We start from the raw sequence: 69,844 nt of genomic DNA on the forward strand, positions 1-69,844 counted from the left end.
TTCTCATTAGTTCAAATAAGTGTTGCTTGATGGTCAAATAATTTTACCCACGTTTTGGAGAAACAACATTTCTTGAATGTCAAACTTTCTAACTCACATTTTGGGAAATGATTATTTCCCCTACTTCAAATTGTTTCTTGGTCAAGTAGTTTTGAAAATTAAACATGTTTTAGTTATGACCCTTATCTCTTCTTTGGATTCTGTAACAGTCCAGACCACCCGCTAACATGATATTGTCCGCTTTGGCACACAAGGCCTCACGGTTTTGCCTTTGACGATAGGGATGATAGTCTAAGGTCCCACATCGGTTGGAGAGGGGAACGAAGTATGCCTTATAAGGGTGTGGATACCTCTCCCTAGCATGACACGTTTTGACGAGTGAATGTAGGGGGCTTCGGCTATCATCCCTATCGTCAAAGGTAAAATCGTGAGGCCTTGTGTGCCAAAGCGAACAATATCGTACTAGCGGGTGGTCTGAGCTGTTACAGATGGTATCAAAGCCGGAACCCAGATCGAGGTGCCAGCGAGGGCACTGGGCTCCCTTAGGGGGGTGGATTGTAAGGTCCCACATCAGTTGGGGAGGAGAACGAAGCATGCCTTATAAGGGTGTGGATACCTCTCCCTAGCATGATGTATTTTGACGAGTGAGTGTAGGGGGCTTCGGCTATCATCCCTATCGTCAAAGGCAAAACCGTGAGGCCTTGTGTGGCAAAGCGGAAAATATCGTGCTAGCGGGTGGTCTGGGCTGTTACAGATTCAACTTTGTTTTCCTTTGCAAAATTTCGCTAACTCTTCTTTCTCCATCTTCAAGATAACATCTTAGCAATCCTTTACTCTCCCTTCTTTGTTCCACCTTCATTTCTCTTAGTCTAAACACATCTTTATTCACAAAAGATACTTCTTTCCACTTGTTTAAGGGAATTAAGGAAGTTTATTTCTCTTCTCTAACTTTTCTTAGAGAGGTTGTCCCTTTCCACTAGTTTTGCTTATTTTTGAGAGATTACTCTCTTAATTTTGCTCACAATTTCTTGATTCGAACTTCATTTTGGGTTAAGAATGGCTTACATCAACATATGATAAAAATAAATAGGTGTATTACAAATCAATAAAAATTTTAGGTGATTTACTCAAATATCAGTGTGCTCATTTTTTTGGGGGCAATTTTTTGCACTTTTAATAAGTTATTAGTTGAGATATTTAGGTTGGATTATTAAAATAAATTGTTAAAAAATTGGAATATGAAAAAAAAAGAATGAGAGAAAATTTAAACGAGTTGGCTTGTTTATTTTTGAAGCTAGTGCGTTTAATTCATTAGTTAATTGAGTTGAGAACATACATTAGATATCTCATTTTCACACGCCTATTTTTGGATCCAAAACTCTGCTTATTTAATGTGGTTAAACGGATCAAGCTAACAATAGTTCAACCCATTTTGACAGTCGTAAATGTCATGATTTTTTTTATTTGAGTTTGTGCACACAATTCTAACAGACCATACACTGCACTCCAATTCTGTGTCTATCCCTTTCATCTCAAATCCTTAAGGAAGAACTTTTATTTTCACTAGTTATGGCTTCAGGTTCATAAATTTGTAACTATGACTAAGACTATGAACTTTTAGAGTTTAATATGAAGAACAATTATTTTTTGTCCCTGAAAATTGAACCATTTACACATAGTTATGTTACTTGATATAGCCAACCAAGTTTCAATTAATTACATTAGCAAGCTCTACTAGTTTAGTGTTGCCAAGAACTAATGTGTCTATGATTTATGATGATTGCACTACAACATTTTCAGGTTGAGATAACATTTAAAAAGTGTTGCCTAAAGGCTGACAAAGGGTTACTTTTGATTTATGGCACACTTTTGGACCTAAGGCAATGTTTTTGGGGGGCGTTGCAGATGCAGCCGTTGCCTTAGATCAAGGTAACATTTTTTGCTTCAAAAGCAACAACACTTCAAAGGTGTTTTTGAGATAACACTTTTGCAGTGTTGTCTTTTTTCTCATATTTTGGTCACTACTAAAAAGTGTTGCCTATTTGCAATAAAATGCAACTCTTTTACGTGTTGCTTATAAGTTCGAATTTGCAATCCTTTAAAGTGTTGCCTAATAGTTTTGAATATGCAACCCTTTAAAGCATTGCCTTTTCTTTTGAATATGTAACCTATACAAGTGTTGCCTTTTCTTTTGGATATGCAACTTATACAAGTGTTACTTTTTCTTTTGAATATGCAACTATATAAGTGTTGTCTAATATTCAAAATACGCAACTAATAAAAGGGTTGCCTTTTTGGCAAAAATAAAAGTTACTTTTGAAATAAAAATACAAAAAAAAATTCATACATATATAATTATTTTAGTTAATAAATAAACTTGTGCACAACAGAAAAAATTTATAAAAGGTTCAATTAGTATTTCAAATACATATTCATCAATAATTCTCAACAAAACAATAAAATTCTTGTCTAACAATAATTGTCATAACAAAATAGTAATTAATCTTTGTCAAAGAATGTCAATCTGCTTGCATATTTCATATACATGTTTGACTTGTCCCATATGCTAAATCTGCAAATAATACACAACAAAAAATAAGCAACTTATTATTAAAACTGAAAAATTATAATAATAGAAATTTCTTGATGATATTAAATACTATAGATATAAAAACAATAAATAGATCTAAAAAACTCTTTCTAATGTGGCCAAGGTATAGGATGATAAGATTCCATTCCAACAAGAGATATATTCAAAGACACAATCAATGCAAAAAATGGAAGCCTAGTTAATGTCATGAGGCCACAGTCCAAAATTTAATCAATTTATTTATGTTCCTGACAACATATAAATGTCATGAAAGCAAATGAATGGATAGACTGAATGGATGTGGGTCTTCTCATGAAAGCTATTTCAATGAGGGTTAAGATTTCGGGTGGAAGCTGCAAATTTAAATGCAAATACAATTTCTTATTCTAGTGATAGTCATACCTGGTCATAACATTATTATCATATCATATGGGTTACAAAATATTCAGACTACACCAAGAAACCAAGTCCAAATACCTTTTACTAAAAACATTCTGTAGGATAGCCTAAAAAAGTCCAACAGATTAATGATGGGATTAACCTCTTACTAATTTACCACTATTGCCGACAACTCCCTTGACAATTTCTGCCATTCCTGCGAATGAAACAGCAGTTACTAGGGTCTATTGCAGTGACACAACACACATCACTCCCTAACATATCCACATTATTTCAGCAATGAGGAAAAAATTTTCTTCCTCACAGTAGCATAACACTACAAAAATAAATAATTAAAAAGGAAAAAAAGATGAGGGATTAAAAATAGCAAGAGTGTATTGCAGAAGCCACCATGAAGTAAGATGGCAGAAGACAAAGAAAGCAAAGGCCAAAAATGTTGATAGTCCATTTCCAATAAATGATAAATCACAAAAATTATTGCAAATATTTTTTGTTATACCTGGTCATCATTTTGGATCACGAGTTGATGAGGAAGGATGATCGTTGCCATTCGGACATTGCATACTATTTATATCATGTGTTGGTTCCTTGGCTCATAATAAAGACAGTGCTTCATCAATATTTGTGCCAAGAGAACTCTATTGTAAGAGAAGCTTCACAAGATCCTCTAAACTTTGGACTTTGTCTTTTGTCTCATGAAGTTCAGTTTTTATTGAACTTACAGTCTCTGGATGTTGTTGCTTAATTTTAGCAATCTCCTATTCTTTCTGCAGAGATGTTTTTGTGATTGTCCTCCCATAACATCGAACTCTTCCTAGTTGTTCTTTGCCAAATACTGTAGTAAATGCTTTCTCGGGAGTATCTCCAGCTTCTTGGTGGCCCTTAAGTTTATCCTATTAAAAAAACATAACGATTTTAGCTTGTGGTAGATAAGTTTATCCTATTATCATGTTTTGTGGCAGATAAAGATAATTTCTTTCATTGTTATGACTTTGAACATTGTTAGTTTTATACAGGACAATCTGACTAAAAATGATACTGTAAATTAAGGCAGTTCTACTTCAGATCGATTTGTAAATTAAGGTAGTTCTACTTCAACTTATTATGACTTACAATAACAGCTTGTGTTCCTGAATCAAGCTCTTCTCCTTTTCGTCCAATTTGAGTTGCAACAAACACATCAACTTGTGATGGGTCTTCTTTGTTCTCATTCATTTCACGCTACAAGTAAGGGGGAAGAGTATTAAAAATGGCCAAAAATAATATTTATCTAGTTTTAGGATGGTCATTATACAACCAAAAAAAACTTATAAAAAATCAAAATTATTACCATTTCATTACGCACTCTTGCAAAACTTGTAGGTCCCATTCGATGTTAATGTTGTTGCTTTTTACGATTTTCAGAATTTATACGAGATAGAGCCTATACCCAACAAAATTAAAGGGAGTTATATGTAATAAACCAAAAGCATAAAAAAGACAAAGAAATAGAATTATTATTCTACAACTCACCCTAACAGAAGGAATACTCCAATATGCAATTAACTTTCGAAATTGGACTTCTGGAATATCTGAAGGGCGATTTTTCAGCATATCTTCAATGTTGTTATATATCTCAAAATGCTTTCTCTTGATTCTTATTTTGTAACTTTTCCAAACTTCTCGAACACCAGTCATCACCCACTCTTTCTCCTCTTTTGGAAGAATAAACTTTGACTATGAAAAAGTACAAAACAAATATTGTAAATGACAATTCAAGAATACTAAAAACAAAGACAAAACTGCAGCATAAAACAACATCTATGTATTTTCACAAAACTGCAGCTAAGCCATGCGAAATTGGAAAATTTCATATCATAAAAAATAGATGAGAAATAAAACACTTATCTTAATATATTTTCATATGCGCTTTTTGACTTTGAGGGGCACAACTTTTCAATTAGTGTACATCAATGTTATGAAATCACTATTCCTTCCCATTATTCCAATAAAGTAAGTTAAGTCCCTCACTCTTCTTGGAGTTAGTCCCACTGCTTGTCCTCTATAAAAAGTCACCTCTTCTCTTTCTTCCCAACTTCTTGCATAAATTTTAGCATGCCTTATTTTTCCTCGTATCCTTCTAGTCTTTGGAGTATCTATAAATATATGCAATTTAACCATTTAAATGGATTATATAGCTATACATGGTTATGAATAAGTAAAATGATAATTATGTATAAAGTACAGCACCTTCAACATTGTTAGTTTCCATAAGGTGATTGTCATCACCATGAAGAGCTGAATCTTCATATTCACCAACATAGTCCTCATCATCCGAGAAATCATCATCATCATCATCATCATTATCATTATCATCATCATCATCATCTCCAACTTCATTAGCATTTACTCCACTGTGTTCCTCTTCTCCTTCCACATGAATCCCATTTATCTCCAAAAATGTATCAAGTGTCATGACTTGACAATTTGATTTTGTATTTATCTTCCTAAGATTTTGTTGCTTTTTCTGAATAGATCTTTCATTTTCAGCACTTGGTTCAAAATCATCATTTTCTCTTTCCAAATGAATCCTATGTGTCTCCAAAAATTTATCCATACCCATGGTTGGACACTTTTTAAGATTTTCTGGTTCTTTTTCACTAACTCTAATTTTCTGGTTCGGCGTACTTTTCATTCTTTTGGAAATTGGGACTTCTTTTTGAGTGCTTTGCTTAGAAGGCATAGGAGTCACTCTCTTTTGTCCATGACCACCAGCCATCATGGCAGAGATAAAATGTTGCTTCTTATGAATTTCTACTGTATTTTTCTGCATGAATTGCTTGTTACTTTGATACTATTTTACCAGTCTTCTCCGCTTTGGAGTAGTTCTTGTTTCTACTGTATTTCTGAAATAAAACAAAATAAACCTATTCTATTAGAACCTTAAAAATAAAAAGGAAATAAAATTAATCAGTTATGCTATAGCTGCTATTTTTCCAATATGTCAATAAAAAAAAGAAGACTATTATTTAATAGAAATAAACAAGAAGGCATGCCATAAGACACATATATAAAAAGTGATACATCTTTCATTCCACTTCCCTACTGTTTAATGCAATTATAAAGTTAAAGTATATACATCTTTCTTTTCACTTTCCTACTATTTAGTGTAATGAAGGAAAAAAGTATAAATCATTTAATGTTGTCTTCGGAATTATCTTCTGATTCTGTGTTATATTCTTGTGAAAGAAGAACTCCTTTTGAAGCATCTATAACAACTTTGTGCAAGTCACCCCTAATCAAATCAATTTCACCATTATCATTGGGTATAGAAGGACCCATTAACTGGTCAGATGGCTCTTTTTCATAAATAGCTTGGGGATCAACATCAGTTTCGTCACCTATGTTAAATAAATCCCTTGGAATTGACTTCATAACATAATGTTTATTTTGATCAAATAGATCTTGCACATAGAAGCAATGGTGTACTTGACATGCCAACACAAAAGGATTTTCTTGATAGCATTTTTTGTTGAATTGAACATGTGAAGAGCCATAGCCATCATTTTGAGTCTCATACCAGTCACATCTAAACAATACAACCTTAAAATTGCCAAAGTAGTCTAACTCAATTATATCATTTATTCTGCCATAGTAGAAAACTTTTGCCCGAATTGGACTTGGATCCTTTGCACTTGCAAAGCTCGTAGTCAACGCAACTAAAGTTACACCACTATTTTGTGTCTTGCGTCTTGCTTTACGTTGCCTAGTATGAAATCTATACCCATTAATAAAATACCGCGAATATCTTTTTGCAATCTTGTTGGGCCCTCTAGAAAGCTCCTTAATCCAATTTGGAACATTCTGACGCATGACACGTGCTTTAAACCATGAGAAAAAAGTCTTACTATGGTTCTTAGCTTTCACCCAACTTGTTTCTTGTTGACCAGCCTCATGCTCTCTAAATTCAAAATTAGGATTTTCGTAAGTAAAACCTAGAGATAATACCATGATTCATAATTAAAAAAATTAAAAGAAATACCTAGAGTAAGTAGGATTTACCTAACATAGTCTTCTATTTTTTCATAGTTCAATAATATATAGCTATGGGCTTGGTTTCGAGACTTGTCATTAAGAGAAAAAAGTTCACCCTTCTTTGCTCCCAATGGACAGCCTTTCTTAGGAAACAAAATTGAAAATGGAATTTTCGCTTCAAAGTCATTAGCATCATTATTCCGGGGTATTTTATTCAATTTTGTTTGAACACCATCATGTAAATAACGTGAGCAAAAAGTCAAACACTCATCAACCAAGTAGGCTTCCGCAAAAGATCCTTCAGGACGACTTCTATTTCGAACATATGACTTCAAAGTACACATGTGTCTTTCGAGAGGATACATCCACCGAAATTGAACTAGGCCGCCTAGTCTCACTTCATTAGCCAAATGAATAGGCAAATGCATCATTATGTCAAAAATGAAGGAGAAAAAATCCTCTCTAATTGGTATAGTGTTATCACAATCTCTGCTTCCAATTGATTTATCTCTTCTAAATTGATAACATTTTGACATAACTGACGAAAAAAAGAGCCAAGCCGAATTAAAGGGATTGCGACCGAATCTGGAAGTATACTTTTGATGAGAATTTGCAGCAAATAATGCAGTATAAAATGGGCATCATGAGTCTTGTAACCAGATACTTTTCTTTCTGCAAGGTTCACGCATCGAGAAATATTTGAGGCAGCACCATCAGGTAGCTTTGCTTTCTTCAAGACATCACAAAAAATTGATTTCTCAGCTTTAATCGTGGAGAAACATGCTTTTGCAAACTTCACTTTTCTATGACCTCTTGTTTCTTTTGGATGAAGATTCTTACGAATGCCTATTTCTTGCAAGTCATATTGAGCATTTAGGTGGTCTTTTGTCTTGCCAGATATATCCAAGAGAGTTCCAAGAATACTGTCAACTATATTCTTTTCTATATGCATTACATTAAGATTGTGTCTTGATGTGTTATACTTCTAGTAAGGTAAATAAAAAAGATTGACCACTTCTTCCACGGGACTTCATTCACCTTTTTTTTGACTTTCCAAAGGAATTCTCTAGAGAATCTATGTGACTTAAAACTTCCATGCCCTCTAGCAATGGTGGAGCTTTCTGATGTTCTTCTTTTCCATTAAATGACCTCTTATTAGTTCTCCACGGAGGTTCCTCGGGCAAAAAAACACAATGACCCATATAACACATCTTCCGACTATGTGTAAGATAACTAGAACAAGTCTCATAGTTACAAGAAGGGCAAGCCAGTTTCCCCTTTGTACTCCACCTGGATAACATTGCATATGCAGGAAAATCACTAATTGTCCATAAGAGAGCTGCATGCATTTGAAAAATTTTATTTCTTGAGGCATCGTATATTTCTACCCCAAGTTCCCATAACTCCTTCAATTCCTCAATCAATGGTTGAAGGTACACGTCAATATCATTTCTTGGCAATTTTGGTCCCGGGATTAACAGAGAAAGCATGAAGTATTCTTGTTTCATGCACATCCATAGTGGCAAGTTATAAGTCATTAAAATAACCGGCCATGTGCTATGATATATACTCATGGTTCGAAACGGATTGAATCCATCGCTCGCCAAACAAAATATCAGGTTACGAGGTTCCTTAGCGAATTCTGAATGTCGATTATCAAAATCTTTCCATGATTGACCATCGGCAAGATGCTTTAGCTTTCCATGCTTTTTACGCTCTTCCTTATGCCAACTCATATTCTTAACGGTCTTTGAGCACATGAATAGCCTTTGAAGCCTGGTCATTAGGGAAAAGTGCCGTAATGTCTTTAAAGGAATGTTGTGAGCTTTCTTTGAAGATATGTCACCTTCAACTACCGCAGGCTCAATCCAACGAGAAGTTCCACTTGCATGGCAACATGTTTCATTCTCGTGCTCTTTTCAATATAGCATGCAGTCATTTGGGCATGCATCAATCTTTTTATAATCAAGACCTAAATCTCTCACTATAGTCTTGGCTTTGTTGAAAGAAGAAGGGAGATTCAAGTTAGAAATAGCCTCTTTCAACAACTCCAGGAGGGAAGTGAACGAGGCATTACTCCATCCATGTAGACACTTCAACAAGTATAGCCATATGGTGAAAGATAACGTAGAAAATCCCTTGCAACAAAGATATAGTTCCTTGCTAGCCTCGTCAACCAAATTATAGAACTTCTTTGCATTTTCATTCATACCTTCTTTTTCTCCCTCAACATCTGCCACATTCCTAAACCCTTCGTCTAGCAAGCCTTCAATGTCATCGCATGAATAAATCTAATCGGTATCACTAGTATCGACATCTATACCAATTACACTTTTTCCATGATTAACCCATCGTGTATAGCCCTTGACAAATCCAAAGCATATTAAATCGCTATAAATAGACTCTCTGACCCCAAAGGAAGTTGTAACATTTTTCACAAGGACATAGAATTTCCTCTCCTTGAGATTTCCAATGGAGTAAGCATAGTCCAAGAATCTATTGACGCCGTCCCTAAGCTCTTGGCTATTTTTGGTAAACTCATCCAGTTCTGGGATGAGTCTTGGAAAAATCCAATTGTTCATAGTGAAATTACTATTAAACTAAAAATGATTATGGTCTAAAACATCAGCTAAAAACGATTTTCATTTATCAAAATGGAATCTGAAACTTGCTATATATGCATGGTTGCTTAATATAAAATATATAAAAAAGTGCAAAGAATAACATAAACATATATCAATTAGTATAATAAAGAGTAAAGATATACAACATACTTTAAGTGTCGATTAAGCTCTTTATTTATAATATTTGAAAGATAAATTTGAGGAATTCGAATACATATAGAATTCTCCTTAGTTTGAATATAATTTATAATCCACATTGAACTGTAATAATTTTAAATGGGGTCTCTTCATTCTTATAAAATATAAGAATGAGACCAATGATCTCAGAAATTGGCTTTTCCACATCTAACTCTTCTTTTTCAAGTAGTATATTTGCATGAAATCGAGATGCTTGTGATGAATCTGAAGATGTACCACCATTAGATTTAATACCAGCTTCTGCATCGGAAATAAAGCCAGCATTATACTGAAAAAATGAGTTAATAAGTTAAATTCTTCACTTTCTGTTAAGAATCACATGAACAATGTATAGAAAAAGAGGGGAGGAAGAAAAACAAACAGAAAAAATTGCAGCTCAATGTATAGATTCACATAATTTAGAAAAACATGTTTCAGAAACTAGTCCAATAAGTACATCATAAAGATGGATCCATCCATTTCAAGATAACCTCCATTATGACCATTACCTTAATTGATTCAGAAGCTCGTAATCTTAAACCAAAGATATTCACCATTCTCACCTTGTAATGATGTATTTTTTGGGAATGATCGATGATTTTTAGTTGTTTTGTAAGCCTCCGAGAGAGTTGTCACTGCAGCTTGTGCAGCAGAATATGCAACCTCTGATCCAACCAAAGCGGACAGAAAAGCAGCCTATAAATTTGAATAAGACATGTTACACAGTTAAATAGAGATTCTAAAGAAATTATTTTGTGAAGCACATAGGCAATTCAATACTGGCAGAAAAGTAGTAAATGTTATTTAAGTTAATCATCATCCCTACCCTCCTCCACAAGCTCCCTCCCCTGGCCATAACCCTCCATATACTCCAATAGTCTCACCAAAAACTCTGTCACCACCGTATGTTACTCCCACACCACCACAAGCTCCTTCCCCTGGCCATACTCCAATTATTCCATCATATGTTACTCCAACTCTACCGCAAGCTGCTCCTTCCCCTAGCCATAACCCTCCATACACTCCAATAGTTCCACCAAAAATTGCTCCTTCCCTCGACCATAACAATCATCATCCTAACCCTCCATACACTCCAATTGTTCTACCAGGAACACAAAGATCATCACCTTCTCCATATGTACCAACACCAATTTCTAAACCACCTTATCATACTCCAACTCCATCACAGGCTCCTTCCCCTACTTATAACAACCATCACTAATTTCTCAAGCTCCATCGCCTGCTACCTACAACAACCATCACCCAAACCCTCCAAAAACACCATTACCACTTTCTCACCCTCCCTATAGTGTTTCTGCTTCAATACCAACATCATCACAACCACCATACAATACTTCCCCTGTTTCACAACCTCCCACCGACATCGGAACTGCACCCATAGGCTCCCCACAGTACTCTCTAACAGTGCCATCACCTTCAATTTCAACTCCATCACCGGAGTTTGCTACGCCATCACTACCCTCACTGTCAGTTTTAAAGTGATATAACACATCACCTGATGAATTCACATTTCATGATATTTATTTGCTCTATTTGGGTGGATTTCATCAACTTTTCTTGCACTTATCTATTAAAATAGCATAGTTTCATGGTTTCTTCCTAAATTGTGCTTGAAAGTGAAAACATGCTTTTTAGGCCTTTTAATTGCTAAATTTTATTCACTTTAATCCCATTCAGCACCTTGATGTATTTGTTAAGTGATTTCAGGTTTTCAAGGCAAGTATGGATTGAAGAAGTGAGAAAAAGAGCTTGCAAAAGAGAAGAAACCATTAAGAAATGGAGTTTGGAAGATTCAGTAGTCGTGCATACGCACAGTTATGCGTGCGTATGCTCAGCTGTGAGCTTATGGCCACGCGTATGCGTGACCCTCGTCACATGAGCTCATTAATTGTAAATTACTGGGGGGCAAATTCTGGGCCTCCAAAACCCAGTCCAACTCATTTCTGAAGCTATTTTAAGCCAAAGTGAAGAGGAATGAAGGGGGAGCAATTAAGTTTAGTTTAGTATAATGTTGTAGGTCATTCTAGAGAGAGAAGCTCTCCCTTCTCTCTAGAAATTAGGGTTATTAGTTTAATGTCTTTATAATTTCTCTTTATAATTCTTGTTTTCATCTAGTTTCTTTTACCTTTCTTTGTTCTATTGTCTTAATTTCCTTAGTTTATTTTCTCAATTTTTCCACTTTTATGTATTTGCACTCTTTGTTAATTTTAATTTCTATTAATGTAATTTATATTTTATGTTCATTTAATGCTTGTTTGAGTTATTGTTATTATTTTCTTACTTTTGGTAGTTAGATTTTATTTTTAATGTAATTTAATATTATTTTATTTTCATACACACCAAGTATTTGATAAAATGCTTGGCTTAGTTTTTACCTAGTTTTTTCTCATTCTTGGCTTGGAATTGAGGACTTTGGTGACCTTTGAGTCATTGATGTCCATCCTTGATTGATATATTAGAGTAGTTAGTTGATTTGGTTTTCATTGACTTTAAGTCTTTCATTAATATAGTTGATTAGGACTTATGGATTGAGATCAATTATGCCTATTTGACTTATCATCGATGTTAGGGGTGACTAAGTAGGATTAACTCCTCATAATCATCATATATTTGTGGTCAATGACTAGGATAGGTAACCTTAACTCCCAATCCTTGCCAAGAGGTTTCTTAGCATTTAAATCTCCCTTCTCTTTGATTGATTGCCTTTGAATTTAATTGCTTTCATTTAAATCCTTGCATGTTTATTTACTTTCTTGCTATTTATATTTACATTACTTGTCTCTTGCTATCAACCCCCATTTTCCTATAGCCAATAATTGAGCATTTTATTCGCAACTCCTAGGGAAGACGACCCGGGAATTTAAAACTATCGGTTATTTTGTATTGGATTGTGATATCTTTGAATTTAAACTTTGATTATGAGAGTTTATTGTCGATTTGGACTATTCTATTAACGAAGTGATTCTTATTTTGATTAATTCTAAACCGACAATAATTCTTTCACATCAGCACCCAAATGATGCAGTTTACCCTCTAAAATGCAGCTTGCAACACACTCTAAAGGAATTTAATCACAACAAAACTACTTATTTGTACTTGGAGAAAAATAGAAGATAGAAGAAAGAGTAACCAATGACTGAGACAATATAACAAACAGAAATAGTGCAAAGCTGAATAACAAGTTTAGTGATAAATATAACAAACATAAGGCATAAGGAACAAATATAAAGTGAAATAGCTCTCAAACAATTCAAATTCAAAGTAACAACAGGAATGCTATTTGCATGACCTAAACTTGTCAATGGAAAGGATATGTAAACAGATGCTAAAATAGAGCAGAAAAAGAACGGTAGAATTATCAATACCTGCAGAAGAATGCCAAAAATAAGAATCCCACAAAAAACACGAGCAGTGATAATTGAACGGTGATTGGCGGTGATGAACGCGAGCAGAGAGGATCGAAGCTCGACGAAAAGAGAAACAGATGATCGAAGCTCAACGAGCACATGATCGAATCTCAACGAGTAGAGAATCGAAGCTCAACGAGGAGAGGAGCAGAGGATCGAAGCACATTGACGAGTAGAGAAGATCAAAGCACATTCACCAGAAGAGAAAATCGAAGCTCATTAGCGAGCAGAGATTGAAATCGAAGCTCAATAAAGAAACGCACGTCATCATCAAATGGATTGAAGAATAACAGAGGAACGAAATATTTGGAATGGATTGAGGATTTTGTGATTTTATTAATTGAAATATTTTAGGAATTTTGTTAGGGTTGTGGTTTTAGGAACGAAACATTTTGAATGGATTGGGGTTTTCTTCTCCCTCTTTTTCTCTTTCTCTGCACAATATAGTTTATGTTTGTTTTTTAAAAAATATTAAAAAATTTTAGGCAACACTGGAAATGTGAAGTTTAAAATAAATTTAAAGGCAACTTTTAAAAAAGTAATATATTATTTTTATAATAGGTATTTTTGTATATTTAATATAGCAACACTTGATAAGTGTCTTTTAATTTATCAAAGACATCACCTACAATATGTTGTTTGAAAATTTGTTGTTATAAGTCTATTTTATTGCCACTAGTATAAAAGGTTTCTTATATATATATATTAGACAACCTTTTTTAAATGTTATCTTGAACATATGTTGCAATTGCTAAAAAATATTGTAGTGTTGAGGCGGTATGTCATATTCAAAACATTAGAGGTACTTAATCTCAATAAAAATGGTTTAGAATTGATATCAAAATGAGTTTTTTCTATTTTTATTTATGTAATGAAATATAAAAAAAATATTTTAGCGTGAATTTTTTTTACATATTTTATTTTCTATACGATTAGAATAATTTGTGTATTCTTAATGAATGATACAGTATTCTGTAATTTTTTTTAATAAGGACATACACACAATTTTTTAGAGAAAAATTATATATAAATTACACTCCTCAATTAGTAGAGAGTTGGATCTGATGTTGTTAAAACATCCAGAAAAAAATTGCAAGCACCTAAGATTCAACCAGCGTTTGCTGAGTTTAATTATAATTCTATTTTGTTAAAAAGTAGGAAAAATTCCATTCCCCTCCCTTAAAAGAAGTTAAAATGACACTTTCCTTTCTTCTATTTGTAAAATGTACAATTTAATTCATTTGGTTAAAATGTTAATAGAATATTCTATTTAAAAAAATAAATATTTTATTCAATAAAATTAATATTCTACTTTACCATACTATCCCTTCATATTTATTTACTAACTAAACTCAATTTTTGAATTAGGATTCCAATTCCCTCACAGTCACTCTACTATCTGTTCATCTATATTATCGTTTCTACGCTATTTCTCTTTCAATCTCTCTAATTTTCTTTGTTTGTCTCTGTCATTGCTACCTAGGTGTTTTCATTACTGCATAGCTTTGTGTAATCATCGCCGTTACTATTCAAGTAATAAGGTTCGACATTCTTTTCTCAAACTCAATTAATTTACAAAAAAATTCATATCATTGACAATCCTGGATATATCCCTAAATCCTTCATTTTGAATTTCTTGTTTTTGCATAGCTTCTTTTTTTTTTGCCATTTCTTTGCTTTTGTTATAGTTATTCATTATTAATTACACCAATTTTTTTCTATTTTAGGAAAATGTCTACCAGTATTAAAGCTATATCTAGTGTCAATGAGTACGATGGAAGTGAACCTCCTATTGAATAATTATTTACCGATAGTGATGAAGAATATGATGTTAATAATAAGGATCAATGTGTAGAGGGTTATTTGGATGATGAGGAGTGGAATGAGGATGACTACACTTCGGAGGAAGAAAGTAAAATAGAAGTTAACATGGATGAAGGTGAGATAATGAAAAGATTAGTCTAGAAAAGTTTATGATATTTGTTGACGTACATGAATTCAAGGGTGTATTGAGAGATTAGATTTTTTTGGTGTCTTATTGAGAGATTAGATAATTCAAGAGAATTTTGATATAATAAGAGTGAAAAATGAGAAAGCAAGGGTGACTTCCATTTGTGCTTCTGAAGGTTGTCCTTGGAGGATCCATGCTTCTCCTTCTCCAGATGGTGTTGTTTTTATGATCAAGAGTTATGAGCCAAGGCATACTTGTATTAGAAAATTTGAAAAGAGAAATGCTAATTCTATTTGGATAGTAAAAAAGTTAAAACAATTTTTAAATGCTGATCCAAATATGAACTATGATCTCATGTCTAATGAATTGATTACCAAGTTTGTAATTGAAGCCCATCCCTACACAATTATATAGGGCCAGAAAAAAAAAGGGAAGAAGTTGAAGATTATCATGCTTTAAGTTATAAGAAAATAGTTAAGTTTGCTAATTTGTTATTAGAAAAAAAAAATAGGAGGAGCATAGTAAAATTGGAGTACTATGATCAAATGACATTGGAAGAGAAAAATCATCTTTTTCAAGATGATTTTTGTGTCTAGATTCTTGTATATCAAGATTTTTAAATGGTTGTAGACCATTTTTTGGTTTAGATGGTTGTCATTTGAAAGGTCCATATGGAGGGGTTTGCTATGTGCAGTTTCTCTTTATGTAAATAATGGATTATTTCCCATAGCATTTGTTATAGTGGAGGCAAAGTGTAGAGTCTTATGGAGCTTTTTCTTAAACTGCTTATATGATGCACTAGGAGATGATCATTACACAATAATGAGCGACAAACAAAAGGTAATATATTTTAATTTGTATTATTCTGACATAATATTATTCATTATTAATAATTTATTTTAACTTGTTTGTATTTAATGTCAGGGATTGACACATGCAATTTCTGAGTACTTTCCAAATTCATGGCATAAACATTGTAGTAAGTTTTTGTTGAATAATTTCAAAGCAAAATATCCATTATTGATCTTACAAGATCTTTTTTGGATGGCTGTCAAAGCTCCAAATGAATTTATTTTTAAAAAAGCAATAGAAAAGATGAAAATATTTGATAATGATGTCTACCAATATTTGATAGATATCCCATTACACATTTGATCTACACATGCATCTTACACTAATCATAAAAGTCTGTATATTACTAATAATGTATGAGTCATTTAATACTTGGATAGACAACTTGAGAAGTATGACTGTGTTGAAATTAATGGATAGACTAAGAGTCAAAATCATGATGAGATTTTACACACAGTTTTCTTCTACTGCGTCTTGGTCATATAATGTTGGACCAAGGATTACAACTGAAATAAATAAAACTAAAACTACTGAGGATGCATACATGTGAATGCAAAGCATGGAAATTAAGTGGGTTGCCATGCAAACATGGTGCGGCAACCGTTATTTACATATGGAAAAAGTGGAGAACTATTGTGATGCATATTACAACAAAGATAAGTACATCATAGCTTATTCTTGACTACACAATCCTTTATCGAATCTAGATACTTTGGATGATACAATGTGCTTTCACCACCATTGCGTAGACTTCTAGGGAGGCCAAGAAAAAGTAGGATAAGGAAAAAAGATGAAGATGCACCATCAAATGCAAGGAGAATTTCAACAGTTAGATACTCTAATTGTAAAGATTTAGGACACAATAGAAAAAACTATCAAAGGGCTCCAGTAAGAGCCAAGAAAGCAAGACAGGTATTCTATTATTCTATTCTTGAATAAATACAATTTGACACACACTATATATATATGTATTTTTTTCATCTTTTCAAATTACAGGAAATTTCAGTAAGTGCATCACAAACTTCAATGAAAAAACAAACTCAACAATATACTTTAGCATAGGCTAAAGTAAAGTCATAACTACAAACCAAACAAATAAAAAGGGTTAAATTTATCTAACTTTACAATAAATATTTGTTTATTAATAGCTTTTGTAAAAGTAAATAACTAAAATGCACTATTTATTTGATGTTGCAGGATATTAGGAAAGATAAACTTCCTAAAATCATTCTTCAAATTGAAAACTCAATGACGTATTTAGAAGTTTCAAGAGTTGAGTATTGGAGATTGCAGCTTGCACAAGGGACAACACACCAACTAGAAAACATATTCTATTATGCACAATGTTCTTTATTTAGATTAAGGAACTTACTTTGTAGGGATGTGAAGGAATGAGATGTTAATTTTTTTAAATTTGGGATTATCTATATTGACTAATTTTGATAAAGTTGTTAATAATTTTCAATAGTTTTATGAAACAAATTATTTATCAATATTAATTGTTATACATATTAACAGCAGTAAGATTTCTTTTATTTAATATTAAAATAATATATATTGATTTCAAAAAATTAATAGTAAAATATAAAAATAATTGTTAACAAAAATTTTGGTAAAATCACAATTTGAATAATTAAAAAATTATTGAAGGATATTTTAGAAAAAATAATTTAATTATCAATTTTTTTAAAAATATTTTAGTAAAAATATATTAATCAATAAAAAATAATTTATTAAAAGGTATTTTAGTAAACAAAATTTAATGACAAAAAAATAAAATTTTTGCTAAAGGATATTTTGTAAAAAAAAAATTTTTTGAAAAATAGATAAAGTTAACATTAGTTAACACAAAATTTAAAATGGATTAAAAAAGAGATTTTTTTAAAAGTTATAAAGGAAGAAAATGTACATTTTACAAATAAAGGGGATGGAAGTGTTATTTTAGCATCTCTCAGATGAGGGGAGTGACATTTTTTCTAAAAAATAATACCTCACAAGCACGGGCAAAGCTTCATATGTTGGAGGAGAGTAAAGGGTGACAACACTACCTGAACCCGTGGGTATCCATCCTATTCTACCCGTTCGGAACGGGTAACTGGAGCGAGTTTTCTGCGGGACAGAGACAGGACGGGTTTAGATAATACCCACCCCTACCCGTCCTAGTATATATATAATATTGTATAATATATGTAAAATATTTAGTAAAATAATTAATAATATTATATCATATTTAAATTAGTATCTTAATTTATGTTATGTATGTGATGATGGTTATATAAATTTTAAAATTTAATTTAATTTGTTAAATTTTAATAATTATTGAGGTGAGTACTCACGAAAATGGATTAAAATTAACTTTTTATTATCTGTAAATAAGAGTAAAACAAATTTTATGTGAGTTATTATAAGATGAGACAGGATTGGATAGGACAAAAATCCACCCTGTTATCACCCATAGAAGATAGGCAGCACCACTAAAAAAATATTCTTTGTTAAAAAAAAGAAAAAAAAAAATAAGAGTGGCTCCCAATTAAAATGGCCTCCCTCCCATACCAATATGGGCTTGATAGCTTGGGCATAGACCATGGTCATTATAAGCAATAAGGTTGATATGTAGTACGTGGGCTTTTTTATTTTTGATATGATGAAAGGAATGGTGTATAGCTGAGTTATGGTGGTGTAGGGTGATTTACCGGCGTATGATGGGTGTGCAAGAGAAATTGAACCGTCCGACGAGAATACTTAAATTGGATGGACCGAGTACTGAAATCGGGGGGTACACAAAACCCTCGATCCGATTTGTTACCCCATTCCACGTGGCATGCATGCAGGCCCCCTGGCCTCCGGATGAATCCAACACTTCCCATATTAGCATGGATCTACCCCCACCCTCCAGTAGCGTCCCTTTCAGCCTCACACCCAAAACTCTCTCTATTTGTTCTCCAAACTCACACAATCTCCATTATTGAAGGCTGCAAGGACCACATAGCAGCTCTAAATAATTTGAATACAATGCCAAGAAGACCGAAAATTAAGGATGTGAATCAGCAAGAATTTCACATTGTTAATTATCTTGGACATCCAAATTATGTAAGTTTTTATTATTTCAAATTTTGATTAATAAATATAATAGTGTATCAGATTTTAGTAATAGAATAAAAATAATAGAGTAGAGCTAATTAGTTAAATTTAAGGGATTTAGGAATAGAATAGAGTAGAACTAATTAATTTAAAAATTCTGAACTTTTTTGTTAATAATATACTTTGTTTTGAAATGAAATGTATGACTATTTGTTATTATGTTTTTGCTAGTTTGCATGAATGAAATCAAATTATTATTATTATTGTTGTTGTTATTGTTGTTGTTAATCTGTGGATATTATTGTTATTATTATTGTTGTTATTATTATTATTATTATTATTATTATTTGTTGGAAGGAAATTTGAATTCATATATTTTTGTTTTAGTTAATTGTATTGTAGTAGAGACATGAATATATTAGATTAGAAGTACGAATTTCTAATATTTTAGTTCAAAAATAAAAATAATAAATTATTTTAGATTGTTGATAATAATTAACATTAATTTTGATAATTCTATTAGAAGACCGAATGTAGAAATATGTTGTTTTATGAATATTATTAATAATAATAACGTCGGTTTTTTTAAATTAATAATAATAATAATAATAATAATAATAATAATAATAATAATAATAATAATAATGGTGTATATGCTTTGTATGTATGTAAATATATATATATATATATATATATATATATATATATAATGGAGGATATTCAGATTATTGTTAATATAATTGTGTACTGGTAGTTACAATAAAAATGTGATATTGCAGGGTTTACGGATGTTGATATGTGATTACTTTTTATCGTCGGACCCGTACAACTCAATTGTTAAGGCGCATTTATGGGAGACTGGTTTTTATCATATTTCTCAGATTGGAGTCGTTCAATGCAAGTCAACAATGATTAATGCTCTCATCAAGAGATGGCGGCCAGAAACTCACACGTTTTATTTTTCGGTTGGTGAGTGTGTCGTGTCGTTGGAGGATGTGGCGATGATTCTCGATCTACCGACAAACAGAATTCCGGTTACAGGACCAACTATGAGTAGTTTTGAGGCCTTGGAGGCCGAGTGCTTGCACCACTTTGGTGTTGCACCGAGGAAGACGGACTGTAGAGGAAGCTTTATAAAACTGAGGTGGATTAGGGGTTGCAGGATCGCACAGTGTTGACTGATGAAATTCAGATTCAGAGGTATGTCAAGTGTCACATAATGTTGCTATTTGGGATAATTTTGTTTGGTGATAAGTCTGGTGCAGCGGTGCATTAGAAATTTCTGCCTTTGCTCCGTAACTTTGCGGGGATCATACAGTATAGTTGGGGTTCAGCACGCCTCACGCACTTGAACAGATCATTGTGTAGGGCAACTCGTGTCGACTGCAAGGAGATAGATGGTTCGCTTACACTTTTGCTTACTTGGGCTTGGATCCATCTCCCATTTCTTGCCCTGATTCCTGGCAATCCCCGAGTGTTTTCGATCGCAAACAGGTAAAAATGAATTAATGTATGCGTTGATTTCTCTACTAGAAATTGTATTCTATTTTTTACACAATTAGTTAAAAAAGAGATTTCTGATGGCAGGTGGCGCAACTGGGAACGTGAGAATTATGCTTACCGATATCATACGCTTGCACACTACAGGAGGTTGCTAGATGATTTGCAAGAAGGACATGTATGTTGTAAACTACTAGTACTTGTTGTAGTTTGATACATGAATTAATTGTTGTGTAGTCATCTGATAGTCTCGATGTGTCCAGTTTGTGTGGCAGGCTTATGTCATTGACCTCGTTGAGTCGGACGTGATTCCTGTAGACATCTGTCAGCATTCAGTTGTTTGGAGTGCCACAATACCACTTATATCTTTCGAATGTGTCGAGTGGCATGCATCTGATAGATTCAGGAGGCAATTTGGTTTGATGCAGGGCGTTCCTAATCAAGAGCGGGATCTAGGTGCATCACACGGGAAAGTACTAATTGGACCTAAGAATCAAGATTGGTTCGACATCCACTCTTTTTGGGTTATGCAATGGACCAATCGGTATAGTCATATTCTAGCTGATGACTTGGTGCCTTTACATTATCCTATGGAGATTTACAGGCATTGGTACCGTGGAACATTCGGTGCCCATTTGCAGATATCGGACCTCGTATTTCAAGAGGATCCAGAGGGTCATCCGGTGCATAATTAGGAGGATCACCAACAAGAACCACATGCACCACCCCCGCAGCCGCCACCGCCACCGCCACCGGTCCAACAGGAGGTTCAGTGTGTTACACCGTAGTTCTGCAAACACATCCATCAAATTATTTTACACAGTCAGTCCCATTACATCAACAGTATTGGAGTGGTATACAAGCTGATGTAGGGGAGTAAGCTTCATTTAGCCAGCTGCTTGGTTTCATGGCTCCAGGGCCAGGGTACTCACATTCAGGAAATGTTCATGACATACCCACGGACCAGTTGGCGCATCCGAGTGGTATTACTCCAGCTAGGATGTCATTAGATTCGATACCTCGGGTTCACATTACCTCTAAAAATTCTGGAGCTAGAATGTCTGTTGACTCATCTAGGAGTGCTGATGCCACGAGAGGGACCCTACAAACTAGCATAAATAGGCGTATTTCAATGACTCTAATTCATGAGACCAATAAGTCAGTTGATAATGAGGTTGATGACTACCTAGTAGATCATCTAGATAGTGATGAGGATGAGGATGACGATGACGATAAGGATGAGGATGAAGATTACGATGATGATCCCGAACCTAGTATAGGTTAGCTGTTAGTGGTATATTGATTACATATAGCATTGTCGTGTATATTTATAGTCATTTTGTCTTTATTTGTTACATGTCTTGATTGTTGATCTGATAGGTATGGCTACAAGTGAAAAGGGAAAAGGTTACAACCTTAGAGTTGATCCTCCACGCAGGAGCGCTACTCGGTATACCACATCCGCTTTTAACAGGGTTGCAAAAAAGTGCAAAAAGTTATTCAAGGATGTGAAGTCGGCAATGAAAAAATAATGTTTGATGTTCATTTTGTTAATTAGGGTATTGTTAATCAGGTTATTGTTACTATTATGGTTTCAATGTGTGTATCGAGTATGTTAAACAGGTTATTGTTACTATTATGGTTTCTTATTGTGTATCGAGTATGTTAATCAGGTTATTGTTACTATTATGGTTTCAACGAGTAAACCGAATCGGGCTAAGGTCCGGTTCATCGGTCAAACTGACCATTCCGGTCCGGTCAAACTGGACCAGTTTTTACATCTATATGTAATTAGGTTGTTGTTATTACTATGGCATCAATGCATGTTAAAATATAAAATAGTTAAAAACTTAAAATTAAAATCTAAGGTCCGGTTCACCAGTTTTCGGTCAAACCGACTGGTCTGGTCCAGTTTTTACATCTATATGTAATTAGGTTGTTGTTACTACTATGGTTTCAATGCATGTTAAAATATAAAATAGTTAAAAACTTAAAATTAAAATCTGAGGCCCGGTTCACCAGTTTCCGGTCAGACCGGTCGGTCCGGTCCGATTTTTACATCTACACAATAAAAGTCCAATCAACTGAAATGCAACAAAAGTAACTCTAATTTCCGACTAGTCCCGCACTTGGACCACCACTTTGACGACATTTACTACGGCTGTGGCCATCAGCACCGCATTGCTTGCATTTCCTAGGACCACGCAACATATGTGTATCCATCTCATTCGAGAAGCGGGTCATCTTAGGCCGACCTTTGGCCACCCGTCTTAGGAACGGATTACCAACGAATCGAGGTCCATGATAAGGTGGCCATGTTGTAGGATTTCCCAGTGGTCTGAACCTGGCCCTGTATACCCTTCGAACTTGGTCCATTTTGTAAACGTCATGAACGTACACCTGCCATTCCAACCGCTGATTTGCAAAACAAGCAAATACATGTCGACAGGGAATTCTGTTAACCTGGAATTCACCACAGTCGCAACGTTGTCGGCATAGTCAACTGCATACTCAATCCCACTAGACATCTCACGTACTTCAAAGACTTCATTTTCTCTGTCAAAGCAACTAACTTGTATATTTCCTGCTGCTCATTGGTTTTGCATGCAACTTAGATGTCACAAGCTCAGAGAACACATGCCCAGCATTAATGCGAGTCTCAGCCTCAGCTCTCTTCCTAGTGAACAACTCATTCAATCTGTAAAATGTATCCTTCACAAGGGCGGTGACTGACAGATTGCGAGCCCCCTTCAAAACGGAGTTGATGTACTCCACAAGGTTGGTGGTCATGTGACCCCATCTATATCCACCGTCAAATGCCAACGCATACTGCGCACGTGGGATCCGGTCAAGCCAGTTGGTGTAAGCCTCACCCTGTTTGCATAGTCGTTCATAGCGCATCTGGTACTCCCGAATCGTCCTCGAATATCCTACGATAAGAAACATTGGACCATAAACAACATTCTATTCTATCGTATTTATAATTTTAAAAGAGTGCCTATAATTCAAACTTACCGATATTGACGATAAGCTTCTGCAGGTAAGGTGCCTTGAACTTCCTCAAGAAATTTGACTCAATATGCCTCATATAAAACATATGGAAAGCTCTAGGAGGAGACCAAGCTCCATTAGTGCGAGCAATAGCTTACCTGATGGAATCGTGTCGATCAGAGATAAGTCATATACCATCACGTGTCACCACATGTTGGCGTAAGTTACTTAGAAAAAAGTACCACGCCTCAGAAGTCTCTCCCTCCACTATGGCAAATGCAATAGGCACAATATTATTATTTCCATCTTGTGAAACTGCTACCAATAAACAACCCTTGTATTTTCCATACAAATGAGTCCCGTCTACCTGCACAACTGGCTTGCAATGTCTGAATGCCCTTATACAAGGGTAATAACTCTAGAAGAATCGGTGCAGTACACGGATATCAGGAACCAAATCATCTCCCTGGTATGCAGGCATTGTCTCAAAGTGAACCACCGCTGACGGCTCCTTGTGACACATAGCCTCAAACCATATGGGCAAGGCTTCGTACGATACTTCCCAACCCCCGAAGATTGACTCCACCGCCTTCTGCTTTACCAACCATACTTTGCGATAACTGATGGTGTAGTTAAACTTTGACTGTACTTCCGCAATGACTGATTTCACCTTTATATATGGGTCAACCTCTACCAACGGCTTAATTGCTTCTGCGACTGTCTTGGAATCTATTTTTGAATGGTCTTGAGAAATATTAGATCGAGTACAAGTGTGACTACCATTGTACCTTCTTATCTTCCAACAGTAATTTTTCTGCATTTTGGTAACCCTAGTCAGCCAATCACAACCTGCACCATATTGTGTACATTTAGCATAGAATGTCGTCAGTACTGACTCATATACCCTATAGTCTACACCTCTACGGATGGTATAATCCTTCATTGCCTTGATTACTGCCTCTCTTGAACTGAATTCTATTCCAACCGTGAATTCTCCATCTATCACAACAGGAAGCTCAACTACAATCACACAGCAAGATACGTATTTTCGTAAATAATAGTAATCTACATTTTTACAGATATAATTATAGTCTACATTTTAGCTATCTTATCTACCTAACCACCTAGTAAATATAGTCCATACTGAATAACTAATAACTAATAAAATAATCAAAGGCATGTTACACAAATTGTAGTTCACATATCAGATAACTATCTTTCTTTACATACCTGCATTCATGTATTGAGGAAACTCCGGTGCATGCATAGCCTCCAAATCCAATGACCGCATGAAAGAAGGCTCTTGAAACGGTTGTTGGTTTGCCAATACATTTGTGACCTCCGCCACATCTGCGTTCATAGTGCCGTCAGCTTCATCTTCTTCTTCACCCAAACTAACGATCTCATAATGACTTTCAAATTCCTTCTCACTATCACTATCATAATCTTCCAATTCAATATTTTGGTCCGCTTCCAACTGCTCGAACTCAATGTACAACTCGATGCACGACATTCGATAGCGATTTTTAATATATATTGAAAACATTTCATGCATGCTCGCTTCATCCGTTACGTACTTCGTTTGAAATTGTACGAACTCACCAAACACGGATAAAGGATACCTGTACAAAATACACGACACTCTCTTAGATAAATGAGGATCTATCTTCTCATAAATCACACCTTTTAATTCCTCAAACAATAACGTGTATGGAATAATTAACAACATCTAACGGAATTTCACATACAAATTGAACTCCTTCAAATGTTTGTAATAAAATCTATCCAAAATAATATATTTTCAAACTAACTCTATCATCCATACTAACAGTGATATACTAGCTACTCTCAATAACACTATTATTTTTCTTTTCTTTGTGCAAAAATGAAGAAGAAGGAGAACCAGAGACGAAAAGCTACATAGCTTGCTGGGTTTTCTCTCGGGACGAAGAGGAAGACGAACTACTGGGGAGTTCTCAAGGTAACTTTTATGTATACAGCAGTAACAAGTAAATCAGACGGTTCGACCGTGTCTTCGCATTTCAAATTTTTCAACAACACTAATCGGACCGTCCGATTAGTTTCAAACTATTTCCTCTCTCCTGAAATCGCTGGGACCGATTTTAGTACTCTCCATGCTCAGCCTCGCACAAATCGAACTGTCCGATTTGTTATCTCTCTCTACAATGAAATTAAACGATCCGATTTTTTTGCACTAACAAACAAAACTTTAACGCTGTCACACTACCATAAATTCCCCTAAAACAGCATAACTGAGGCTAATTCACACATGAAACTCATATAAAATAAAACAGCTTAGTACGTGATGTGCTTGTTATATTGTTTTCAAATTGAACTTTAAAAATCATACTTCTTTTCTTCTTTCTTTCTCTCTCTCAAACAGGACGTCATTCTTCTCCTCCCGTGGATATCAATGCATGTTGTTCCAGTCAAAATTACTTTTTCAAAAATTGAAGAATAATGATTAGTGCAATTTATTTGGGATTATTAAAAAAATTTGTGAAAAGTATAAAATTAACATCCTTAATATAAGTTTATAATATATAGTTGGAAAAAAATCGACTTTATCAACTAAAGATAACAGTTGAACATATATTTTTGACAGTAATTAATTCTTAAATAGGAGAGTTAAATAGTAAATTTAATAAAAAAATAAAAAAACTTTTGATTTTAAATACAACTTTAAATTTTAAAGATAATTTTAAATTGTTTAATATTCAAACTATATGCAAATTAATTAAAAAGCTTTATCTTTTTTATTTTTTCAACGATGAAAGGATTTTTTTTTTGAATATTCAATTGTAACATTATATATTTAATATACCGAATCATTTAAAAGATGTCAAGACACTTTTTGAATTATGTCAGAGACTAAAAAAATACAAAAATAAAACTAAAAAATTATTTGGTTGATAGATTGATTCGCAATGTCTTGATACGTTCGATATCTATAACAATAATAAAAATATTTTTTTCGGCAATAAAAATTGTTAAACAAGACTTCGAAGTAAATTGACAGATAAATTTTTTTAGTCATTTATATTAAAAAAAATTTCAGCTACTTTTAGTATAGATTCAATAATAGATAACTTTAAATCAAAAAAAATATCAAACCTAATTATCTGTGTAAGTTGCAAATTAATTCATTTTAAGTCCTAGTAATATTGTGATTAATTTTTTCCATTGTAAAAGTTAAGTTGTGATTCAAATTATTTACATGAACTATAAATATATTTTCTTAACAGTTTTTCAAAAAATATCTAAAAAAGAATTGACTAGTATTTATAGATTTTAAATGTAACAATTTATTTTTATAATATTTAAGGTCGGTTTTAAGAGATTTGTGTTTTATTATTTTTATATACAATATATTTAATTATTTTGTAAGAAGGAAGTCTTAAATCTTAATTGTTATTTTTAATTAAATTTTTTATATATTTTTAAATTATTCTGTTAAAGTAAAAACTCCAAAAAAAAAATTGTTTAGCTAAATATTGTCTAACTATTCTCATGCTCACGAGAATTCTTAAATTGAAAAATAAATAAATTAGAACTCAACTTAGAGTATTGTTCATAAATAAAAATTAAAAAACAAAAACATAATTAGCCCCAAACAGATACCACATGTGAAAAATAAAACAATTGTTTTAGAGTAAATAGTTAAATTTATTTCTAAAAGATTATCTATATGTTTTTTAAATTATTTATTGAAATATTTTTTAATCTAATTCGTCTTTTAAAAATTTTAAATTAGCCACGTTGATCATTTTGTCACTTCCGTTGTTGACAGCGTCAAAATTTACTGGTGTGGTACGTTAAATAACACTACACTAATCACAGAACACATATGATGATCCTAATAAGATGCTAACATAATAAGTTTATGAAATTAAATCAAATCAATACCAAATTAAGAGTGACCTTGATACATTGAAATTTCTCAATTTGAAATTGATTTGATACCTAATTCTAGTGGCGAAATAACGAAAAGACTAATGTAACTCATTTAAAATCTTTAAAAACCAAATTCAATTAAAAAAATTTTGAAAACCAATTTAAAAAATAAGGAATCTTTAAAAACAAATTTGACTATCTACTTGTTTGGATTTCCTTTAAAATTTGGTGGATAAATTATCATTTATATTGAATTATCATATGATAAGTCTATTTGATCTATTTTTAATACATAAAATAATAATATTTTTGCCCATTCAAATTTATATTAAAGTTTGAACAAGAATAAAATTTTGAAACATTTGTTAAACGTTTGTTTGGTGAGCTTTTAAAAAAAAAATTATTTATTTTAAAATCTTATAAAAAAATAAAATATTTTTATATTTGGATATCTCATGCAAAAATATATTTTTATCTATCAATTATATTTGGGTATAATAATATAAAAATATTTTTTGTTTATTTATTATGTATAAAATATTTTTTCTTAAAGAAAAAATTAAAGATCTTTAAAATAGATATAAATTACAATTTTTTTAAAAAAATATTTTTTGTTTTTCTAGTACTTTTACTTTACTACTAAAAATTTACTAAATATGTTAAAAAAATAAAAAAAAGATCTATTTTCAATCTTTTTCTATCAATTTAATAGCATCCAAGAAAGTACTAAATGTACTTTAAAATTACAATTATTTCTTAAACTTTATACTCTTGCTATATGAGTAGGTGCTTGTTTGGGTGTCATTAAGTTAATAGAAAAAAAATATTTTTTAATAAATTTTTTTTTTATTTTTTAGCGTGTTTAACAAATTTCTAATAATAATAGTAAAAGTAAAGTGAAAAATTAAAAAACATCTTTTTTAAAAAATTATAATTTATATTTTTTTAAAAGATCTTTTTCACATAATAAATAAATAAATAATACTTTTATATTATTGTACCTAAATATAATTAATAAATAAAAAAATTTGTATAAAAAATTTATATATAAAATTATTTTTATTTTTTAAAAGATCTTTAAAAAATAATAATTCAAAAAAAAATTTAAAATTCATCCAAACAAACCCTAAAAATTATGAGATAAGTTAATTAATATATTAGAACTAATTCGAACATAATACTTTAAACTCAAATAAATAACATAAGTAATGAGATTTTTCATTTGTTAAACATATTCGTAATTAGTCTCTTATCACACAGTAACTAATAATGTAAGATAATTTATACTTGTTGCGATAAGAATGGGACGTGATGTTCATTCCCATATGAAACTCACATTCTCAAGAGAGAATGTATTTAATAAGATTGAAAAAGTTACCTTCCTGTATGCATATAAATAGGACCTTAAGCCTCAGGCAAATACACACATCAATAAAAGCATCATTTCTATCTCTACGAAGCTTTTCTTTCTCTTCATATTACAAATATAGTATTAATATATAAATCATAGTTATTATGGTAGGGTGATATTAATATTAGTGAATATTAATACTAGAGTCTTTCATTTATATTTCTTTATTTTATCTTCCTTATTTAGTTATTTTATAACACGTTATTAGCACGAAACTCTAACAAAATTTTATGAAGACTCCAGGTAACAAATTTTTACTATGTCGAAACTCTTTCATCTTGAATATAATGCTTTTGATATATCTGGATACTATATGCTAAAATTCATCTTGATTTAATGGATCTTGGAGATACCATTAAGGATGAAAATAATACATCCCAAAAGGATAAAGCCAAAGCTATGATTTTCCTTCGTCGTCATCCTGACGTATGATTGAAAAATAAATATCCCACATTAAAAGATCCTGCAGATTTGTGGAAAGACCTTGAAGAAAGGTACAATCATCAAAAGACGGTGATACTTTCTCAAGCTCGATATGTTAGAAAAAAATTTTTCGATCTTCCATGTCTCGAATGTGCTCCTGCAGTAGCAGTATCGAGAAAAAGAATTTAAAAATATTCTGAGTTAATTTCTTACTTTCTTGTTGCTGAACGCAACAATGAGTTGCTCTTAAAAAATCATGAAGCGCGCCCAGCTAGCGCCGCCCCATTTTCTGAAGCAAATATGGCAAATCATAACCCCAGAAGAGGTAAATGGCAAGATTTTGGTAACAAAAAAAATTATGGAAGGAAAATGAATTATGTTCACAAGAAAGGATCTCACCAGAAGTGGGATAAAGAAAGGAACAATGGGCAAAATAGATTAATTGAGGATAAATACTTTCGTTGTGGTGGAAAAGGCCATTGGTCACGTACCTATCATACCCCAAGGCACCTAGTTGATCTTTATCAAGCATCCTTAAAAAAATAATGACAAAGGAAAGGAAATAAATTTTGTTTCAAATGATGAAAATTCCACCACTCATTATGATGTATCTAATTTCTTTAAGGATTCTAAAAGAAATATTGGTTATTTGATCAATGATGGAATAGTTTGATATATATATATATATATATATATATATATATATATATATATATATATATATATATATATATATATATATATATGTGTGTGTGTGTTTGTTAAGTATTCATGTGAATAATTTTACTGTGCATGTACTTCTACTCATTTTATTATTATTATTATTTGTTTTTGAAGAAAATGGCAAGGACATATTCTGAAGATATTTGTCTTGTGGATAGTGCAAGTTCGCACACTATTCTTAAAAGTAATATATATTTTACCCATCTTGTGCCAAAAGAAGAAAACGTTAATACTATTATTGACTCAGGCAATGTGATAGAAGGCTCCGGAAGAGCTATAATTTTGTTTCCTGGAGGAACAAAATTTATAATAAATAATGTACTATTGTCTACCAAGTCTCGAAGAAACTTGTTGAGCTTTAAAGATATTTGCCGAAATGGATATCATATTGAGACTATGAATGAGGGAAATCATGAGTACTTATGTATCACAACTCATGATTCAAATAAGAAAGTTATATTAAAAAAGTTGCCCTCACTTTCATATGGGTTATATTATACCAAGATTAGTGCAATTGAATCACATGCCACTATAAACTAGAAGTTTACTAGCCTAAATGAATTCATAACTTGGCATGACAGATTGGATCATCCGGGAACAACCATGATGAGGAGAATTACTGAAAACTCTCATGGACATTCACTAAAGAACCAGAAGATTCTTAAAACTAGTGAATTTTGTTGTGCTGCATGTTCTCAAGGAAAGTTAATTTTAAGGCCATCACCACTAAAGGTTGAATTTGAATCCCCTGAATTCCTAAAAAAGATTCAAGGTGATATATGTGGACCCATTCATCCACCATGTGGATCTTTTAGATATTTTATGGTCCTAATAGACGCATCTTCAAGATGGTCACATGTGTGCTTATTATCTTCTCGCAACCTGGCATTTGCAAGATTACTGGCTCAAATTATTCGATTAAAAGCACAATTTCCAGAAAATCCAATCAAAGCAATTCATCTTGATAATGCTGGTGAATTTACTTCCCAAGCTTTTGTTGCTTATTGTATGGCTAATAGAATAAGTGTTGAACATCCAGTAGCTTATGTTCACACACAAAATGGGTTAGCAGAATCACTTATTAAACGTCTCCAATTAATTGCTAGACCCTTGCTTATGAGAAAAAATCTCCCAACCTCGGTTTGGGGGCATGCTATTTTACATGCCGCAGCACTTATTCGTTTGAGGCCAACGAGTTACCATCAGTTCTCTCCTATGCAATTAGCTTTTGGCTAGCAGCCAAATGTTTTCCATTTAAGAATATTTGGGTGTGCGATATATGTTCCCATTGTACCACCTAATCGCACCAAAATGGGATCCCAAAGAAAATTGGGGATATATGTTGGATATGATTCTTCCTCTATAGTGAGGTATCTTGAAATACAAACTGGAGATGTATTTAAAGCCCGATTTGCAGATTGTCATTTTGATGAATCAAAATTTCCAACATTAGGGGGAGAGAATATGTTTCCTGAAAATGAACTTGATTAGAATGCATCATCATTGATGCATTTAGATCCTCGATCAGGGCAATGTGAACTAGAAGTTCAAAAGATTATACATTTGCAAAGAATAGCAAATAAATTGCCTGATGCATTTTCTGATACAAAGAGGATAACCAAATCTTATATACCAGTAGAAAATGCCCCAATTCGAATTGATGTCCCAATAGGACAAGTAGCCACTGAAGCAAATTCACACCAGAAGCGTGGCAGGATGAAAAATGCCCCAATTTGAATTGATATTTCAGTAAGACAAATAGCCACTAAAGCAAATACATGCTAGAAGCGTAGCAGGCCTGTCGGTTCCAAAGATAAAAATCCTCGAAAGAGAAAAGAGATAAATACTATTCCTGTTGAAAAAGACACAGTAAAGACACATGTAGTTGTCCAAAATTTTGATATAATTTTAACGCTATAAGACGTTTATATACCTGAAAATTGTGAAAATAATGAGATCTCGATAAATTATGTCTTTACAAGAGAGAAATGTGACCGAAATAAGACAATTGTCAATGAAATATTTGCATATAATTTGACATTAAATATCATGCATGAAAGTAAGGATCTTGAGCCAAGATCAGTTGAAAAATGTCGACAAAAGAATGATTGGCCAAAATGGAAAGAAGCCATGAAGGCTGAATTAGACTCACTTGCAAAACATGAAGTCTTTGGACCTGTAGTCCATACACCTGAAGATGTAAAACCTGTTGGATACCGATGGGTGTGAGAAAACGAAATGAGAAAAATAAAGTTGTGCGCTACAAAGCCTGACTTGTGGCACAAGATTTTTCACAAAGGCCCGGTATAGATTATGAAGAAATGTATTCCCCTGTAGTGAATGCGATAACATTGCGTTATTTGGTCAGTTTATCTGCATATTATAAATTGCATATGCATTTAATGGATGTAGTAACAGTCTATTTATACGGCTTATTAGATCGGGATATCTATATGAAAGTCCCTGAAGGACTAAAGATATCTAAACCATCCAGTGAATATTCGCAAGGGTTATACTCAGTTAAATTGCAAAGATCTTTATATGGTCTAAAGCAATATGGACGAATATGGTATAATCGTCTTACTGAGTATCTGGCCAAAAATGGATTCAAGAATGATGATTGATAAATGAATTTTTGCCGGTATAGAAATTATCAAGTAATCAATCGTAGAATAGTCTAAACCGACACAAAATCCATCATCAAACAATTCTACAATCTATAACCGAGAGTATTAGTCCCGAGTCGTTCTTCCCTAGGAATGCTACAAGGATGCATGCTATTGGTTAAGTGGTCTTTCGTGGCTTGAAGAGTGTGGCATAAAAGTGCTAATAAAAGTCATAAAAGTGCTAATAAAAGAAAACAACAATCAATCAATATCAAAAGCCTTGGCTAAGGTTGAACATTGGAAGTTCCATCACTATAACTTCCTTCAAGTATGATAACAAAGGAGTGTTGCTTCACTTAGTTAACCCCTAATCATAGAGGAAAGTCAAGTAAAAGTAACTAACTTGAGTCACAAGTCCTAGTCTTACCCTAGGGAAGTCTAGCTTTAGTGCACTCTAGGTCAATTAGCAATTCTCAATTATTAATCAACAATTGACATCCATTATTCAAGTGTCTCCAAAGACTCAACTACTAGGCCAAGTGAGGGGATGCTACTCCATATCTAAAGTTGGCATTTTCTCAAACATGTGGAGAGCAAGAATGAAAGACATAGTAAAATTGAGAAAAGGTTTAGAATCAAAGTAATTCAACACAAGAGATTAACAACAATCAACAATGAACAACAATGAAAATGAGATCTTCAATGAATTAATAGAATCCAAAACAACAAAGTTAAACCTAAGGTCTATGAGAATTGAACAATTACAAACACTAATTGAGATTAGAGAAGAGGATCTACAACATGAACAAAGTAAATTGAGTGTTGTAATAGATCTCACCAAGAAATGGTTGAGAAGTGAGAAAATGAAGATGAATCCTAGAGAGAGGTTGGAGTCTCTCTCTACAAATGTAACTAACTAAAAATATCTACAAAAAGATGTCAAATTGAGTCTATGGATGTGAATGTGTGTTATTCCCCTTCAATCCTTGGTTCTTATATGCAAATTGGCGCCAAAGTTGGTTGCTGAAACCTTCCAAAATCGCCAGGCACGTGTTGCAATAACAAAATCACGTGCAGACTACGACGCTCGCGCGCACGGTACGCGTGCGCGTCCCTGGCTTATTCCACAATGTGCGCGCGAGCGCCTTGTGCGCGTGCGCGTGCTTGGCCGAGATTAATTCTTTGGCTTTTTGTGCTTCTCTCCACTTGCATGCTTCCTTCCTTGCTCCTTTGATCCATGCCTAGCCTATTTCAACCTGAGATTACTAGCAAACACATCAAGACATCTTATGGAATCATGGATGAATTAGAATTCATCAAAATAAGGCTTAGAAAGCATGTTTTTACACTTAAGCACAAATACGGGAGAGATTACAAAATCATGCCAATTCATAGGTTAAATGCGAGAAAAGGTTATCAAAATACTCTAAATTCAATACAAGATAAACCCTAAAAATGGGGTTTATCAATGATATCTGCCCGTGTGTTTTTATAAAGAAAACTGCATCTGGATTCATTATAATTGCTATGTACGTTGATGATTTAAATATCATTGGAACTCCTGAAGAGATTCCAACAATTATAAAAACTCTAAAAGAAGAGTTTGAGATGAAAGATCTTGGAAGAACTAAATTTTGTCTCGGCCTGCAGATCGAGCATACAAAAAATGGGATCTTTATTCATCAAGCGACATACACAGAGAAGATCTTGAAAAGATTTTATATGGATAAGTCACATCCATTAAGTACCCCAATGATTGTAAGATCTTTAGATGTGGAAAATGATCAATTCTGTCCTAAAGAAGAGAATGAAGATATCCTTGGTCCTGAAGTACCATATCTTAGTGTCATTGGAGCGCTAATGTATCTTGCTAATAATACGCGACCTGATATATCATTCGCGGTGAATTTACTAGCAAGATATAGTTCCTCTCCAACCAGAACACATTGGAGTGGAATCAAACAAATTTTTTGATATCTTCATGGAACGGTTGATATGGGATTGTTTTATCCCTATAGATCCAAGTCACAACTAGTTGGCTATGTAGATGTCGGATACTTGTCTGATCCACATAAAGGTAGATCTCAAACAGGATACCTGTTCACATATGGTGGTACAGCTATATCATAGAGGTCCACGAAACAGACGATAGCAGCAACCTCCTCTAATCATGATGAAATACTGGCGATTCATGAAGCTAGTCGCGAGTGTTTTTGGCTGAGGAGTCTAATTCAATATATTATGTCATCATATGGACTGCTTGATCATAAGATAGCTCCAATTGTCCTGTTTGAAGATAATACAGCATGCATTGCTCAACTTAAAGGCGGATATATCAAAGGTGATAGAACAAAGCATATTTCTCGCAAATTCTTCTTCACTCATGATCTACAAAATCAAGGGATAATTGATATCCAACAGATCCTCTCAAGTGACAATCTAGCAGATTTATTTACAAAGTCACTTCCAAAATCCTCATTTGAAAGATTAATACATGAGATTGGGATGCACCGATTTCAAGACATTAAATGATGTTGGCAAAAGGGGGAGACTGTACTCTTTTTTCCTTGATCAGGTTTTTTTCCATTGGGTTTTTCTTGACAAGGTTTTTAATGAGACAGTCCCTATCACAAAGGATATTGTACTCTTTTTCCTTCACTAAAGTTTTTTCCCATTGGGTTTTTTTAGTAAGGTTTTAACGAGGCAATAATCTTAAATGGGCATCCAAGGGGGAGTGTTGTGATAAGAACATTCCCATGTGAAGCTTACATTCTCAAGAGAGAATGTATTTAATAAGATTGAAAAAGTTACCTTCCTATATGCATATAAATAGGACCCTAAGCCTCAGACAAATACACACATCAATAAAAGCATCACTTCTCTCTCTACGAAGCTTTTCTTTCTCTTCGTATTACAAATATAGTATTAATATATAAATCATAGTTATTATGATAGAGTGATATTAATATTAGTGAATATTAATACTAGAATCTTTCATTTATATTTCTTTATTTTATCTTCCTTATTTAGTTATTTTATAACAATACTCCTATTGTCAAAAAAACAAAAAAAAAGTAATTATAATAAGTCAAAATTTAAAAAATCAAAGGCCCTCCTTTAATATTGGATATGTCGTCTAAGAGTTCTTTTCAACTTTAATACTCTTGTAAATTATCCACAAATATTCATTCTTTTAGCATTTTACATAAATACCTACCATATAAGAAATTGATATTGGACAGCAAAATTTTTTGATCTAACTAAATTCAATCAAGTCATATATATATATATATATATATATATATATATATATATATATATTTTCATTCGTTTTTTTTCCTTTTTTTATTTGATTTCTTTTTCTCTTTTTTCTTTTACTCCATCAACATCATCATCATTTTCTAATTTTTTTTTCTTTTCATATTTTTTTGTGGTTTTAAAAAAATAGAAATAGAAAAAAAAATGATACATAATTTTTTTATGTAAAACATAAAAAAATTTCATTATAAACACATAATTTGAATTGATTTTCACACTACACTATAAAATAATTTATCGTTTAGGAATTAGGAGTATATAATTAAACTCTAAATTTAGATACAATAATCCACCATTTTTAAAGAGAAGCATAAGATATAAAAAAAAATTTTGTATCAATGACAATGCATGAAGAGAAAGAAAAAGTCATGTTGGGAGCAAGAAGAGATGGAGATCGTGTTGTGTCACCACCACCACCGTATAAATAGAGGGAGAGAACAAAAAAGAACAATAGGTAGAGGTTAGAAAGATTAAACTAAAGATTAAAATGCTCCGAATCAAAACAATTGACATTTAGCATCAAAGGAGCATGAAAAATGTTTTAGAGGTGATTGTAAATTTTAGAAGATTGGAACAGTAGGCTTATACCATGTTTGACGGTAGATTGACAAAATTTGCAAGCATTTAATGGTTTTGGAAAATTTTTAGCAACAAAGGTCAAGTGGTGGATGTGTTCCTATCAAGACAAAATAGGATTAACAACCTTCATAAGTTTGCATTTGTTAGATTTGCATTCAAGAATCGTATTCTAAGGACTGTCCAAAACTTGGATGGTTGGAGAGTCAATGGTGTGGCCTTACATGTTATTGAAGCAAAATATAAAAGAAGAGAGGATAAAAAATTCTACTTTAATAGAAAAGAATGGACAGAGGCTCAGCAAATACAAGGAGTGCAATGGAATAAAAGGGGTAAGAATGACTCTTTCCAACCAAGTTAGTGGAGAAGAACATTAAAAAATGTCCTATTGAATAAGAGAATAAGTAAAGATAGCCACCTCCAAAGAAATGTTGAAAGTAAAAAAGAGTTGGTGATAATAGGAGAAGTGAAATGTAAGATAGACAAGAGGATAGTGGAGTTTCTTAATAGGAGTATTGTGAGAGAAGCATCTTTATCATTCAAAACGAATGAGATCATTCCATATCTTTTCAAGGATTGACACTCTCTAACCGATGTAAAATGTATGGGATCTTACAAGATGGCCCTTACGTTTGATTCAGTAGAGAATATGGAGAAAGCGTAACGATAGTAATTCTTATTGAGCTACTTTTGGGGGGTAAGGAGGTGGTCTCAACATAAAATGAATAGATCAAGGAAGGTGTGGATTGCCCCTACATGGATGGAATGAAGAAAACTTTCAGAGAATCACTGCAGTTTGGAAAAAAAAAAAGATTTTAAAGGTAGATAGAAAAATTGATCTTGGAAGATGGTTTCAACTCAAGTAGAGCTCTAGTTAACTCATCATGGATGAAATTGATTCTCAATATGGTTCGATTAGAGATAAATGGAAAAAGTTTGATATCTTTGTAAAAGAAACACACAGTGAAAAGAATTCTACAACTACAGGCATACACTCAAAGAAAGGGAAAAAGACAATAGACGAGATAAAAAATCAAGTGAAAGTTTAGAAAAAAGACTGTTCCAATACGGTGGGAGTACTTTTAGAAGATCAGTTAGTAGTACATCGTAGGATAGAATTACATGATAAAAGGAAAAGTTCTTAGACAACAACATTTGAAAAATTCGAGATACATAAAAGATTCAAGCTCAACAAAATGCTTGAATGATAAATGATTTTAATTTCAAGAAATTCAATTGGAGTTTTAACATGGAACTTTTAAGGATACGACAATGATAAATGATTTTAATTTCATCGACACTCGTGACAAGATAGAAAACGAATCAGTCTTGAGTCCTTTAATTCTACTGAGTTTTAGAGACATTATTAGAAAAAAGCTTATCTTAACCAAATTTTAGAAACAAGAGACCAACCCAAGTGAAGATGAGAAATGTGAGAAAGTGTGACATAAAGGAGGGAAAAAAATTTTTTTAGCAAGATCAAAAGATAAAAAAATTTAAACATATAATTAAAAAAGAGGGATGGTGAAAAAAAAAGGAGGTCAAATTAGAAGTGGAATCACAAGAAAAAAAAAAGGATACAAAAGGAGAAAAAAGAGCAAAATGAAAATTTAAAGAAGAAACTGGTAAGAAGAGAAGCGAGGCGGACTTTGAGGGAAAGGTTTCAAGTACAAATGAAGATGATAAATTCAAAAGTAGATTGCAACTTAATCTATCTTGTAGCAATGATGAGGTTCTGGTGAATTATATTAGACAAAACTTGAGTGGAGGGGGAATGAGATCAAGGATCTGAGTATAAGCACAAGAACCAGAAGAAGGAAAAGAGTGACACAACGTTGGGAATAAGAAGAAAGAAATTAACAGAAGAGAAATATGGTATAAGTCTTGTATTATCTTTCATATGGAGTTGTGTTGGTGTCTTGCTCGATGTGTAGCCATATTTTGTCTTACTTCAATGAATTGCAAATATATCAGGTATTGGTTGTGATTGATTAATTATGGATTTTTGTTTTTCTGTTGTTTGTGGTATGATATTGGAGTGTTTCTTTGTTTTAGTTTTTGTTTTAATTTTTTTAAGTATGAGTTATTGTGATATTTTGATGTGTAGTCTTGTAAGCATTGAGTGTTAACTTAATCTTTCATTTAGGGTTGAGAATTTACAAATAATCGAAAAAAAAAATCTTGAGAGAAAGAAATAAGAGCAAAACCTGAAGAAAAAGAAATAGAGGAAGAAGAAGACATACTAGGAAAAAGAAAAAAAAAAGATGAGAAAGATGAGAAAAAAAAAAAGAGAAAAAGAAAAATATTGGTGATGAAGAAGAATAAAAAATACATTAGTAAAAAGAAGAAAATATTATATCTAAATAATATAAATTTATGTGTTTTGTAATTAAAATTTTATGTGTTAATTTGTCTTTTCACTAATTTTGAAATACGACGGCCATATTCAATATATAATTAATTCTACATGACTTAAAATTACATGAATCCAATTCTGGTGAAGATTGAGAATATTTAATTTGTTATACTCAAATTTGAGGAAGAAGTATAAAAAAATGCAATAGTAGTAGAAGAAAAAAAATTATTCTGTTGACAAAATTTTATGTGTTTTGTAGTTAAAAATTTATGTGCTAATTTATATCTATAGACAATTATATATTCTAAGATGTTTAATTAATTCTATAGGATTTAGAATCTCATGGGACTAATTTTTGATAAAGAATAGTGTGTTGAAAAGTTTAAATTTAAAAAATTCCGATAATTAAAAAATTAGATATGTATATTTGATTGGGAGTTATCAGATTAATTTTTAAATATGATCTTTAAACTATGTGAATTACGATAAATTCAAAATAATTGCGTATTACACAACTAAAAATTTTGTAATTTTTAATAAAAAAAATTTTTTTTGTTATTCAACTAAAATATTGCACACTTTGAAAATAATTTATATATTATGTAATTAAAATTTTTGTGTTTTTTAACAAAAATTTATGTATTTTTCTTCTTTTGTTATTTAAATAAAAATTGCATATTATAAAATAATTTATGTATTATACAGCTAAAATTTTTGTATTTTTCAATGAAAATTTCTGTGTTTTTTATTATATGTTTTTTTATTTTAATTTTTTTTTCTTCATCATCTTTTTTTATTATCATCTTTTTTTTTTACTTTTTTATAATTTATCTTGTTTTAATTTTATCGTATTAAGATGAATAAAAAAAAAGTTAAACCAAGAAAGAAAATAAAAAATACTGTACTAATATTATAAGAAAAAAGAGAAAAAAGAATAAAAAATAGAAAAAAAATCCAAAAAAATACAAAGAAAAAAAAACATTTTATGTAAATAATTTTTGTTGAGTTTTGATCAACTTAATTATTAAAATTTCTTATATCTATATTATTATTCAAAACATTTTTGCCCAAGTTTTTACATGAACAATAAATAGAAATTACACGTTTTAAGAAAAAAATATATTCAGAATGGAAAAATATAATAGACAATGAAAATATTAAATAATGTGAACAATAAATATATCGAATGTTCATTTTACTAGATGTATGGATGATTATTTTAATATTAAAATTTAGATGGCTAAATTAAAAGTGTATTATATTTTTATTTGGTTGGTGGTTGTTCATATTATTTAAGATGATCATTGATTACCTAACATTCATTATTTAAAATTTAATTTAACATATTGATAATATTTTATATAATTATTTAATTATATTTATTTTTTAAATAATTATTTATGTAATTAATACGAAGAATAATTATTTTTTTTAATGTGATATTAGGCACTTAAATGATGGTGTAAAATTTTTACAGCGACATCAAAATTAAAGTTATATATCTAATCTAATACCAAAATAGTCACAAAAAAAATCTAATACCAAAATTCAATTTAATTACTTTATCCATATGGTAGCGGCATTTTGTTTTTTCTTGCAAAAAATCCGAAACTCTCTCCCTCGTCTCCACCTCTCTCCCACTGAGCTCCCAACCTTTCGGCAATGGCGGCACTATTCGAATCATCATTCGCGACCCCATTGTTCTTCTCTTCCAACGCTAACAACAACAACAGTGCTACTTCAAAATCCCCCTCTCACGACCTCCGCTTCCACCACACTCACACTCACACTCACAGTCACACTCCTTCTTCTTCTTCTCCCTCCCTCCAGCCCCAACCCGAACAGGAAGCACACCCCGAACCGGATTCTGACTCGACCCGTGACCGGCGCAGAGCCGTTCGGGTCGCGTGGGAGAAGCTGGTTCGGTGGTCGAGGTCGTGGCGCTCCAAGAACAAAACCGACGTCCTCGAACGCACCAAGAAGGTTCGTTTCTTTCTTTGCATCTTTTTTGCACCTTCAACAGATTACGATGTTATTGAGTTACATTACGAAAGTGTGGCATAATTTCTTTCTAGTTTGTAGTTCTTTGGTTTATGATTTATTCATTTTATTGAGCGCTTGATTTGAAAATGGTTTCTCTTTGCTGCATTAAGTTCTTTTAATCATTTTTAATTCTTGTATCTTTATTTATTCTTTTATTAACTGACTATCTATTTGATTACCCATTTTTTCCATGTGACGTCAACTTTAGTCTTGATGCCAGATAAAATCTATATGAACTTTTTTGATAGCTTAGTCACTTGTCTATGTTCGACATGTGTTAGTATCCGATAATCGCAGGGCACCCTTTTTTTCTTGCTAATTTGAAGTCATTTTAGAAGGAATATGAAAATAATATTTGATAAATCTTGAATTGACTTAGTAGTAACAAGTATTGGTGCCAACATGTGACAAGAATGTTTCAAATTGGCTGAACTTAGGTAGTAGTTTATATTGCATTTTGACATTTGTAAATACATGAAAGTCATATAAATCTTGAAAATTTATAGGTTGATACAAGCTCGTGTGCCATATCTATTTGTATCCCTGTCCGTATCATGTCAAGTATCTGTGTTGGTGTCAAATGATTCATATTTAGATAGCTGTTAGAGGACTAATTGGTTTAAGGTGTATCTTTCAAAGACCAAACTGGTAATTCAGGCTTTCTTTTCTTCTTGGTGATTTTGGAACATCTTGTCCTGGTGTGATTTATTTTTGGATTCGATATAATGTAGTATTATGTTTTTGTAAGTTTGGTTTACTTTCGTTTCTTGTATGGCAATGTTAAATTCTTTCTTTGTTGCGAAGGTGGTTGTGCTTGGAGGGGGTTCGTTTGGGACGGCAATGGCTGCTCATGTTGCAAATAGAAAGGCTGAATTAGAGGTGAACATGCTTGTTCGGGATCCTCAAGTTTGCTTCTCTATCAATGAGAGGCACTGCAATTGGTAGCTACTGTTATTGTTTGTGCTCGTGAATCATGATCATCAAGGTTTAGGGCTTATTTGTTTTCTGTTTGTCTCCTATATCCTGTTTACAAAGTTTTGTGAAGAAAATAGTAAAACTAGAGACTAGAATTTAGTTTTCCCCATTCCTTTTTTTTTCCTTCACAAAATTCTGAAAACATGAAATACAAAACATGAACAGAAATCAAATAACTCTTGTAATTGTTTAATTTCATCGGCCATTTATAATTTAAGGTGACTGTTGTCCATTGCAGTAAGTACTTCCCAGATCACTGGCTTCCGGATAATGTAGTTGCCACAACTGATGCAAAATCTGCTTTACTTAATGCCGATTACTGTCTTCATGCTGTTCCTGTTCAGGTCATTTGAAATTGTTCTCAAGATTATTTGGATGGTATTTGTAGTAATGTGCAGTAAATTGGTACTTCATTAAGTTCGAAAACATTGAATCTTATTTTCTTCGATCACAGTTCAGTGCTTCGTTTCTTGAAAGCGTTGCTGATTATGTAGATCCAAGTTTGCCATTCATATCTCTTAGTAAAGGTCTAGAGCTGAATACACTGAGGATGATGGCTCAAATTATTCCTCAAGCGCTACGGAATCCACGCCAGCCTTTCGTTGCATTATCCGGACCTTCTTTTGCTCTTGAATTGATGAATAAGCTACCAACAGGTGAACTGTGAAATTGCTAACTGCACTGGTGGATTCGCTCGATTGATTATATGATGGTTGAAATTAAATCAATTCGTCTTTTGCATGCATTTTCAAATGGCAGCAATGGTGGTGGCATCTAAAGACAAAAAATTGGCAAACAAAGTTCAGCAGTTACTAGCTTCAAGTCATCTAAGAATCAGCACATCGAGGTAGATCCATACATGACCTTCAGTATATAAATGAAATTTAGTTTTATACATAATTGACTTCTTTTTCATTCTGTTATGACTCGAGTATTCGTGTTTGATGATGCATAATATAGCCACTTTTGTTCTTTTTTTCTGAAAAAGAAATAATAATTCATCAACTGTTAAACAACTACATATACAGATTTTGTTGCAAATGTTCAGCTTGTAATCTCTGATAACTCCAGTGATGTTACAGGAGTTGAAATAGCTGGTGCACTCAAGAATGTTCTTGCAATAGCTGCTGGCATAGTAGAAGGTATGAATCTTGGTAACAATTCGATGGCTGCACTTGTTTCACAAGGTTGTTCGGAGATACGATGGCTTGCGACAAAGGTAATTGATCTGGATTTAGGGAGTAATCATGTTCATATTGAGGACTAACTGTAGGTGCAATGCTTTATAGAACTTCTAGTTTGCAAATGGCATAGAATGTGTAGTAACCTTGGGGCTTGTTTAGTTTCTGTTTTCATTTCTTCGTTTTTAACTTCAGTCTTGCCTGTTTTTAAATTTTTGTGAAGGAAAATAGAAAACAATATTTTGTTGTTTTCACTATTTTCAGTTTTTTCTTTACAATTATGAAAATGCACACATTGAAACCCAAAATAGAAACTAAAACAGGCCCCAAGGCGTTTTCCATTGGAGCATTTCAGTTCTTTCTTTCAAATGACTGATAGCTAATTTCATTTTCCTCCAATTGTCTTCTGAAGATGGGTGCAAAGCCTACTACGATAACTGGTCTATCAGGAACTGGAGACATCATGCTTACATGTTTTGTTAATCTTTCACGAAACCGAACAGTTGGTGTTCGTCTTGGATTGGGCGAGAAGCTTGAGGACATTCTGAGCTCCATGAATCAGGTATCTAATTAGTTTCCAAGTCTGTAGGATCATATCCAAACTTTTTATACAAATCAAAATGTTTATCCCTGCCATGCACAGGTAGCGGAAGGTGTCTCGACAGCCGGAGCTGTGATTGCTTTGGCCCAGAAATACAATGTTAAGATGCCAGTGTTGACGGCAGTAGCACGAATTATCGACAATGAACTCACCCCTAAGAAGGCTGTTTTCGAGTTAATGAGCCTCCCACAGGTTAACCTCACCCTCGTCTTCCTATGAATTAAATAAAGGCCTTGCATTTAAAGTACAAATTTGATTGGCAATGATTTTTAATGCAGGTTGAAGAAGTATGAAAACCTCATCTCAGCAAACTTAGTGGCACCAAGCAACACCATTGTTATTTACCAATTGCTTGTAAGACATGGGTATCTGCTCAATTCTTTTCGCCATTGCACTTTGTATAGCTGAGCCTTTGAGTTTTGATGACAACAATTTTGCAGAAACTGGGATTATTTCCAGCATATACAGTTACTAAAACTATGAGAAATGTGCAGATAATAATACAATAATAATCTTACCTTGTTATGGTAGTAAGCAAGAATATGAGCCAAGAATGTGCCTCACTCTATAATTCATATCATTGATTTCAGCTGACTTATGAGCTTCAAAGGCCTATCATGTCATCCAACACTAAATAATATGCAATCAGTAATTAGATATTATGATACAGATATATATAGTATGACTGTATTATTATATATGAGCTAAAATGTATTTGCATGCTAAAACGTTGAGATTAAATTAATTTTATGTGGATGTAATTATCCCCTGCACTCATTTAGAGGAGCAAGTATGTTGTTTTACGCCCGTTGGATGTATTAATTCGGAAATTTCAGTGTGAAAACTTTCAAAGTGATCAACGGTTTGGGATTTTTTTTTTTTTCCCTTCATTATGTATAGTTTTTAATAGTCTATTTGTGTTCTAATAATATTTTAACCTTTAATATTAATATAGATGGTTAAGATGAGGCGTACCACATAATTAACCGCAAAAGTTAGGTCATGAAAATAATATTATAAAATATTCTGATACTGAATATATAATAAGAAATTTAAAAATTTCTCCTAGCACAATTTGCGCTTCAAACACGTTTTTAAATTTTAACAGAAAAGATGTTAAATTATCGCCCAGTTTTGCAGACAGAATTTTTTTTTTTTTTTTGGGTGTTGAACAATTACCAAATACTGAAGGGCGTTCGTTGGCTAAGATCACATAAGCTAAAAAAAAGTAAAGACAAAAGATAGTTATTTTTGTAAAATATCAAATTAGTGGTCATTCAATTACATATATTGGTGTATTAAAATAAATTCTTAAAATTGAACACAAGACATTATGATATCTAATGAAGAATATCTTTACAATAATAATTGATAACACTTTCCTCTATTTCTTCTTATAGGATCCCCAGTAGAGCATATTGAAGGGTAAGCAAAACTAGGGTCAAACTTGCTTGAGCCAATTTATGATAATAACAACAATGATATCATAAATCATAATCCTACAAGACAAGATTTCTTTCCCACCATACTATGCATTTGTGCCAAAACCAGTTAGTTTTTTTTTTCTTTTTTTTTTTTTCCTGTTTACTCTCCACTGAAAAGGAATAGGCGAATAGCCATCTTTGAATTGCCTTGAATTTACATGTTGAATGGCAAATCATTGCGTCCTCCCTCTTTATTTTCTTTTTCCTTTTCCCTATCTTTTTGTTGCTTTTGTTACTTTCTCTTCCTCTTAAGAGTTAAGACCTTCCAAGTAAGTAGTACAAAGAGGCACAACAAAGAATAGAACATGAACATTCTAAGAGCTCTGACATTACCGAAGCTGCTCAAAACGAAAGGAACATGTGTGGCAGAATCATTCCTTCTTGTCTTCCTCCCTATCTTCAAGGCTGAAGACATGACGATCAGCACCCACCAATGTCTTTCGGTCCTTTCTTTCTAGCACAATTGCCATGTCCCCAGTCACCTTAACTGCAGCACCGGCAAGTGCCACAGCTTCCTCATCAAAGTCATCCCCTGTTTCCTCCGAGTATGCATATCTGCACATCCCACATAAAAATTAACTCAAACTGTAAAGAACCTCAATGAGGAAATTAGCATGTAAAATACAAGGGTAATAAGCACTCTCTCTACAGTTTACAAATCTGATAATATTTGTGAAAATTCAATTACTAAAGCATTTGAAATATTCACATTGTAAAAGTCAATAACCATATTTCACAACAGAATGGACTAGTGATTATGGCTTTATTAAAAAAATTCCCCTAAACATGACAAAATTGACCTATTAGTACCTTTTTTATTAAATAAAGATCTTTATAGAATACGAATAATCAGTTCACTATTGAAGTTACATTAAAATATATTGCATCATTTGCAGTCTTACTATTAAAAATACTTGAGGTATTTCCCCGAATTTCTTTACAGTAAAAAATTATACCCTATCATCAAACCACAGCTAAATGATGTCTAAGCAAAGGCTTTTAAGCTTAATAAAAGGGAATCAGAATGAACATAGAACAGAATTTATATGGTGTTCTCAAACATGAGAACTATCATAACCTATAATAGCAATTATCCAAAAGACTTAAATATCAGAAATGCAACAAAAGGATAACTAATCGAAAAATAGAAATCCCTACCTGGGTAAAAGATGTTCTCTCGAGGGAAAAAAAAAAGGTTGTGAAGAGAAATGAAGACTAAGATAAATATGAAGACCTATGTGCTCACCCATAACATGTTAATCTACTTCATTTCTAAAGAGTTTTCATGTGATGTCTGAATTTATAATTCTATTCTTTCTTCCCATCCTTTTGGCAATACCTGGTTGGATTTTGAGATGGAGCCCATAGAATGCAAATCACTAGCAGGAGAAAGTAAGCCAACAAAGTCCAAAAAGCAGGGATGATCCAAGCTCTTCGCCATAGCTCACTCAAAGGGTCAGATGCATTGAAGTACAACTGAAACAAAATAAGTTTAATCATCATAAACAAAGAAAGTGATTATGAAAATATCTTGCTCCTGATTTTTCAGCAACTCCTTTTCTCAGAATTGTTTGATGGGTTCCGACATCAAGCTGACTCGTAAATTTTGTAATCAAATATATTATACCACACAATACTTACTCTGCTAGGCTTAGAAAATCAAAATAAAGAGTATGCAACATGAAAAGAGCTTTTTTCCCTCTTTCTTTTTATTATATAGCTAGCTACAAGGAAAACATGTATGCACTTCCTCATTTAGTGGCAGTTTTTGGTTTAGTGAGCATTAAGAAGGAAAAAGGAGGAAATAAAGTAAGGGAACAATAAAGAAACAGAAGACTACCTCATAACCAATCCATACAACTGACAGAAGCACTGTCACTGCAAGGGAATTTGTGAACTTCCTGTACAACTCAAGTTTAGCCATAATTCTCCGAATCTGCGGCATATAATAGGCAAGTGGAGATAATGATTTGTAATAGAAATCTGAGAAAATGAAATGCAAGTTATAGCTAATTTCAAGTGAATAATGTAGAAGAATCAACGAATAATCTTGTATAAGAAAACTATGACCATATTTTGAAACTCAGAATTCTTCCATTACCCAATTTTAATTCATCCTATAATCATAAACACATCCTCCCCTCTTTTAACCATTATATTATTTTCGTAGACACAAGAAGTCATGAAAAATAACCAATGAGCCATACAAATATGTCTAACATGTGCCTATTCTTAAAGATCAAAGCTGGCCACTTAGCTCATTGAAATGTTTCTTGCTCACAAACTAAGAAGTTAGGAAGCCAATATTATGCGTATTCATGAAATAATATAGAGCATTATTGAAAATCATTGCATACAAGGTTACCTGAAGTTTCTCCAAGGTTTTTGATAATGACTGAAAGATCCAAAGAATAAAGCATGCATCCAACAGAGCAACAGGCAGCACCAGAAAAAGTCTTGCTTTTCCAGAAAAGTCATTAATATTACCAAGATGTTCCACTAGTTCAAGTGCTTCCGAGGCCACAAAATACACCACACCAAGAAGAAGTACTCTTGAGGTTATTCCACCAAGCGTTGGGCGCATGACACCATAACCCATGGAAACCACCAGGAGAAGAAGCCGTGAGACCGTCTTCTTCACAGCAGTGAAGGTAACAGCCCAAATTGTAATTCCCATTGGCCTGCTTCCAGTGGAATTGAAGTTTGCGTACTCAAAATACCAGAGAGCCATTTCAACCATCCCAAGGCCAATGACAGCAGTAATGTGGTAATGCAATTGTATTACATCTTTCCAGTATTGCACAAACCGGAGAAACCAGACAAGACCAAGAAAAAGGTAAGCCAAAGACATTAAACCATAAAACGTCATCAAAGGCATCATCTTCCCAGGAAGATAACCATCAGGGTTTCTCCAAACGGTTCTTCCACTGATCACCGTATCCTTCAGCTCAGGATCACAAAACATGAAATACAGGTAATACATTCCAGTACTCTTTATGTCAACAGTTTGGATAACCATTTTAGACTCCTCATTCTTTCCGGCGAAAAATGTCTGTATACGTTTAGGTCCATTTGGATCATCCGGGTTCTCACGGATGATAACCTCGCCTAACTTGCACGAATTTTCCTTGGCAAGTTCCGGAGTGCAACATATGGCATCAGAGTTCAGATAAGCACCCCCAATATTGTTCCTATCTCTCACCTTGACTATGATAGCCTCAATCAACCCTGTATTTTGCTGCATATCATTCTTCTTCTCAGAAGATTCTTTTGTTCTCCGAAATGTGATTGACTCAAACCTGATTGATCACATAACATTAATAAGGACTAACAAAAACTCCTTCTAACTATCTCTCCCTCACTCAATATATGGGAATCATGAATACCCATTTTGATAAACTACACAACAACAATAATGACCCTTCTAAATTCTAATATACTAAATCTTATCAATAAATTAAATACACTCTGGTGGCAATCCTAGTAAGCCATGGAGAGGTGAAAGTTTACAGTTCTACTATTGCAATTGTAAGCTAATTTAATTACTCCATCGGTTTCAAACTAACGGTTAAGTTGGACAGTGGTAATTGACATCTTCGTTTTTCTTTTTTTTTTTTTTGGGTCAAGGACACTTTTGTTGAAACTGAGGTAACAATAAACGAAGCTTAATGTCTATGTAATTATAAATTCATATTTACTATCAAGTTGAGTCAACCGGGGCAAGTATCTATTTTTTATTTGAAAAAGGAATTTTCCAAGAAAAATCCCAGTATCACGTTGGTGAGAAAACAAATGGATCAAAGTAGTCCATATGCAAATGGAATATAACAATTAACAAGAACCCTCCAATTCGAACAAAGAGCTAAAAACAAATGAGTTATGACCCAAAAATGAATTAAACCCAAAAAAAATGAAATTTAACCTGATGAAGGATTTGCCATTGAGGGAGTTGTTGTCTTCGGAAGGTTGAGAGTGTTGTTGGACAACCCTTGAAGCGTAGAGTCCCTCACTTCCACCATGGAAGAAGAAGGAATTGGAGCGCCGCATAAAGGTTTCGTTTTGGTATTCGTGGATCGAAGCACCCACTTCGCTTATCAGAAACAACAAGATCATAGAAAATGTGTTCATCGTCATCGCAATGAACCCCTTGGAACCCAGATCACGTGGCGAACCACGCGCACTCATCATATAAATGCTCTCTTTTTATGTGAGAGTGAATTGTAATTAACAATGAAGAATGGGAAGTGGGTTTGCAAGAGAATTGTGGAAGCGTACAAGATGTTTGTGAAAATGCGTGTGAAAATGAGAGTAGATTTGGCGAGAGAGAGAGAGTCAATAAAAGAAAAAAGAAAAAAGAAAAAAAAACGATTTGTGTAATTGTGTGTAGTTGTCGTACGAGAATGAGCTGAGGCAGTTTTGCTTACTAAAGTAAAGCTGTGTGTAATTTGTGTAAATGAGTCGATGAATTTTGCATAGAGCGGTTTCATTTGGTTTGCAAAAATGCTATGTCCAATGTGTTAGGTCTAAAATAAGCATAATAATTTTGTGCACATTAAATATGTCATATTTATATAAATAATTTAGTTACATATTTAAATTCTTTTAATAATTAAATTCAATAAAATTGATCTAAACTCAATAAAAATTATTTTCGTTATGCGAGCGTATACACACACGTCATTAACACAAATATATCTTTCTGTGTCTTTATGTTTTTTTTTTCTTCTTTGCGTTATTCTTTTTCTTTCTTCTTTGCGTTTTTTACGTTCTTCCTTCTTCTCTTTTGCATTTCTCTTTTTTCTTCGTCACGTATTTTCTCTCAATTGTTGTTCTTTTATTGCTGTTATTATTGTTGTATTTTTTTTCTTCCTTAGTTTAATTGAGGTTCATAAGGATTTAGAAATAAATTCGATATATTTTTGCTGATAATTGAGTCTTTTTTATTATTTGTTCAAAACTGAACTAATTTTGGATTATTTGTATATTAATTGAGGTTCACCTGATACTGTTGATAAGTATTGACTAAATTTTTATTTCTTAAATAATTTCAGTTTATTTCTTAGTTTAATTGAAGTTCATTTGGATCCAGAAATAGAATGGACGTGTTTTTGTTGATAATTGAGTTTTTTTACTACTTGTTTAAAGCAGAACTAATTTCGGTTCATTTGTATGTTAATTGAGGTTCGCCTGACGCTGATGTTAAGTATTGAACAAGTTTTTTATTCTTTAAGTAATTTTGGTTCATTTTTTAGTTTAATTGAGGTTCATTTGGATTTAGAAATGGATTGGATGTGTTTTTATTGATAATTGAGTCTTTTTGACTACTTGTTTAAAACTGAACTAATTCCGGTTCATTTGTGTGTTAATTGAGGTTTACTTGATGCTACTGTTAAGTATTGACCAAGTTTTTTTATTCCTTGAGTAATTTTGTTTTATTTCTTAGTTTATTTGAGCTTCATTTGGATCCAGAAATGAATTCGATGAGTTTTTGTTGATGATTGAGTCTTTTTGACTACTTGTTCAAAACTAAACTGATGAAATAGAATGGAGTGGAATCTAATACAATTAAATAAAGTGATAATAAATAATTTCATTCTTCTTTGCTAAAAAATTTGGTCAATAATTATCAGCAGCATCAAGTGGACGTCAATTAATATACAAATGAACCGAAATTAGTTCAGTTTTGAACAAGTAGTCAAAAATACTCAATCATCAACAAAACACACATCGAATTCATTTCTGGATCCAAATAAACCTCAATTAAACTAAGAAATGAACCGAAATTAATTAAGGAATAAATTTGGTCAATACTTATCAGCAACATCAAGAGTGAACATCAATTAACACACAAATAAACCGAAATAAACTAAAAAATGTACCGAAATAATTTAATTATGGCACCAGAAAAAATCAGAACCAATAAAGATGTTAGCAAAATGTTGATGTTGTTGGTGATGACGATAACGAAAGAGAAGGAGGTGGAGGAGGAGGAGGAGGAGGAGGAGGAGGAGGCGCGTGATTTGAAAAGCGGTTATAACAACTTGGTTAGACTTAGTTAAATTTATTTGGATGTAGAAGTTTATTCTTATATAAATCATCAGATTCCATTAAATAAAAACTAAAGACTAATATAAAAAAAACATTGATAGATGCTAATAAATACAAAATATCTTAGTACATAAATAAATATCTTTTAATATACAATACTTTAAATAATAACATAATTTTTTATTTTTAAATAAATAAATATAAAATATATAAATACAACAAATATGAATATTTTTTATTATAAATATTAATATTTTTTATAATATTAAAAAATTATATTAAAATAATATTTTAAACTAACATAAAAATATAAAATAATTAAATTTTATTTTATATTACTCGACAAATAATTAAATTATTATATTCAAAACTTATTAACTATCTACTTTTGTTAAAAATATTATTATACCATCTAACTTTTTATCAAAATATTTGTAAAATTTAAAATATTTAGAATATTTTTAAAAATTACTCATTTCTTTTTTTGTACTTTTTTTCTTTTCTTCTAACACTACAATTTCAATCAATCACCAACTAGTATTGGCTGTCCACACCACCATTCATTGACAATCCTAAAATCTAAATCTTAAATTTTAAATTCTAAATTCAAACTCTAAATACAAAATTCTAACCCTAAAATTTTTTATTCTAAATTTCAAATCTTAAATTTTATACTTTAAATTGATTTTATTTTATTTTATTTTATTTTCAAATCTTTTTACTTAAATTTTGGATATTTTATTTTTTTAATTTTAAATTTTTTAGTGTTTAATTATTATTAGTTAATTTATTGATCAAAAAAGTGTTAGATCTCAAAACCTTTTCTAATACAAATATTTGTTTCTATAGTTGCATTAGCCGTCACACTATATCATTATTCATGGATAAATGTTATTTTCTTCTAACAATAACTAATATATGAGAAAAGTCAACAAATAAGACAAATTTATAAAAATGAACTTACAATGTGAAACGAACCTACATTATACATATTAAATAAAGTAGAAAAATTAAATTTTACAAATATTTTGAGAAAAAATTATATTATATAATAATATTTTAATAAAAGTAGTTAGTTAACAAGTTTTGAAGATAATAATTTAATTATTTGTCAAATAATATAGAATAAAATTTAATTATTTTATAATTTTATATTTTGAGTTTAAAATATTATTTTAATATAGTTTTTTAATATTATAAAAAATTTATTACATAATAATTAATTTAATGAATAAAAAATATTTATATTTTTGTATTAATATATTTTATATTTATTTATTTAAAAATAAAAAATTATACTATCATTTAAAGAATTGTATATTAAAAAATATTTATTTATGTATTAGGATATTCTGTATTTATTAGAGTCCATCAATGGTTTTTTTTTATATTAGTCTTTAATTTTTATTTAATGAAATCTGATAATTTATATAAATACGACACATCTACTGCACTCTAAGTTATTGTGCTCGATTTAGACATACTCTAATTTGCTTATAAGTATTATTTTATAGAATATTTTTTTAAGTAATTTAAAGTAGGGTAAATAATCATTTTCAATCAAATGCTTTTGATTTATAAATTTTGACAAAAATTCAAAAGGCGATAACTAAAATTCTACTAGCAGTAGCAGTTTTTTTTCTCTTTGCTTCACTCTCAGCTGCAGAGATTGAAAAAAAAAATTGAGAGGATAAAATTTTTTAACATAAAAATTATATAATGATATTTATATAAAACAAAATATATAAATATACTTATTTTTCAAGATTATTACTAATACGATAATAAATAAGTTATTATAAAAAATTATAAAATATTTTAGAATAGTACTTTTCAAATTTTAAAATACTGTCGAGTATCAATAAGTGTTGACATTATATAAGCTATATTTTTTCTTTCTTAAAATTTAGTATTCTTCTTAAAAAAGTTATTTATTTTTTTATTTTTATCATTATAATTATAGAAAAATTATAATATATAAGATGTAAAATATGTAAAAAAGATTTATAGTTAAATAGATAAATATTAGATTTTATAATATGTATTAAATATTTAAATATCTTTTTCTAAAAATAATCAACTAAAGAACCAAGACAATATAAAATAATACGAAATCTCTTTTCTTCAAAGGCAAGGCCCATTCCAACCTAGTCAACAAAAAAATTGCGCATTCCAACTCAATTTAAAAAAAAAATTACTGAATGAAAAAAGCCAATGTTGAACGGATGACAATCAAGTGAGAGTATAGAATTTCAATCAAATGTGCTAATTGCCTTCTTTGGTAAAGTGCTAATTATTTTATAAGAAATTTGGGGAAGCTATGGCCCCATTGCCAAAGCTAAACTTTGTCACTGCTCATTCTCTTCTTTTTTCATTATCTCTCTTTCTCTCTCTTTTAGATTGTAATCACAAATTTTATTAGAATTTTTTCCTTTCATCTCTCTCTTTTTTTTTTATATATTATTGTAATTAATTTTTATTGTAATTAATTTATTGTATCTACTATCTAGTATTCGTGTTGGAGATAGGAATGGAGTTAGAAACAGAAATGGAAACAGAGACCTAGATGGTGGAGAGTTAAATTAGTAATTTTATAAAGAAGTTAATAATTAGTTGATTATTATAAATTAACTATTGCCGTATATTTTGTCAAATAAAACACATTTTTAGAGAGTCGTTTTATCAAAAATATTTTTTGAAATTCATTTTATCAAAATCATAATCTTCAAAATCATAATCTTTCGAAATAACTATTTATTCTTTAGAGTAAATTAGAATTATATAAGATTTAAGAAAAATATATGTATTGTTCAAATATATTGTAAAGTCTAAGTTAAGTATCCATCTCTAAAGTAATGGAAATTTGATTCCAAGTTGTTAATGTGCTCAACAAATTAAAACATTTGAAAAGATTATATTTTTTAATTCTACTTTTTGCATGTTTTATTTAAAGAATCGACTCCTAATAACAAAAGAAGGAACAGTTTCTAACATCTCTTTAATAAGTTCAGCACTATAAATACAAATAAGAAAAAGCATAAAAAACATGAAATTTTAAAATTATTTTTTATTTTTCCTCTTCTTTTCTCTAGAAGAGTGATTTAAATTATTGATAATGTAAGTCTAAATTTACTTTCTATATCTCACTGTTATTGTATCAGGTTTTAACTCTTAAGTCTTAAAGACATCGACTCAAAATAATTCTTGAAGTAATCCAAGCTTAGTCGAAGATTCCGCGTAGCTCGCGTTAGGGTTTCTGATTGGGGATGAGTACAACAGTGTTGAAAACAGAAGAGAGAAAACTTTGAGAAATTAGGGTGAGAGAGAGAGCGTATACATTATTGGATAGATTGGGTGGATTTGGATTCGAGACCATTAGTATAGAGAATAGTAACTGAGCTTAACACTTTTTTATTTTATTTTTTATTTCAAAAAAACAGTGGGACGACACGTAGACACTTTTGGTTCTAAAGAAATGAAAGAATGATACTAGCTTAAGAGAAAGTATAGGTAACTAATAATATTTTTAAATAATATATAAATAATATATATTAATAAAGTTAAAAAAATAAATTAATATTAAATTAGAATGTAGTATATTTTTATTTAATTAATAATTATTTATATTATTTAAAATAATTATTATTTAATTAATATTAGATAATAAATTTTATTCTGTTAGATGATAAAGCTAGTAATTTAGCATTTTTAATTCCTATAGTCCTATTGTTTGTTTTTCTAAGATTTTTAGAGAGGGTTTGAGAAATGACATTCATACTCTTTTTTTTTTAATTTCTAAATGAGGAGGAGAACAATAATCAAACATAATTAAGGACAAAAGAGAATTGAGGAATAGTTACATAGAGAAAAAGGTTTACTGTAGCTTTCATAATAAATTGGATATCAAAATGTCTCATTTAATTCAAGTACAATATAATCAAATTCAACCTTTTTTTTCCTCATGACTAGTTGACCTCAATACTTTTGACTAATTAATTTGCTGGAAGCTACGGGCTTATATTTTGACTAATTTATCTTGAAATGCAATTTCAATTAAATGTAATTTTTTTTGAACATCTATTATTATCTTTTTTAACAATTCTTTTTCTCATATTATTAATATCGAAACTACAGTTTTATGTGAACAAGAATAGAAAAGCAAAATACTTTTTATCACCCTTAAGAATAATTGTATTAAATTTTTTCTTATGCGGACAAAAATCTTTATTAATTAAAAAATTATCTTAAAAACAATAATAAAATAAAAGGTTTAACCGTGCCTGTTTTGTTGCTATATATTACGTTTTTTAAAAGAATATTTATAAACATTTTCTCACTCTTTACTATTTAGGTCACTAGAGTAATCTCGTCGTAGTTTCGTTGCCAAATTAATTTATTACTATATTTTTATCAATTAACGTCAAAATTAAAGTGAACATTATTTTTTCATAAACATGTCAGATATCTAAAGGGAGTGTAACGCCAAAAAGATCAAATCACGTGTAAATTTCTCAGTCACTCATAGGAAGACTTGTACTCTCTTTTACATGAAAATGAACTATTTTCCTTTGATTTTTACGTCGTATGAATTTTTTCTAGTTATTTCTTATATTTTGTGATTGAAATTAATTAGAGTAGATCTCGTGGCATTATAATAAAAATTATTTTTAATGACAATAAAATATATATTATTAATTTATATCTTTAAGTCAATTATATATTTGTCGTTATTATTATATACTATAATAGTAATTATATATTTTTTGCGCCTATTAAAATAGTCTTTATTGACAATTATATAATTGTCGCTAAAATCTTGATAAAGCATAAAATGACTATTGTATAATTACCCATAAATATATTAGTGTAAAGTACAAATTCAATCTCTGTCTCAAATGACAACGTGATCCATAACAAAAAAATGATCAACTTCGACTTTTGTCCTTAATCTCTGTGAGATAACACAGTTTTTCTGTTAATATCACTATTATCTATTATCGGAAGTCGCTGAAATATCACGTTAATATATTGAGTTAGATGTCAATAAGTAGTGTCACATAGAATGGTCAAAGACCTATTTTTCTTTAAATTCAAATTGGTCAAAGACTTATTTGTTTATATTCATTCAGATAAACTAATATCGTTTTACATCAAATTGAACAGAAACTTATTTGTCAAAAATTTATTTATTCTAAAAAAATTGATATAATATTTTTTTTTTAAATTAATTTTTTATTATCATAATATTCATTATATTAATATTTTTTCACTAAATACTTGAATATATAGTAAAATAAATATAAATTACTTAACAAATTATTTAAAACTAAAAATATTATTTATTAGGATAATAAGTAAATAGTTTTTAGTGTAATTTAAATATATAAATAATAAAAATTAAAATACAAGTATCTATTATTGGAAGTCGCTGAAATATCACGTTAATATATTGAGTTAGACGTTAAGTAGTGTCATATAGAATGGTCAAAGACCTATTTCTCTTTAAATTTAAATTGGTCAAAGACTTATTTATTTATATTCATTCGAATAAATTAATATCGTTCTACATCAAATTGAACAGAAATTTATTTGTCAAAAATTTATTTATTCTAAAAAATTGATATAATAATTTTTCTTAAATTAATTTTTTATTGTCATAATATTCAATATCTTAATATTTTTTCAGTAAATACTTGAATATATGGTAAAATAAATATAAATTATTTAATAAATTATTTAAAATAAAAATATTATTTATTAGGATAATAAGTAAATAATTTTTAGTGTAATTTTTAAATATATAAATAATAAAAATTAAAATACAAGTAATAAATTAGTAATTTCTAATAAATAATGACCATTTGATATATTATTAGTATTATGATGTAGATAACTTATATAATAAAGTAAAAAATTAGTGAATATATTATGTGATATATATATATATAATAATAATAATTGTAATATTCTTTCTACGCTTTGATATACACAAAATTTTTCATACATTGAAATTCAATTACTTGTATAGTATAATTAATAATTAAGGATTTATGGTTTATGATGAACTTCAAGAGTTATTTATATGTATAATTATATATAATAATTTAGATTAAAATATATCTAAATTTATATAGGTAAATATTATAATATTGTTAATAATTGACTAATATTTTTTAAAACATGTGCTAGTTAGCATTGTTGAGTTGATGTTATTTTTTAAAGGTTTTTGATGGTTTAGAGAATGGGGGTTGAATTTATGGTTTTTTTTTTAATTTGATTAACAAAGTCTCAAACCAAAACTTATAATTTGGCTTCTGTTTGTTCTGCATATTGGATTATGCAGGAGATAATTTTATTTTGTCTTATAAATCGTAAAAAATAGAATTAGAGCAAGAAAGAATAAGATAACACAGTCATGTATATATCCTGGTTCAGTTGCCTAGTACAATGCAACCTACATCTAGTCTCTAAGGACTCAACATAATTCTATCAGAGATACATCAAACTTCAACATAAACTTACTTGACTATGTAACTACCTAGACTACACACTAAGTGCTTACGCAACTTAGCAAAGAATACTTTTCAGGTACATGACACAAAACAGAAATAAACAAAAAAAAAACTGAAATCACTCTTGGCTTTTCTCTCCAAGTATTTTTCTCAGCCTTTTCTCTCAATGATTTTTTCGCAATGCCTCTCTTTCTTACCTTTTATCACTGAATGAATACAAAGGAAGATATAACATTGAAACAGAAATACAAACAGTAAACCATGAAGGAGATGATGATTCACAACCTTGACTACTCTATGCACTGAACCCAACTTTTTAAACTCAAAACGTTTTTCTTCATCTTGGCGGAGTGCTCTCTTTAGTTTAGGTGCAATGCTTCCAAGACTTCAAACTCTGTTTGTGAGGTTTTACTCTCCCTTCTTTTTGGGTTCTCTCTCTTTCCTTGCAATCTTAAGTGATTTTTCTATTTGTATGAGCTCTGTTCGTCAATTCGAATTTTTTTCACAAGTCAGCTTCTTGAATCTAGAGCTAACTGAGGTCTTTCTTCTTCTTTCTTCCATCAGCCCCAAAAATCAAGAATTCAAATTAGAGACAAGTAATACAACTTCCTTGAAAATAGATCCTCAATGGATTTGATAAATTCAAGCCCTTAATCTTGTGCTTTGACTCCAAGAAATAATATTATCCATTGATTTACAGCAGAGAAAAGTTGCCTCTATTTTCTCCATATTTTCCGAAATGGTAGTGAAGAGGGAAGAAGATATCATCCAATGATTTTCTTGCATGTAAACGAAAATAAATTACCTTTTTCTTCTGATTGTAGTTTGATTAGACAACTATTTTTCTTTCTTTTGATTAGGTACCTGGTGAGAAATAGAGAAACTTTTTCTTCTTAGATGTATGATGATAGAATAAGAAAGCGAGTTCTTCTTTTTTCTCTGAATATTACCCGAAGCAACATAGCAAGAGAAGTGAACCCTCTTTTCTTTTTTGAATTATGCCCTAATGAGCAATACTCCGCCCGCAGCAAGCTTTGTTTCCTTCAATTAAGACCATGACTTTCACAATGAACTTGGCTTTGTTTCGCTATCCAAGGTGCAATTTTAATGGGCTTCTTATTTAAAATTGGGCTTGTATCACTAATAAATACATCAAATTCAATTGGACTATTAACTTAACTTCAATATGTTTGTCATCATCAACTATTTGTTATTATTTACTAAACTCAATAATCTCTCCCTTGATGACAAATATAATATATGAGATAATAATCTTCTGGAAGCATGTCCCCACCATATGATTGACAAGATAGTGTTGCTCGGCTACTTTATACAGGGCATGAAGCCTCAAGATCAGACCACATTGGAAGGTGCTAGCAATGGGTCTATGAAAAAGTACAAGACTACTGATGAGGCATGGTAATTGATCAGCGACTTAGCTGAATCTACTAGGAATCACAGCCAGAAACAAAGTTGGTCAAGAGCAGTTGCAGAGGTATCCTCTAGCAAAGAGACTACTGCTTTAACTCAGAGCATATGTGAAATGACCAACTTACTGAAGCAGATGCAATTGAGTCAACAACAAGCTCAGCAAGCTCAGCCTTCTCCACCACAGCAAAGTCAACAGTTGGTTCCCCAGAGAGTATGTGGGATCTGTGTTGATTACAGTCATTATACTGATGAATGTCCGCAACTCCAACAGGAAGACAACACTGTGGCAGCCACTCATAACTTTTATGACCGCCCCAATCAATGATACAATCAAGGTGGCAGCTACAACCATGGATGGCAAGACAATTCCAGAACAGAGGAGGCAGAGATAACAATGGAAACCAGAGGTGGAATAACAATAACAACTTCAGACAGCAGAATCAAAATCAGGCCTACAGAGCACCTCATCTAAGGCAGCCTCAAGCATCTCAGCAGACCCCTCAGATTGTAAAATCCGGTTAATTAACGGCTAATTAACCCATAAATGAGAATTTATTCTAGAAAGCCTAAAATGTGATTTTTATGGCTAAATGTGATAGAGGAGACTGAGACAAGAATTTTGGTACCAATTTTATAGAATTCGGACCAAGATTGGACCGAACGGGCCAAACCGGGCCAACCGGACCCAAAGTGGGCCCTTGGCCCAACTAAACTAAACCAAAACCCTAGTTTTCAGCATTCTCTCTCCTCACTAAACACACTCACATGCTGAAAATGGAGGCCATGGAGGGAAGAACACTCTCTCAAGTTCTTTCTCTCTATTGATCTTCAAACCACCATAACTTTTGATCTAGAGCTCCGATTGCCGCTCCGTTTGCGGCCACGCGTTCACCGCGGAGAGCTCTACAAAACCCATACAATCAATCTTGAGGTAAGCCACAAGTTTCTGTTCGAAATTCCAGCCCTTATTTTCGAGTTTCATGGGTAAAATGTTGAGATTTTGGGTTCTTTGATGTTATAGGACCCAACTCTCTTGAAGGAGAAGGTTAATCTTGTCTCCTTGGACCTTGGGTGTGGTAAGATTCTCAACCCTAGTGTAATTTTGTTGTTCTATGATGTTTGGGTTTTGAGATATTGTGTATGGGTATGATGGTTGTGGCTTAGGTTGTGTATGTGTGGATATTGGAGCTTGATTGGTGACTTTGAAAAGCTTGGAAAGGGTTTGGTGGTGAAAAATCTGTTCTTGGAGGTGTTGAGACCTTGAGAGCTTGTGGATAAGTGGTTTGGAAGTGCTCCGGGGGAGCTTGGAAAAATCGGCTAAGGTATGGTTTCGGTTTCCCGTATCTAATATGTAATGTGGTAGGAAATACTTAGGCTAGAGGCCCTAAGATAGGCATTGAATTGTTGATGTTGTTGAATGATTGAGATATATGATGTGGTCATATATGTGATGATGATTATTGATGCCTTGGTGGTATGATGTATGAGAAATATGCATGTTGTGATATATGCTTAATGATTGGTTATGGTTGAATTGTGGGTTGAACCATGTTGATGGTGAGTATGATGTTGATTGTGTATAATAATGATTTATTGGAATTGGTGTTGTTGAGAATTGGCATGAGGAATAGTATATGATATGTCAATGTGTTTGAGTTTGAGCCACTTGGGTGAAGTGGGGTAAAATGATGAGATAGTAATTTTGGTAAATTGTGGTAATGTGTCAATGTGTGAGTTGAGGAGGCTTGATGTTGAATTTGATATATTTTGATTGATTTCAAAGAAAAGGGATGAACTTGACATGTTTTGATTGGTTTTGAAAAGAGTTGGAAATGGCTTGTTTTGAAAATGGCACTTTGTGGTTTTGTATGAAAATATGGTTTTTGGGCACACTTTGGCGGGACATAACTTGGACTACGGATCTCCGTTTTGTACCAAATCTGTTTAGAAATGAAATTGGATCCGGGATGTCCATGCCGTTCAAAGAACGGGTGAAAAACGATTTAAAATGAGGGAGTTATGTCCGTTGGAAGATTGGGGTTTAAATCTGTGAATTTTGCAGCTTTTAACTTAGAAAATTTTTAGCAGAATGACCCCTTGCGCGTGGGCGCACTTGGCGCGTACGCGCCGATCTTCCAGAAAATGCCATCCACGCGTGCGCGTGGTGTGTGCGGGCGCGCCGATGGTGCTGCACCCAATGCCCAGCCATTTTCCAGAGAGTTGTGCCAGAACCGTGCCAGCTTTGTGCCTGGGGCACGAGAGCATCCACGCGTACGCGTGGTTGACGCGTGCGCGTCGATTGGCAAATTTTGAATCCACACATTAGCGTGCATGACGCCTGCGCGTCGATGAGTTTTTGAGGCCATCCACGCGTGCGCGTGGAGTGCGCGTACGCGTGGCCCTGTTTTCATCCCAAAGTTGATTTTTGAGTTTTAAAAGCCAAATCTCATACTTCTAAGCCTTCGATCTCACCATTTGTGTCTTAAATCATTATGACATGCCTAGCTATTAAAAAGGGGCTAGTGAATGAGGTAACTTGCGAGTGAAGCAAGGGAAAAATGAATGATCAATGAGGATCAAGATGATTATGTGAGATGCGGAGGATGGTGGTGGAAGTGCTTGTTATGCCATGGGCCGAAAGGCTATAATTGTTAATGAAACGGCTGGTTATGGATTTAACCGTGAGCCGGATGGCTGGTTATGAATTTAACCGCGAGCCGGAAAGGCTGTGTATGATATGAATATTGGCTGGTTCTGGACTGAACCGTGAGCCGGATGGCTGATATGGATGTTGATCCATGGATGAGAATTCATGCATGTTTATGCTGAATTATTGATAATTGAGATTTGCACTTCCACTGTCAGAGGCACGAGATCCCTGGGAGGAAGCAGTGGCTAGCCACCACGTGCTCCAGGTGGAGGCTCGAGACTCTGTTGACCCTATGTCGTAAGTGTGGCCGGGCACTGTGAAAGACCCGGATGAGCTCGCCCCCGAAATATTCACCAGTGAGGGTGATGGATATGGATCATGTTTATGAACTCGAGTTGGGGATGCGCGACAGATGGACAGTCCAATGGTTAGCGACCAGGACTTGTCGGGTTGGCTCTATAACCGACAAGATGATATCATCGGCCACTAGGGACAGGCATTCATCATATGCATACTATGTGAATTGTTTGAGATTGCCTATTTGACTGCATATTACTTGCTAATTGTCTAAATGTCTTAACTACTCCTATTTGTATATTCCTTGTCTGATATAACTGTGTTTGATATATTATACTCCTGCTGGTGGTTGGGAGGTTTGAAGGAATTGGAAAGGGAAGTATTAGTTAGACTGAAGAATCTTTAGTCAGATATCCTTATATGGTTAGCTTGTTTATAAGCTTTGATATTATCTGGTGGAAGTTCTAGGATTGCCTTTGGCTTTCCTCTATTATTATGTATTATATATGTGGAAGCTGTTACCATGCTGGGGACCTCTGGTTCTCACCCATGCGGATTTTGTGGTTTTCAGATGCAGGACGTGAGGTTTCCCGCTGAAGCATGCTGGAGACTTCTAGATTCGCGAAGAATTCCTTGTTCTTGGGGACTCTGTTTAGTTTATATGTTTTGCTTAGATACTTTTATCTCCATTAACTAATACAAACTGTGATGACTCCTCTTATGGGAGATTTTGGAGAATAGGTTTTATATATTTGTGTCCCTTTGGGTTTCCTTTGGGGTTTTCCTTATTTTATCATATGTATATATTGCTATGCTCGGACCGGTTATCTTCGCAGCCGGATCTTGAGTCTTGATATTCCTGTTTTTGACACTCCTTTGTATATATATAATCTCGCGTTGGTTTACCCTTGTTCGTTACGTTATCAATCGGAGTGTTGCGCTTTTGAGTTGCGATTTTTGTTTACCCCTTTTTCTACAAAGACTCCTAGTTATAATCAATCATTCATACTACTATACGTACTAAATTTTTATTTTAGAGGTCGTAATACCTTGCCATCTCTGAATTATGACTTAAGCATAAGGCTCTGTATGGTAGGGTGTTACACAGATCACGTATCCCTCTTCATCTTCTAATGATGAGTTACTACAATCTATTGATCGGAGACAGCAGGTCATGGAAAATAACCTTACTTCTACTCTAAATGGTCTGAACTCTACCTTGCAAGCCCTTGTCTCACAGATTGGATCACTGAATAACTCTAACAACCAGTCTTCGAGCTCTGGTGGACTCCCCTCTCAACCATTACCCAACCCCAAGGGTGGCATCAATACCATTACCCTAAGATCTGGAACCACACTGTAAGAGAGGAATTCTGAGGAACCAAGCCTGCCAGAACACGCCCCAGCTGCAGACACGGTTGAGGTAGAGAATACTGAAGAAGAAGATGAAGCACAAGGCATGGCTGAAGCAGAAGCAGCCCAACCAAGAAATGCAGAACCCTAGCAAGATGAAGCTGTAAAAGACGCCACTCCTATTCCATTTTCACACCTTGCTAATAAATCCAGAAAGCAGATGGAACTTGATCCCAAAATGGTAGAGATCTTCAAAAAGGTTGAGGTAACTGTTTTCCTTTTTGATGTTATTCTGCAAGTGCCTAAATACGCAAAGTTTCTAAAAGAATTATGCATACATAAAGATAAAATTAATGAATTAGAAACTATTCCTTTAGGTAGTTCTATATCTACTTTAATGGGAAATATACCTGAAAAATGTAGTGACCCAAGCCCATGCATGGTTAACTGCACCATTGGAGGTGTGATATTTTCTGACTGTATGTGTGTTTTAGGAGCGTGCGTGAGTATTATGCCCTTGTCTATATATAATGCTTTAAGACTCCCTCCCTTAAAAAGGTCGGCAGCTCGTTTTGTGTTAGCAGATAAAAGCATTATCACAGTGGTTGGAATTGCTGAAGATGTGTTAGTGAGCATTAAGGGGCTCACGTTTCCCATTGACTTCTATATCTTGGAAATGCCCCAAAATGACTCAGGGAAGCCTTCATCAATCCTGCTTGGAAGACCATTTTTGAAGACTTCGAAATTCAAGCTGGATGCCTTTTCGGGAACTTATTCCTCTGAGGTAGATGGCAGAACAGTGAGCTTCAATTTGGATGAAGCTATGAAGCACCCCCCAGAAGATCACTCCATATTCCAATGTGACATCATTGACAAAATTATAGCTACAACTCACCAGGAAGAGATGGAAGAGAACCACATGGAGCACGATCCAAGTGTGGGAACACCCTCTGAACATACTGAAGATTCATTACCATTTTCACCAGCCCCAGATAATCCAGAACTAAACCATGAGCGGAAAATGGAATTAAAGCCCCTTCCTCCACACCTCAAGTATGCATACCTTGAGGACAAGCAGAAGTTTCCAGTTATCATTGCAAGGGAGCTCACTTCCCAACAAGAAGAACAGCTGCTTAGTGTATTGAGGACGCATAAGAAAGTAATTGGATGGAGCTTGACAGATATAGTAGGCATCAGCCCTCAAGTTTGTGAACATAGAATATTCTTAGAAGAAGGAGCAAAGCCTGTCCGTCAACCTCAGAGATTGAATCCCACCATCTTAGAAGTTGTCAAGAAGGAAGTAACTAGACTACTTGAAGCATATATCATTTACCCCATTTCAGATAGTGAATGGGTCAGTCCAGTACAAGTGGTGCCCAAGAAGTCTGGAGTCACAACAATAAGGAATGAGCAAGGAGAACTTCTGACAACCAGAGTGCAGAACGCATGGAGAGTTTGCATTGACTACAGGCGCCTCAACCAAGCCACTCGCAAAAATCATTATCCCTTGCCATTCATTGATCAGATGCTTGATCGCCTGTCAGGTAAATCTCATTACTGCTTTCTAGATGGTTATACAGGTTATTTTCAAATCCATATAGCTCCTGAAGATCAGGAAAAGACTACTTTTACATGTCCTTTTGGGACTTATGCTTATAAAAGAATGCCCTTTGGCTTATGCAATGCACCAGCTACTTTCCAACCGTGTATGATGAGTCTTTTCTCTGATCTCATTGAGACTTGTATGGAAGTTTTTATGGATGACTTTAGCGTATATGGTGATTCATTTATCCTTTGCTTGGATAGTTTATCTAGAGTATTGGACAGATGTGTTAGTTCAAACCTTGTTTTAAATTTTGAAAAGTGTCATTTTATGGTAAAATAAGGTATTATTCTAGGACATGTTGTTTCTGATACTGGTATCTCTGTAGACCCAGCAAAGGTGGATGTTATTTCTAGTTTATCTTACCACTCCTCTGTGAGGGAAGTCCGTTCGTTTATTGGCCACGCAGGTTTTTACAAGAGATTCATTAAGGACTTCAGTAAGGTAGCACTATCCTTATCCAGACTACTGCAGAAAGACATTGAGTTCGAGTTCAGTGAGGATTGCAAACAAGCGTTTGATAAGCTGAAGACCGCCTTAACTCAAGCTCTGATTGTGAGGGGGCCAGACTGGAGCCAACCATTTGAAATCATGTGTGACGCCTCCAATCATGCAGTAGGAGCAGTACTAGCTCAACATGAAGGTAACGATCCTTTTGTAATTGCTTATGCATCTAAGACTTTAGATGCTGCTCAAACTAATTACACTACTGCTGAAAAAGAGCTTCTAGCTATTATTTTTGCTCTTGATAAATTCCGAGCCTATTTACTTGGTACTAAGGTAGTAGTGTACTCAGACCATGCAGCTCTAAAATATTTATTAGCTAAAAAGGAGTCTAAACCAATGCTAATACATTGGATGCTACTGCTGCAAGAATTTGATCTGGAAATTAAAGATAGGAGTGGTAACCAAAATTTAGTGGCTGACCACTTGAGTCGCCTTGAGCACATTAAAGATGACTCCATTCCTATCAATGATAATTTCCCATTTGATAGCTTACAGGCAGTATCTGATGTAGTTCCTTGGTATGCACCTGTAGCTAATTATCTAGTTAGCCACACTTTTCCTCTCGATTTCACTAAGCATTAGAGAGACAAGCTGAAAAGTAAGTCCAAATACTATGTATGGGATGATCCATATCTATGCAGGTGTGGTGCTGACCAGGTAATTAGATGGTGTGTACCTCAATCAGAATTCCAGTCCATTTTAGAGGCCTACCACTCATCTGAGAGTGGAGGACATTTTGGCCCTCAACGAACTGCTAGAAAAGTTTTAGACTGTAGATTCTGGTCTACTCTTTCTAAAGATGCTGCTGACCTTTGTAAATCTTGTCCTCCATGCCAAAGATTTGGTAATATATCCCAGAGGGATGAAATACCTCAACAAATTATGCTTTTCTGTGAAATTTTTGATGTTTGGTGCATTGACTTCATGGGTCCATTTCCAAATTCTAATGGCCACCTTTATATACTGTTAGCTGTAGATTATGTCTATAAATGGGTGAAAACAATTTCTACCCATACTGATGATGCTAACACCGTTGTTTCCTTTGTTAGAAACTATATTATTTGTCGCTTTGGATCACCACGAGCAATCGTGAGCGATCAAGGCACTCACTTTTGTAACAGGAGACTAACAGGTTTACTAAAGAGGCATGGGATAATTCATAAAGTATCAACAGCCTATCACCCTCAGACTAATGGGCAAGCAGAGGTGTCTAACAGAGAGATAAAGCGCATACTGCAAAAGATAGTCAAGCATCATAGAAAGGACTGGAGCACCAGGCTCCAAGATGCGCTTTGGGCATATCGCACAGCATACAAGACACCGATTGGGATGAGTATTTTCCGCTTAGTTTATGGAAAGGCCTGTCATCACCCAGTTGAGTTAGAACACAAAGCCTTCTGGGCGGTAAAATAATGCAAAATGGACTATGAGAGAACCGGAGCTAAACGGAAGTTGCAACTGCAAGAATTAGAGAACCTTCGCCTAGAAGCTTATGAAAACTCCAGGTTGTATAAAGAGAAGGTAAAAGCTGTGCATGACAAAAACATCAAGAGAAGAAAGTTCCAACCTGGGGAATTAGTCCTCCTTTACAACTCCAGAATGCGGCTCATGCCAGGCAAGCTGAGATCCAGATGGGATGGTCCCTATCAAGTAGAGAGGGTGGAACCATACGGAGTCTTTCACTTAAGTCATCATTCAAGCTCTGAACTTATTAAAGTCAATGGACATCGCTTGAAGTTATTCCATGGCGAAAAGATGGTGAGAAACCAGGAACTGGAGATCTTCCTCTTGGAAGATCCACCCACAGCAAACGACTGAGCTAGTGGAGCGTCCAACTTAAGGACGTTAAAGCAAAGTGTTGGGTGGGAGACAACCCACCATGGTATGATCGTTCCTTCCCCTCTCCTTAATTTCCTTAGTCAATAACTCTTCTCAGTACTAATACCTATATTTTGCATCTCATCCGCATATTGCGTATTGCATATAAAAAAAAGGGATTAAGGCATGCGACGCGCTCGCGTCATAATGCCTTCGCAACATTGAAGAAAAGAAACAGAGAGTTACGCAGGAGTGTGACTGGAGGCGTGCCCCTGGCACCATTTGACCCACGCGACCGCGTGGATGACGCAATCGCGTCATTTGTAAAATGGCCTCCCCACGCGTCCACGTCAACCACACGAACCCGTGGCTCTGCAATTCGACGTAAAAGGGTGTATGGCAGTGAGTTGCGCTGGAGCTGGGCTGAACCTGTGCTAGCCGCACAAGCCCTGCCGCGCGAACGCGTGCCCCACGCGACCGCGCCGTTTTCATAATTTGGCCATCCACGCGATCGCGTCAACCACGCGACCGCGTCACCCTGAAATTTGGCAAAACATGTTTCACATAGAGAGTTGTGCGAGCGCGAAGCTGCCCTCGCAGCACTAGCACAAATCATGTCACGCGTCCGCGTGACCGACGCGTTCGCATCACCTCATTCAAGGGCTGTCTGCGCGACCGCGTGACCCACGCGTCCGCGTCGCTTGCCCCGCCCAACTCATTCAAATCTGCCAGATTATCTTTTCTTTTCTTACCCCAATCCTACTTTCCCCCTTCTTCCTTCTCCCTTCTTCCTCCCTTCTACTCCCTCTTTCTCATCACCATTATCAAGGTTTTTCTTCTCTTCTTCCCTCCCTACTTTTTCATTCTTCTTCTTATTTTCATGTTTTCTTTTTCTTTCTCTTCTACTTTCCCTATCCATGTTTTCTTTTTTTTCTTTTTTCTCCTATTGGTGTAGGAGATTTATTTGGGTCATTATTTTTATATGTTGCTTGTGGATTGTTTAGGACTTGTTTAACAGTTATATATTATTTTTATAGGGTTACTTGCATGTTCAATTTAATACTTTCCATACCTTATTTAACATACATGCTATGTGTTTGTGAAAACGCCCATGTGGCATTGTGCACTATTTTTAGATTTCTTTTAATCTACTACTCTAAATGCTTGCTTTTCACAAAATCCTTTTTCTATTTTATTAATTTTTATATAATTGTTATTACAAACATATTGTTAGTTTGGAAGACTTGGTAATCTAACTTGGACATTGAATGCTTGATCTATGCTACTCATGCCCTTGCCGGCATGCCAATAAACACCTTGCATTTAACTGTCATCACATGCACTTGCTATATTTCCATTGTTGATTTTTCACATGTAGTCATGACCATGTGTTAACATCATTATTCCTTTCTGTGCATTGATTACTACCTTTCCCATTCTTTTCCTTGCTATAACCCTTAAAATGTTCATGTCTTTACTCGTCCCCTTTCAGGATGGCTACCAAGAAAGGCAAGGAGAAAGCTACTCCCAAATCCACAGCAAGGAGAGGAACAAAAAGAGCATTAGTGACAGAGCCATCTTCAACTGCAGTTAAGCCCTCAACAAAAAGAATTAAAAGGATTATAAAAGTCGATGAAAAGGAGAAAGCCTTCCCAGCAAAGGACACTGCACGATTTCCCAATCGCTACTGTGAGCAGATGTTCCCCATTCTGGCAGCTCGAAATTACAACAACGAACACCTTCTTATACTTCCGCCTCGTATTGCCGAATTTGTTGAGCCGCGACTTGCACAAAGACATTGGGGATTCTTACAGAAACAGCCACGGCAGGTTAATCTTTCTTGGGTAGTTGAGTTCTACTCTCCAATTTTCACCTGCCGACCTTGCAGTCTATTTATGTCTTTCAGAAGCAAGTCCCCATTACAGAAGAGGTCATTCAGCGAGCCTTAGATCTTCCCCTGCTCCAGAAGGACTGGGCGCATTTCAAGAAGTCGCACTCAAGTGCTAGACGTACAAATTTGACTGGGACGCTGTTCTCAGAGTTATCGCACAACCTGGCAGCAGATGGATTTTTGGATACCATCGTTCATGTCCTAAGGAAATATCGGCTTCCGCACTCACCTTGGAGGCTCGCGTATGGGCACAGATTATGTCCCATTATGTCTTTCCGAGCACTCATGAGTCCTTTTTCACTGCAGACATGGCCGTCCTTCTATGGTGCATCCTCACAGACCAGCCTCTAAATCTACCGAGACACATCAGGAATGCCATGGGACACGTACAAATTGCGGGCAACCTTCCTTTTCTCGCCTTGATCTTAGACCTTGTCTCAGCAACCGGAGTCTCCTACAGAGCTGGGGACACCAAGGCCATACTTCCACAGGATGATCAGTACGTCCCTAACGGG

At 33.1% G+C, this 69,844-nt stretch overlaps 2 protein-coding genes across 2 annotated transcripts; one reads left to right on the top strand and one right to left on the bottom strand.

The window, feature by feature from the left end:
* Positions 1 to 40,540: 40,540 nt before the first annotated feature.
* On the top strand, positions 40,541 to 44,364 carry LOC130941872 (glycerol-3-phosphate dehydrogenase [NAD(+)] 2, chloroplastic). The gene is made up of 9 exons (XM_057870500.1): positions 40,541 to 40,918; positions 41,783 to 41,919; positions 42,192 to 42,297; positions 42,408 to 42,609; positions 42,713 to 42,800; positions 43,025 to 43,172; positions 43,547 to 43,696; positions 43,778 to 43,927; positions 44,014 to 44,364. Exons 1-9 carry the CDS (start codon positions 40,598 to 40,600, stop codon positions 44,026 to 44,028), a joined length of 1,317 nt encoding a protein of 438 aa, XP_057726483.1. The 5' UTR covers positions 40,541 to 40,597; the 3' UTR covers positions 44,029 to 44,364.
* Positions 44,365 to 44,987: 623 nt separating this feature from the next.
* On the bottom strand, positions 44,988 to 49,618 carry LOC130942018 (uncharacterized). The gene is made up of 5 exons (XM_057870685.1): positions 49,142 to 49,618; positions 47,585 to 48,518; positions 47,060 to 47,155; positions 46,559 to 46,695; positions 44,988 to 45,774 (listed from the first exon to the last, which is right to left on the bottom strand). The coding sequence occupies exons 1-5, from the start codon at positions 49,405 to 49,407 to the stop codon at positions 45,591 to 45,593; spliced, it is 1,617 nt and encodes a 538-aa protein (XP_057726668.1). The 5' UTR covers positions 49,408 to 49,618; the 3' UTR covers positions 44,988 to 45,590.
* Between the last annotated feature and the right edge of the window lie 20,226 nt (positions 49,619 to 69,844).

This window comes from Arachis stenosperma, chromosome 7 (assembly GCF_014773155.1).
Source record: "Arachis stenosperma cultivar V10309 chromosome 7, arast.V10309.gnm1.PFL2, whole genome shotgun sequence".
NCBI classification, from domain to species: Eukaryota; Viridiplantae; Streptophyta; class Magnoliopsida; order Fabales; family Fabaceae; genus Arachis; species Arachis stenosperma.

Excerpts from the sequence above, each read along its gene's own strand:
- LOC130942018 (XM_057870685.1), bottom strand. The coding sequence starts at position 49,407 with ATGATGAGTGCGCGTGGTTCGCCACGTGATCTGGGTTCCAAGGGGTTC. Across the intron at positions 48,519-49,141 it reads AATGGCAAATCCTTCATCAG|GTTTGAGTCAATCACATTTC; the intron begins GTTAAATTTCAT and ends GTGATCAATCAG. Across the intron at positions 46,696-47,059 it reads TTGTATGGATTGGTTATGAG|TTGTACTTCAATGCATCTGA; the intron begins GTAGTCTTCTGT and ends ATTTTGTTTCAG.
- LOC130941872 (XM_057870500.1), top strand. The coding sequence starts at position 40,598 with ATGGCGGCACTATTCGAATCATCATTCGCGACCCCATTGTTCTTCTCT. Across the intron at positions 41,920-42,191 it reads AATGAGAGGCACTGCAATTG|TAAGTACTTCCCAGATCACT; the intron begins GTAGCTACTGTT and ends TGTCCATTGCAG. Across the intron at positions 42,610-42,712 it reads GATGAATAAGCTACCAACAG|CAATGGTGGTGGCATCTAAA; the intron begins GTGAACTGTGAA and ends TTCAAATGGCAG.